The sequence below is a fragment of the Phascolarctos cinereus genome, unplaced genomic scaffold, assembly GCF_003287225.1.
Source record: "Phascolarctos cinereus isolate Bilbo 61053 unplaced genomic scaffold, phaCin_HiC Scaffold_4;HRSCAF=312, whole genome shotgun sequence".
In the NCBI taxonomy this organism is placed as follows: domain Eukaryota; kingdom Metazoa; phylum Chordata; class Mammalia; order Diprotodontia; family Phascolarctidae; genus Phascolarctos; species Phascolarctos cinereus.
Window position 1 is genome coordinate 7,397,923 of NW_027555847.1, and position 72,089 is coordinate 7,470,011.

The 72,089-nt window shown below is 41.9% G+C and overlaps 1 long non-coding RNA gene across 3 annotated transcripts; it reads left to right on the plus strand.

Moving 5' to 3' along the window:
* The first annotated feature begins 13,407 nt into the window (after window positions 1-13,407).
* On the plus strand, window positions 13,408-60,187 carry LOC110192967 (uncharacterized). 3 transcript variants are annotated; one of them, XR_002320327.1, is made up of 5 exons: window positions 13,414-13,466; window positions 16,595-16,711; window positions 18,256-18,329; window positions 20,761-20,856; window positions 31,555-31,874. It is a non-coding gene; the product is annotated as an uncharacterized LOC110192967 (long non-coding RNA). The 3 variants fall into 3 exon arrangements; XR_002320328.2 differs by lacking the exons at window positions 16,595-16,711; window positions 31,555-31,874 and adding an exon at window positions 60,112-60,187 and having other exon boundaries at window positions 13,408-13,466; XR_002320326.1 differs by lacking the exon at window positions 16,595-16,711 and having other exon boundaries at window positions 13,408-13,466.
* Window positions 60,188-72,089: the final 11,902 nt, after the last annotated feature.

Consider the following 72,089-nt stretch of genomic DNA (forward strand, 5'->3'; position numbering starts at 1 on the left):
CTATGTATTGTTTAGTTCTTCATGTAAGGCATTCAAGGGCATGTCCGTATTTTCTGTGCATTGACTCCCTCGCCCTCCCCCAACATATCCTATTGGGTGTCTCCTAAGCACACTGACCTAGGACCTAATAAAACCTTTTGAGAAATGGGTTGTTTCATTTTAATGGTTCTGATTTGCAAAAGCAATCCCTATTTGTTTGGAGTTGGTTTGTTTATTCAATTCAATACTCTATCTCTTAGGTTCTGGAATTGTGCTTGAAGTCATAGATACATAGTTAAAAATGAAACAATGTCTGCTTCTGAGTTGCTTACATTTTGCTAACGAGATGCTGATGTCAAGCAGGCAGTCAATCAACATTTATTAAGTGACAAATCCTTTGTAACTTAAGGTCTGACAGAGCTCCCTGGGTCCAGTGAAAGGGCCAACAAATAGCTGCTATATTTCTGAGACACAACTTCACTAGAAGTCTTCTTATCTCCAGTCTGCTATCCGCTATGATAGGTTGACTCATATCATTCTGGGTCTATGTCTATGGCAGGGTCTAGGCCTATAATCTATCAAAAACAAATAAATGAATGAATAAAACAATTCAGAACTACTCAAAAGGGGGAAGAAATCAGCAAAATTGAAGTCCCAGTGAAGGAAAAAGACTATGGCATAGTTGAGTCCTTTCTTGCTCAGGATAAATTTCAAAGTAAATCTCTAGCAATTATGTCCTAAATAGCAAATCAAATATGGCACATAGGACCTGAGATCATGAAAAGAACTCGTGAGCATTGTCATTGTTAAGGTAAATGTTGGTTTCATTTACATCTTATTCTAATTGAATGTTTCAGCATCATCACCAGTCATCTTGAGCTTTGTCTTGCCACTTGACTCCCAGTGACTCTGGAGGAAGGTGAGACTAATGACTTTGCACAGCCCTGCTTCACTTAAATCCAATTCACTTGCAAGTCAAGATATCACCCTCCTGATATCATTGGCCCTCTTCGAGAATGAAGGACAAACACCAATTCTAAATAAGGTATTCTTCCATTTACAAATGTAGCCTATGCTTTGGGGTGATTATCGAAACACCTCCTCTCACTGAAAAGTCAAGCCCCTAGAATGAAGCTGATTATCCTCTCAAACGTCTAGAGTTAACCCTGAGGAGTTGGGGATGGTGTATTTAATGATGTATTATCCTCACTGGTGTGGTTTTCGCCATGATTATTTGGTCACGTCATTTAGTCAGTCAGACTTAATTTGCTTTTAGAAAGGAGTATTTGCTAAGGTGGTATATTAAGAAAAGTTGGTACAAAGCATTCTACCAAAAGTCTGTGGCATATATTCTCCCAAGTACCTATGTGCTTCAGGGAAAAGTGGGATCAAACTTATAATAACAGGAGCCAAAGGGATGAATCACAGGTCCTAGAAGTCCTTTTGCCGTAGTCATCAGTATATTCCCTTTATGAATGGTGTGTTTGTTCAGATGTTTTCTCCTCACTGGTGTCTTTGTAGAGCTTTGAATCTGTATCTAGTCTGTCCTTGATTGCAGATGCAAACATTGCTGGCAGTTGATGAAAGAGCGTTTCTAGGACAGCAATGGAAAGACAAGAAGCCCTCCACACCTCCAAAGTCTTCAAAGTCTTCCTTTGGTCAAGGGAAGGAAAGGAAACCAAGACCAAGACCCAGGGCTCTGCTCCTCCCTGGCCGCCGCCACCACCACAATGCCTCCAATGAATTCTTGGGGATTTGACTAGGATGCTTTCTCCTGTCTACTTTTTTTGAATCTCTGCTTTTTTCATGGGACATCATCCCAAGTTTCCTCAGTCAATCTAGACATGCTCTTGGTGACTAACTCTAAGTTGTCAAGGATTTTCTCAAGGATTTTTACTCTTTGATTGATTGACTGCTATTTCCTTTCACATGTCCCTGATCGTATAATCCTCTTTGAGAACAAAGGACAATCCACAGCCTGTGAGAAGTCCAAGCTGCTTAACGGGGACCTAGCCGGCCAGCTCCGGTTGGGCAACTCAGCTCCTCATCTCCTGTCTTCTCTCCCTCTCTCCTCTCCTCTCCTCTTCTTTCCTCTCTTCTCTTCTCCTCTCCTTTCCTGTTGTTCTGCCCAAAGGAAGGTAAATTTTGATGGGCAAAAGCTACCAGGTTAACTTGGGGTTTACTGGCTAGGTTTCTTTCTCAAAAATCAAGCCCTAAACTCAACTCATTCTGAATCTCATGGATTGGAAAATAGGCTCCTGCCCAAGCCTCACTTAATGCTTATTTTGGGGGCCCTCCTGGCTCAGAGTGAATGTAAATAGTAACTGTTTCTCTTTTGGCCAGCAAACCTGAGGGTCTTCCCCTCTTAAAGAGGCCTATTCACTGACTTGGCATTGCCTCACTCAAAGTGAGAACCTGAAAAGACCTTAATTTAAAAAGGCCAAGGTCTCCCATTGCATCCTGGGCCCTCTCCAGTTGTGATTGGTATCAGGCCACTGGACCCAGATTGCTCCTCAGGAGAAAGTAAGGCTGGTGACCTTGTACAGCCCTCCCTCACTCAAATCAAAGTCAATTGCAAGTCACATGATCATCTCCCTGCTGTCATGGTCCTGTTTGAGAACTAAGGACAGACCATAACCACAACATGATTGGAGTAGTAGGGCAGAGCATTTTATCAATTACTTTAAGGTGTTGGAGTAGTTGCAATGATATACTCAATTGATCCCACTCTTATATAAGAAATTAAAGTGACTAGTGTCTGTTTTCTTATAGACATCATGTGTTCTAAAAGCTCATTTGCAAGTTTAACACTGTCTCATAAAAATGATATCAGAAATGGGGCTGAGACCAGCCCCAAAAAGTCAAATTAACTTGTATATAACATAATAGAACAAAGCACTAGCCTGAGCTTGGTATCCCAGGAAAAGGAGAAGGGGGGGGGGGGAAGGACAAACTTTGAAAATTGATGAACATCTTTGGAATCCTCCTATCTCTCTCCAAAATTGTTCTCTTTCTAGGTGCCTAGTGCCTTAATATTGCCATGAACTTCATTATGGTGCTTCTTGTAGGCCTGTCCAATTACCAAATTGCTCCTACCACTCCCTATATGGGTATGCATACATTAAAATATCTTTATCCTATGCAAATTCTCTCAGAACTGGCTTTACTGGGAATCTATCACTTTAGGGCTCTGAACCCCCTTAAAAGTATTGTAATTCTAAAAGGCAAGTGTTAATCCATATGAATTTCCAACAGGTGGAATTCCAGGCAGTGAAAAAAAAAATTAAGCAAAACAATTAAAGAACACCAAAGAGTAAAGGAAAATAGCTGGGGACTAGAGAGGCATTCCAAAATACTGAACATTTATATGACACTTTGTAAGTGGCAGAGTTGATAGAGTTCAAGTCATGAAGTTAGAAAGACTTGAGTCCATATCCTGTCTCAGACATTTACTGGCTGTATGACCTTGGACAAATTACCTGACTTCATCCAGTCTCAGTTTCCTTCTATGTAAAATGAGAATAGTAATGGCATCTACCTCACAAGGGTTTTTATGAGGATCCAAAGAGAGAACATGTATAGAGTGATTTGCAAACTATAGAGCATTGTATAAATCTTAGGCATAAGGGAGAAGTGGGGGAGACAACAAGCACTGAAGTGCCTACTATGTGTCAAGCACTGTGCTAAGTGATGTGGTGGTGATGGCTAGTAGCAGTAGTTGTAGTAGAAGGAGGAGGAGGAAGAAGAGGAGGAGGAGGAGCAGCAGTAGTAATAGTATTAGTAGAAGCAGAAGTAGTAGTAGTGTTTTGAAAATCAATTACTCAACCAATAAACAGTGTATTATAAAATGCCAGGTCTTGTGTGTGGTGCTTTAACCTGGACATACTCTGTCCTCAAGAGCCTAGCTTAGAGTTGCAAAGAAGGAAACAGTATAGAAAAGTGTTAGGAGAGAGGCTTGACAACTCTGTGAGGTAGAGCATCTTGTTCTAGGCAATTGACTGATGACAAAATGGAGACTCAAAGATGTTCATTTTCTTGTCCAAATTAATTCAGCCAATAAGTATCAGAACCAGAAACCAATCACCATCCGGCAGATTTCTGCCACCAGGTAGGAAACTCTTTCCCTGAAACTCTGCTGTCTTTCTATAGGAGAGGCTGTTGCTGGGGTTAGGGCTACTAAGATTGCCCTGCTTTTTTATGGCCCTTTACTTTCATCTCTGAGCTGAGAACCCTCAGACTTCAGTGACAGCTGATGTGAGGGATCATCCAAGAAGCAATGCCACATGTGGGCTGAACTCAGTGGGGCCAATGCTATAGAGCAGCTGCATTGAAGTCTGAGCCCGCTCTCTCTAGAGACCAAGAGGATATGAGGGAATGTACATCCCTGAGGGGTTAGGGGATGGTTTGTACTTCCATTCTTACTCTATTTTCAAAGTAATTAGCCCTTTGTAAAAGCTAATCAGTGTTAAGTAATTAAGTGGAACTGGGTTACTATACACTGGTAACTAACACTAAGGGAAACCAAAGTAGAATGGGGACTTAAGCTGTTAATGTTAGAGAAGTGGCACCCTAACCCCTCAGAGGAAGCCCTAGAACCTTAGAGGAGGTACGTATATTCAGACTCTCTCAGGGAGACCGTATCTAGACTACTCACTACAATCTTTAAATTATACACTTTACCAAGGGCTACTTGCAATTAAACCTTGCCCTCCCCTTCCCTTCTTGCCCTCCCCTTCCCTTCTCTATATACTGAACATTCTTTGCGATTTTGGCTCTTGGCAAGAAAAAACTATCATCTTTCCAAGTAGACTCTGTTCCCTAAACCCAGAGGTTTGTCATGAAGGTCCTTCAGTGGAATTGAAGGATTATTAACCCAAAGGTAAGTCCTCTTAATATTTGACATGTTTACCTTGCTTGCTCAGAACCCCAGGACCACCTTCTTCCAGACTGAGTTATGAAAAGCAAATTGGGCAGAAATGTCAAAGGGTTTGGGAGTGGAGGAGGAGATAACAACTAGGTGAATTTTTTCTGACTCTGATTTATATCAGACTAGAGACCCAGGTCATGACTAGGTGTTCTGAGGGCAGACAGACCCACTCAATCAATCCCCACAAGAACCAGGTTTTGCCATTCAGAGCCACCGGAGGAAGAAACGTCCCAGGAGAGGGTCTGGCAAGGTGTCATAAGTGGGCCTTGGAACACTAAGTGGGCAAGTTTCTAGACTTTCATACCTCTTTCTCCAGTACCAGAACCTCACAGAAATGGTAGAGAGAGGGGGGCGGAGACAAGATGGTAGAGTGAAAGCAGTGACTTGCTTGAGCTGTCCCCCAAACCCTTCCAAATACTCATAAAAAATGGCTCTAAACAAATTCTGAAGCAGCAGAACCCACAAAAAGACAGAGTGAAACAAATTTCCAGCCCAAGACAACCTGGATGATTGATCAGAAAGGTGTATCGTGCCAGGCTGGGAGCGCAGCACAGCAAGGCGTGAGAGGGCAGGCCACAGTAAACCTGGAGCAGGCCTCAGAGGACTGAATCGCGGGCAGCTGTGGAGGTTTCCAGACTCCTCAGTCCACAAATGCCAAAGAAAACTTAGAAGGTCAGTGGGAAAAGTCTGTTTCTGTTGGTGGTCAGAGAGGAAGGTGGGGTTTCAACTCCATTCCCCAAGAGCGTGGCCCTGGGTGGGTCGCAGCTGCTTCCTGAGCTTCCGGCCCACAGACTGAGGGGGAATCCAGTGGCTGATCAGAGAGGGACTGCAGGGATCTCTTTGCCAGTGCTGAGGCAGGAATCTCTTGCTTTGCCCGTGTGTGGATCTGGGTCACAGTTCTGGGCGGCAGTGCTGGGGTGAGGAGGAGTGCTGGCGTGGTGGAGCTTGTAGTGGCTGTGGAGAGGAACCCCTCCTTCACATTAGACAGAAAGAATACTTGTGGTCACAGCCAGGAAAGAGTAAACACTCACCCCTTATCATACCACCTTGGAAGAACTGAAAATTTACAGGTCCCTACAAGTATCTCTGAAAACAGCTACACAAACCCCTGAAGCTTGGGACAGTACACTCTCCACATTGGAAGCAGACTCTTACCTTAACAAAGAGTTTAAAACTCAAGTAATTGGCTGGGATCATCAGCAAGCACAAAAAGAGTCAGACTATATTATCTTACTTTGGTGAAAAAGAAGATCAAAATATACAACCAGAAAGACAACAAAGTCAAAGCTCCTACATCCAAAGCCTCCAAGAAAAATATGAATCAGTCCCAGGCCTTGGAAGAGCTCAAAAGGATTTTGAGAAGCAAGTAAGGAAGTAGAGAAAAACTGAAAGAAATGAGAGTGATGCAAGAAAATCATGAAAAACAAGTCAACAGCTTGCTAAAGGAGACCCAAAAAAATACTGAAAAAAAACACCTTAAAAAATAGCCTAACCCAAATGGCAAAAGAGGTCCAAAAAGCCAATGAGGAGAAAAATGCCCTAAAAAGAAAAATTGGCCAAATGGAAAAGGAAGTCCAAAAGATTACTGAAGAAAATACTTCCTTAAAAATTAATAGAGCAATTGGAAGACAGTGACTTTATGAGAAATCAAGACACTGTAAAACAAATCCAAAAGAATGAAAAATTAGAAAACAATGTGAAATATCTCATTGGAAAAACAACTGACCTGGAAAATAGATCCAGGAGAGAGAATTTAAAAATTATTGGACTATCTGAAAGCCATGATCAAAAAAAGAGCCTAGACATCATCTTTCAAGAAATTATCAAGGAAAACTGCCCTGATATTAGAACCAGAGGGCAAAATAGAAATTGAAAGAATCCACATCTCCTCCTGAAAGAGATCCCCAAAGGAAAACTCCTAGGAATATTGTAGCCAAATTCCAGAGTTCCCAGGTCAAGGAGAAAATATTACAAGCTGCCAGAAGGAAACAATTCAAGTACTGTGGAAACACAATCAGGATAACACAAGATTTAGCAGCTTCTACATTAAAGGACGCAGGCATGAATATAATATTCCGGAGGCAAAAGATAGGATTACAACCAAGAATCACCTACCCAGCAAAACTGAGTATAATCCTTCAGGGAAAAAATGGTCATTCAGTGAAATAGAGACTTTCAAGCATTCCTGATGAAAAGACCAGAGCTAAACAGAAATTGACTTTCAAATACAGGACTCCAGTGGAACATGAAAGTAAACAGGAAAGAGAAATCATAAGAGACTTATTAAGATTGAACTGTTTACATTCCTGCATGGAAAGATGATATTTGAACTCATGAACTTTTCAGTATTAGGTAGTTGAGGAAAAAAATTATATGTATGATATGTAATAGATAGATAGAGGCACAGGGTGAGTTGAAGATTAAGGGTCATATCTGGAGAATAAAATTAAGGATGAGAAGGTGATACTCGGAGAAGAAAGGAGAGGTAGAATGGGTAAATTATCTCACAAAAAAAAAAACAGAAAAGTCTCTCACAGTGAGGGAAACAGGTGAAAGAGGGAATGAGGAATCTTATTCTCATAGGATTTGGCTTAAGGAGAGAATAACATACACATTCAATTGTATGGAAATCTGTCTTACCCTACAGGAAAATAGGGAAAGGGACAAGAGAGCAGGGTGATAGAGAGGAGGCAGATTGGGAAAGAGTAATCAGAAGCAAATACTTCTGAGGAGGACAGGTCAAAAGAAAGAATAGAATAAATGGGAGGAAATAGATTAAGGGAAATAGAGTTATTTTCACAACATGTCTACTAAGGAATGTTTGCATAACTGCACATGTACAACCTATATTGAGTTGCTGCCTTTTCAATGAGTGGTGGGGAAAAGGGAAGAAAATTTGAACTCAAAGTTTTAAAAACACATTTTAAAAAAAATGTTTTCACATGCAACTGGAAATAAGAAATACAGAAAGGTACAGAAGTCTATCCTGCTCTACAGAAAATAGAAGGGGAAGGGATAAGAAAGGAAGGGGGAAGATAGAAGAGAAGGCAGAACAGGGAAGGGTATTCAGAATGCATGCCATCTTGGGTGGGGAGGTGAGAAATTTGGAACTCAAAAACTTGTGGAAGTGAATATTGAAAACTAAAAATAAATAAATTTATATTAGAAAAGAAAAAAAAAGGAATGGCAGAGAGAGATCAAGTGAGAATTGGAACAGGAAGACAAGAAAGTAAGGATAGTGGTCAACAATCAGGTAATTGGGATTGGGGAATCTGCATCCACCAATGGCAACATCCAGATCCCAAGGAGTTGCATCCTAATAGGAGCCTTCCTGACCCATCCGGAAATTCTAGGATATACCCCACAGACCCCACATATCTGTGGGTGCGTTAGAAAGAATACTAGAGGTTTTTGGTGGGGTTTCTTTGGCTCCCTTTCTTCTTTCACGACATGACTAATACAGAAATATGTTTTATATGATGGCACATATACAAATCAAATCAAATTGCTTACCATTTTTAAGAGGGAGGGAGGGAGAAATTTTGAAACTCAAAATAAAAAAGAATGTTAAAAATTGTCTTTACATGTAACTGGGAAAAATATTGTCATAAATAACATTAGATTTGGAGTCAAATCCTGACCCAGTGTTACCTTCAGCAAGCCCAACTCTCTGGGCCTCAGTTTCTATATCTATAAAATAACTACTAACTGGTCTCTATGTTCTTTCCCACTCCAAATTTATGATTCTGGGGTCCTACAACACTGGGGTAGGAGAGTGGTCTCCAGGCTTGCTAACTACATATTCTTTGTGCTTCCAGGGCAGACTAAGTAACCTTGTTATTTTGGCATTGTTCTCATTTCTCAGTGCAACAAAGGGTTGTATGACTACCTACTCCCCACCGCCTCCATGCACATACCTGACAACTAGATTATCAAGAAAAATAATAAGACTATACTTTGGAGCCTTGAGTGGAGAGATCTATCATTATTACCTCAGTTCACTTTGCTGGCAAATTCTAAGTGTATCCCTTATGTCAGATGCTCTCCAGTAATACAAAAGGCTCAGGTATACTTTGGGTATTTCTCTTTGTTTTGGCTCAGACTCCTGACCTACATAATCTGGGAATGGCAATATCTAACATGCCTCCAGGGTGTTGTCACCAACTTCCCCTGTAAGTAGATGGTTCTCAGGGCTCAAACGAATACAGCTTACTCACACATCAACAAAGACCAATAACAAACCTATAACAACAAACAATGGCAGTGCCCAAACAAATAATGCCACCCTCTAGTGCATGTCCCTTCTCCAGAGATCTGTATACCCTGAGTCACTTACACACAGATCCTAGGAAATATTCCCAGCTGTGATATGTAACCTCTCTCCAGCCTCATCACCATGCTGCTAATTCAAGCCTTAATGGATGCCACCTCCCTTAACCTCATCTCCCTCACGATTTGAGGGCCGGAGGGAAAGAGTACCAAATTCCTCCCAAAGCCTTCCTTTATGGAGTGCAGAAATTGGAATTTCAGCTCTCTTCACTCTGAATCTACCTAATTTAAATTCCCCTCAAAAAGATGTCTCTGGCTGTGTATACCCTGGCACCTCCCCATGCCTCCTTTTTGTGTACTGTCTCCCCACCCCATTGGATTGTAAACTTGTAGAGGGCAGTGACTTTTCTATTCCTTAATTCTATCCCCAGAGTTTAGCATAGTGACTGGTATACATGGTATGCACTTAATAGATGTTTATTGAATTGAATTGAATTGACTCTATGTTATGGGTCCTTGGTGAATTCCCTCTTCAAGTGATAGCTTATCTTCCATATCACCTTGCCTACAGTCCTCCTCCACTCCTAGAAGGTGGCATCAGTCCTCATCTGCTGCTATGCCCCTTATCATGGTATACATGGCCATCCATGAGCAACCTCCCATCCTCACTTTCCATAACTCTCCAGCAATGACATCAGTCTCACGCCCAGTGAACTAGAACCACTGAAGGATAGATGAGACAGAGCAAGTCACCCTTCACATGGCAGACTGAAGCTGAAGACCAGGCTGCCCCCAATTCTCAAGTAGCCCCAACACCCAACACCAAGTCTGGGCAACAGCAACAACAACCACCACAACAGCAACGATGACAACCGCAACCACAACAATTTGTTCATTGATTGACTCGTTGCCTTATGTTATTCCTGTGACAGAGGCCCACACACAAGAAATCTCCTAGGAGTCAGGGACTCTTGGACTCTTCCATTTTCTTTCAAGGCTTAACCTGGTCTCCCTGATAACTAACTGAAAAGCCTGTTTATTCTTTTATGACCCAGCCCAGCTTCCCTGATAGTACCATGTAGGAGAATGAGTGGGAGAAGCTAACATGACCCTATTGGCCAAATGTGAAAAATTACAAATTAAATGTAAGGCCTTATACTTGATCATTACTCGGCTTTTTTATTCAGCAATTTTCATTAAGATCAGTGCTAAATGGCATTGAATTGGTTCAATTTTTATTTGAATTAGTGTTACTCCACTAGGCCTTGGAGAACCTTTCAGTGAGGATAGAAAAAGATGCTAATTACATAGCCTTCCAAACTACACTCGTTAGAGTCCTGTGGCGTGTCTTTTTTCTCTTTTTCACCCTTCTTCCCATCTCTTGAAATCTCAAGGAAAATGATAATAAGGACTTCAGGACCTTTCTTATCGGAAGAAAGGAAATCTACAAAAAAATAACAGTACAGTAAACTGAAGGAGAGAGAGATAAGAGACAGAGAGAGAGACAGAGAGGCAGAGAGACATAGAGAGATGGGGAGAGGCGGAGAGAGAGACACAGTGAGAGACAGAGATATACAGGGAGGGAGGGACAGAGAGAGAGAGAAACAGACAGACAGAGACAGACAGAGAGAGGGAGAGAGAGGGTCAAGGTCACTGGAAATCTGTTTTAAAGCTAAGTTGTAGCAGGAAGGAAGTCTTCATTTCAAATAGGGTTTTCAAGTCAAGGCTTCCTTCCAAAGTCCATTCCCCAGCAGATTCTATTGTGATGATAATAACCTGGGGAGTGGGAAGTGGTTTTACTTGGATGGAGAAAGGAAGATCTCCCTGTGATGGATGCACCATATGCAGTGCAAACAACTGACTTGCTCAAAGTCTCAGTTCAGTGAAAAGATCTATTCATGTTGGAGGATGGGAAAGGAGAAAGGGGAGGAGGTCCCTAAATTACAAATGCTATTTCTCAAAATTGGCCTCTACCAGCAAAGGTTTTACTTTCTACAAGACTCAGCTGCCTTCTGATCTGTTCTGCCACCAATGTTCCATGAGCCATGAGCTGCTAATCTACAGAAAGAGACCACCCAAGTGATTCCTGGTGGGTCTTGCTAAGATTCCAACATTAGACTTTGATTTAGCAACAGACCATTGGAGGTTGCTGCTAATAGAATCACAACATCACAGGATAAGAAAGGACAGTATAAACTGCCAAGCCCAGGGCTTCCCAGAGGAAAGAAGGCAGAGCAGCCAGTCTGTCAGGGGAGGTCCTAGGTCATTACTGGAAATATTTCATAAAGAAGGAAATGTTTACTAGGGTATAGAATATGAGGACCTGAGAGGTTGAGTGGGAAATGACCTTAGAAGTTCCCCAGATAGAACCTCCTGGTTTCACAGTAGAGTAAACTGAGGCCCAGAGAGTTGAAATGGTTTTCCCAAAGCCACATAAAGGAGGTGACAGAGCCAAGATTTGGATCCATTTTTTTCTGAATCCACTCCAGTGTTCTTGTGCATCATGCTTGTGATGGGGTAGAGTTGATTCAATTAAATTCCAATCAGTTCGTTATAGTACGCACCTGTTAAATGCAAGATGCTTGAAGGCTAGTCAACTAGATTGCAAACTCTAATAGAAGAGGAAGTTTCTATTCTGGCAATGAGAACCTGTCTGCTGGGTTTGCAGAGGCTCCGCACTAGTGGAGTTGTGGGGTGATCAGTATTCTTGACCAGCATAAAGCCTGAAGACCATCAACTGCTGCTGAAGACTTCAAAGTTCCCTTTCAGCTCCAGCTCTCTGATTCCATGAGCCTGGGCCTTGAAGTCTGAGGAGACTTGCTACCTTCGTCAAAAGAATGAGGGACAATTGTAAAGATCTTAGCGATACTGAAGTGCCAACAGGAAGCAGTCATGTTCAGATTTCCCCTCCCAGAAGAAATTAAAATGTCTGAACTCGAGCACTGGAATCACAGCCATATGTTTAAAATAAATTCTTTCAGTAAAGGATGCATTTCATCATTTTTAGAAGGACAGTTCTATCAACAGATCATTGAATTATCAATGTTGCACCCAGCATACCATGAAGGGATTCACCACCTACAGTGCTGGAATAAGTGTAATATGACAACACACACAATATGTGGTGCAGTGGAAAGTGCTCTGGATTTGGAAAATGAGCACTTGAATTGGAATCCCACCTTTCTCACTGGCTGGGTGACCTTGGCCAAGTCATTTCTCTGGGTATCTCAGATTCCTCACTTATGAAATAAATTCTTCAAAAGTCCTTTCCCACTAAAAATCGATGATACTAAGAAAGGATGGGTTTCCAAAGCAAAAAAAGTCCAAATTTGACAAAGATATTTGAGATCCCAGTGAATTAAAAAGTATTGCAGTAGGACTGCTTGAATAAAATTTGAATTTGGAGGATATGTCATCACTTCACTTAAAGAAAAGGGAGCAGTCTTCAACATAATGTCAGCATCCTCTCTCCAAATAACAAGAAGATTTGTAGAGCACTTTAAGTTGAGCAAAGCACTATATATACACATATGTGTATGTATTTATCTATATACATATATACATATGTGTATACTTATATCTATATATGTACATATGTGTGTGCATATATGTATACACATGTATATGTGTTTGTATACATATGTGTATACATCATGTATGTGTGTATACATATATTTACTATATATGTGTATACACATGCACATACACATACAGAGAAAGAGAAAATAGAATTCCCTGAAAGACTTCAGCATTTTAATCTCTCCCCATACTCCACAGAAATCCATGCCTTTCTTTCACTTTTCTAAAATTCAAAGAATGCCTGAAGTCATGAAAAGCAGTGGTCAGTTTCCTTAGGACAATTTCATGCAAAAAATCTTCAGCATAATAGATCCAAAGAATTTCAAATGCTTTACAAGAGCAAAGATTGTCTTGGTTTTGATTTATTTACAGAAATAAAAGCCATTTAGCAGAAAGGTCTTGATGAAAAAAAAAGTCAATTTGAAGATCTCTGCCTGTTGCCCCCTCCCCTTCCCCCAATGGTCCCCTGGTGATGAGTTTTGTAATTGCAAAATTTGAAAAATGATGCTCTCTTAAATGTGTTTCAGTTGGTTTTTCCTCATTTCATTCTCCCTTGCCACTAACCACTGAAAGAGACCTATGCTGTAACAATCCAATGTGGGCCCATTATTGTGTAATATGTGATTCCTCTTTCAAGTTACTCTATAATCAAACACACATTCACACATGGCTGGACCAACTGGTGCTGGAAAAGGCATTGGATTGTACAGCTGTAAGTACATAGATACACACATACACACACATATTTACATGCCATATATATTCACACACATATAAATACATGTAATATATATATATATATATATATATATATGCTATTTAAATTTGTAGTATATCTCATGAAGAGCAACAAAAATATCAAGTGAATCTCTTTATTTGATGTAGGTCTTGACTGTGAAAACAAAACCAAACAAATACATATGTGAGTGTGTTTATATATTCAGGTGCTGTGTCAAGTCAAGTTCATTTACTATTGGATAATTTCTGCAGATATGTGGTAGTGGGGAGTAGTATTTGATTCTTGGAGACTGGAAATTTCAATGTATATTGTCATCCTTCAAGTCAGAAAGAGAAAAATTTGGGTTTGCTATGGCGGGTGGCTGAGGGAAGAACCCCTTAACAAATGTTATCCTAAAGTGTATAGACCCCATTAGCCACTGTGGACTCCCCTCCCCCACTGACAAATTTCACACACAGGTCGGATGGCTAGACATTGGGTGCTTTAATTAGGATCGCATTGTAGGTATCAACTGAACACTGCTGAAGGTCCCTCTAACTCTGCAGTTCTGTGATTCTTTTACATTCTGATCCCAGAGGTCAGCCCGTCTCAAGGACCAAATGAACTCTGAGCAAATACAGTCAATGGAGGGTGCCAAATGGCATGAAACCTAGACCCACTCCCTTCCTCCAGTAATCTCTGTATAACCATATTTTCAGTGGGAAAAATGGCTCATTAGATTCCAAGACTTGGTGTCCTGCCACTAGAGAAATGGAATTAATCAGCCCCAGGTGACAATTAATCGATTTCGACCATGTCCACACATGTAGAATGTTAGTGGATAGTAGACCACAGAAGGAAACTTCACTATGGATCATTTGTGTTCCTCTGAAGACCTAACCAGAGCTTGGGTTAGGAGTGGTAACCATGGTAATCTAAGTCTTGTTTCTGGGAAGGAAAAAAGTTTAGAAAAAACATCACCTATGCACAGCAGGGTCTTCTGTTCACCCTTGGACAAGAGGGCCAAAGGCAGGGAGAGGGTCTATTGATGATCTAACAGCTGGAAAGTGAAAAGCAGAGGCCATAGCACTTACTAGTGCTTAGATTTCCAATCCAGCCATTGCTATGAAACAGTTACTTTTCTTGGGATTAGCCAGAATACTCTTCCTATAGATGACTTTGGGATATACATCAGAAAAAATAAAGTGTTTTTTTAAAGGACTCTGAGCCTGGCCCCAATTCTCTAGAACCCTCAGTTATATACAAGATGGAGCAAAGGTGCTGAGAGAACTTTGGAAAGCTGTGGCTGCCATTAAACCTAAATCCAGAATAATGCTGTGAATCACTTAAACTTTTAAATCATCTGAGGAAATGGTTCCAAGGAAACCCAGGGTCTTGCTTGGAAAATTAACCTCTAGAGTCAGTTTGAGAGGAAGAAGCCAGGAAATTTAGAGGTCAGGCTGAAATCCCATCCCCAGCCACCCCCATGCTGTATGAACTGCTGCTAAGGCCTTTACAGAATGGCTGCTTTTATATCCCATCTGCTCCAGGCAAAAAGGGGAGAAATCTCAATGTCCTTGACATAATTAGTTGATGGAAGAGTTTATGGCTGCTCCCTAAGGCCTGCTTCCTTCATTTATTTTCCAAGCTCTTCCTTGGTTTTTGTTTGTTTGCTTGTTTGTTTGTTTCTTAGATTAAAGAGCAGGAGAAAGAATTCAAAAGGACAATGCCCTAGGCAGCCTTCCATGGGCACCCTAGAGGAGCTTTTGACTACCAGATAATGAGATTACAGAGAAAGCCTTCTGTATCTCTATAGTCATTCTAACCTCTTTCTGCCAGTGACTCCATTTGGGGAGGGGACTTCCAAATAAGTTCCAGTAGTCTTTCTCTGGTGATCTCAATGCAAGCAAAAGTGCATAGGGGTGTTTTTGTTGTTCAGTAATTTCAGTCATGTCTGACTCTCTTCATTACCCCATTTGGGGTTTTCTTGGCAAAGATACTGGATTGCTTTGCTATTTCCTTTTCCAATAAAGGTCCTCTATCAATGATGAGGTTCTGCTGAGGGTCCCATATGTAACTGACATTGTTCTGATTATATCTGGGGCTTTGCTATTATTTTCTCATGACCAGAGGACCCCCTCTCCCTCAATTGTTTCTGTAGAATTATTTTTGATTTGGTAGAAATCTTAAAGGTCACTTACACTAACTTCATCCATTTCCCAAGACTGCAGGTTAGTAACTCTCTTAACACTGGAGTACCCTCCCACCCAGCCCTATCCAATCCCAACATACACAACACATTTCCAGGCTAACGTGATGAACCTAAGACAAAGTCAGTGGAAAAGGAAGAAAGGAAGATGGGACAAGTAAAAGGAATGGAAGGATAGGGAGTGAAAAAGGGGAAAGGGAGGAAAGGAGAAGAGGAGGAAAACATGCAAATCACTGGTGGAGTATAGGTCATCACAGATGACTCAGACACAAGTCACTGAGGGCATCAGTTACCTGGGCAGCACCTCTGCTGCTGAAGATGTTACTTTTTGTGCAGAACGTTGCTTTCCTTGCCCTACCCTTTTATGAGGTCACACAGTGCTGTGTTGGCCAAATTTTCAGCCTCAGGCAAGGAGAGAATTGGACAACTCCCTTTAGAGCCTCCAACTTACCCACAATGAAGCAACTGGTGCAAGAAGTTCAAAATGGAGCCCAGGCACATTACATGGAAAACTGCTCAAATGATGCTGGGGAGGTGGCCATGGGACCAAAGGCTTGAGGAAGGCTGATCTTGGTAGAGACCAGTCATTCTCTGTCTTGACTAATTATTCTTATTAATTAAGTACTTAGCTCAGTTGTTTCTGAATTGGTAAGGAACTATGAATACTATCAGGAACCTCGGAACTCTGGCAACCTGGGGCAAAAAAGCCTTAGTTGACCCAACCTAGTTACGTCTGAGTAACTTCATAATTAAGCAAGCAAAGATAATTCAGTCCAAATACCTAAATCACCCTCAATAGCAGACTCTAGGGCCAGATAATTGGCTCAGTTTGTCTCCATATATTATTGAGCTTGCTTATTTGTGGTTACTGTTGTATTCTGAGCCTATAAAGTAATCAACATTAACATTGCAGAGAGGCCAGTAGTGAGCACGAGCTGATTACAACATATGGCCAATGAGGAATTCTGAAGATGAAATGGGACAAAGCTTGTCATCATCTGATGGGAGAAGAAGATGGGATGGTCCTATGGTGAGAGTGAGAGATTTCAGGCAGGTGGCCAGAGCACCATTCTGGTACCCTGGTACACATCCTGTAGACTCATTCTAGTGAACTGGTAGTACAATATAGGCAAGATTCACACAAGAAGAGAAAGCAACTACAGGTTGTCAACTCCATTTTTGGAAGAGCTTCCCAATTGATGAGGCCACATGTCCATCTGGTTTTTGAGTGTTTACGTTCACGACCTTCCAAAGATCAATCAATTTCACTTACGGCTGTTTTGGCTCAAGGACTGTCCAATACTAGATTCTCAAGACCACTGCAGATATTGCATTTAATTCAGGATGATGGCAGCTTGTCACCTCCCAGTGAGGATTAATGCTGACACTATATTAGAAGGGTACTTATAATGTGCTTTTTTAATTGAACTCTTTGAATTAAAGGAATTTCACATTCATTTTTAAAGGCCTCAAGTCTTCTAACATATAACATATTTTGCTTTACCTCTCCCATCACCTAAAGGTCTCTTCCTTGTCATCACCTTGAAAAAATATAATTAACTAGAGTAAAAGAAGAGGGTGGTAGGAAAGGGAGAGGGCTTCTGTCATATCATGAACATAAGCTCATTTCATTTCTGGATTTATTGGAATGAGTTTGGCATAAAACATCATTGGGAGAAATAGAAGGGCTTCAGTTAGCCCTCTGAGGTCTTTGGGAGCTGTCATTCATCACCTGTAATGTCATTGGGAGAGTTCTGTGGTCTGTGACTCTGAGAGAAAGGCCATGCACTTTCATCTGGCCACTGGGCTTCCTTGGGAGGCCACACAGTCTATCAAACATGTTTTATTTATGTACCAATCAATTCATGTCCATCCCTCCTTGTAAGGAAGGTGACTACAAAGATACAGAAAGTGATATGCCTACATGATCCAAAGTGAGGTCAAGGGTCTTTGCTGGCTCTCAGGAACAGGTCTTTATCTCACCCTGCTCCACTGAGAACTAACATTCTGTGTAGCATATGTATTTATATCCTGTGTGCCAAAAGCTCACTCCTACATATTCTCTCTGTAAGCCCTTCATGCTTTAGTGTAGATGCCCAGTCACTTAGAGAGATATTGTTTACTAGATTCTAGAGAATAACAGTGGGAGTAATCTACTTCCCTCAGCGTTTAGGGCCTCTTCAACATAGAATCATCGATGATTCCCTATGGTCTAATCACCATGGATTATCCCTTCACAAGTCCTGTACCCCTTCTCCCAATGATGGGTTACACCTACATTCTTCATTTTGTGGAGGAACTCTGGCTAGCCTGCCTTCATTTTCCTCCTTGCTGTGTTGGGGAATTTCTTTGGACTTCAGAACCATATTCCAGGAGCAGGAACCTTGATTCCCTCCAACTCCCTTCCCTCCACCCCCACTGCCCCATATCTTTTATCCTGCCTTTCAGCTCTCTTTAGCATTCTGCCGTTAGAATGTAGGCTTTTATTTATAGCCTCATTGCTTAGCAGCGTCTGGTGCATAGTAGGCATTTTATAAATGCTGGCTTCCTTCTTTCCTGTTTCTTTGTCTTTAGTACTCTGGCATGAAATCAAGATGAAGGGATGGAGAGAACATTTAGGAGGTGGGAATTACACACTTTCTTGTCAGGTAAGCCCTTGAAATAGAATCACAGAGAAGCATTCAAGGCAGGATAAGGGAGTGGGAGTAATGAGGAAAATCTTCCATCAGTAGATTAGTGGGACTAAGGTTTTGAGCAGATTTCCAAAAGTCATTTGTCTGCTTAGATTCAACAAGGATTTTGAGCTATCAGGAAAGTGCAAGGTCATCTAGCCGAATGCCCTAGTTTTGTAAATGAAGAAACTGAGACCCAACCTGCCTATGATCATACAGACAGGGAGTGTCACAGCTTGGATCTGAACCCAGGTTTAGTATTCTGAGCCCATGTTGCTCCATTGCACCATGCCAAGGACCAACTGAATCCTACATAATAGGTAGAGTGCTAGGTCTGGAGTCAAGAATATGTGAGTTCAAATTCAGGCTCACTTTTGCTAGCTAGCTGTGTGATAGAGTGTCTTGTCTGAAGAACAGCCAGGAAGTTAGTGTCACTGGATTGAAGAGAACTGGGCAAAGGGAGGAAGGTACAAGACGAGGAAGGTAGTAGGGAGGATATAGGTTATGAGAAGATTTGAACATCAAATGGAGGATTTTGTATTTGATCCTGGAGGCCACTGGAGTTTTCTGAGTGTATGTGTGTTTGGGGTGGGGCGGGGGGGGGGTGACATGGTCAGACCTGGACTTTAATCCCTCCTAAGCTTATTATGAAGACAACATGAGATAATGCCTCAAAAGTGCCTTGCAAACTTTGAAGGGCTCTATAAATGCTGACTGTTATTATTATTATTATTTCACCCATTATTTAGGACATATTCTCCTTAAGAGAAAGGTCTCTTGATAGTGTTTTAAAAGCTGACTGCCAACATCTTTAACATAATTATTATTTTTAAATTAATTGTCCACAATTAATTAGGCATCATATATTTCAGGCAGGGACAGCTCAGTGGCACAATGGATAGAGTACCAGGCCTGAAGACCTGAGTTCAAATTTTGCCTCAGACACTTTCTAGCTTTGTGACCTTGGGTGAGTCACTTAACCCCCAGTTTCCTGTAAAATGAATTTTAAAAAATTGTGTAAAATGAGCTAGTATCTCTGGCAAGAAAACCACAAATGGGGTCACAAAAAGTTGAACATGACTGAATGACAGCAGCACCAATATTCCAGGCAGTGTGGTCCAGTGGATAGAGAACCTGTCTTGAAGTCAGGACATCATAGACTAGTATTTTGCCTCTGCCACATACTGGTGGTGGGACCCAAGGTAAGTCACAGAAGCTCTCTTTGCCCCAGAGTTCTCTCTAAGATAGGAAATCACAGAGGAGTAGCTCCTGTATACACAGGAGGGAATGTTTCCTCATGGGTAGATAATCCTACTGCTCCAATGAAATCACAAGGCCAGCTCCATTGCATGGTACAGAATGAATGAAGGCTTTTGAACGTCAATCTGCTGTGTCTCAAATCAAAACTCTGGCTGGGCCCCTTTGAACTTCTCCCTTATTTCTGATAATTGACAAAGGACTCCCTTATTCCAGCCTCCCTCAACCTAGCCTTCCACAGCCCCCAAGCCTCCATTCCTCCCAGACTCCCCCAAATCATTCAGAGCTTTGCTCCACATGCCTGTGGTGTTAGCCATGATGTCCTGTGTCAAGACAATAAGAACAAGTTGTCTTCATTTGGCATTACCAGGTCACAAAGCAGCATCCTCATGGCAGACCAGGAGCTAAACAGAGCTGCCCTTTACCTTTGTCTGCACTTGTCTGTGCCCTGGCTGTTCTCAGGAAATCTGTGGTACAAACTGTCCCCAGTGTTGGCAACTGGGAATTGGTCAGTAAGTGAAAGCTTTAGAGAGTGTCTTGATACACTGAAATGTTAAGTAACTTGTCCACAGACCCGCAGCCAATAACAGTCAGAGGTAGGACTACCCCATTTGCCTCTATGGTGTAAGTATCATTATTTCTATTACCAGATGAGGAAACTGAGGAACAAGGAAGTGACTTGCCCAAGGGCACATTAGTAGGAAGGAACCAAACCAGGACCTGCCCATGGACCTAATGCCCCCTGTGCAGTGCTGCTGCTTCCATTCTTTGGGCTTTGGGGGTATCTATGCAACTTTAAAAGTCTCCCCCACCTTCTACCTCCTCTCCTTGGACACTGTAAGTTCTTTACCTGCACTTTCTTTTGTAGCTGCTCCCACAGCACTTGAGGGGGTATACTCCAAGAATATTCTAAATCTTCTCATCTGACTGCCTCCTAGTTATTTAATTTAGAAAAAGCATAAAGACATCAGTGGAGCTGGAACCATATTTGCCATGAAGTCATTATCACCCATTGGAAAACCAAGGGAGGGGAGAGATGTCAAGTGTGTTCCTTCCATACCTACTCATATGAATAAATAACATTTTTGTTCTTTTGGAAAAACATTAATTTCATGGGCTCTGTTGTTCAGAATATTGGTTATTCCTACAGGTAAGTAAACAAAACAGAGTTGAAAGAAGGCTGGCTCTGGACATCAGAACAACCAAGCAGATGGGACTTCCAAGAGCCAAGCTGGTGGAGTAATAAGTAAGTCACTCTCACTCTCTCTTATTGACCTCTGAAAGTCCAGAAAATATCACCCCAGGAAAAAAACCTTGGATTAGCTGAGCCAGCAGAAAGATGGGGTACAGCAGTCTGGTAGCCCAGGAAGCTTGGGGGACTAATGGGAAAAGCCCCTCTTGCTCTAGGGGAGGGGGAGCAGTACAGAACAGGAGCCATCCCAGCAAGCCAGTGGCAAACCCCACCTCAGCAAACCGGGAGGAGACCATGAGCCTCAGGTTGGTGGAGCAGACACCCCAAGTGCCTTGGCATAGGCAGGGAACCAGTAGACATAGGCTTAGAAAACCATCACATGTGCATGTGCTTCAGTGCATCTCCAGGCTGGCACAGCTCCAGGAGACACAGCTCCAGGCTGGCAGACATACTCCAGCAAACAAACCTTCCAGTGCTTTAAAGAAGTCTTGGGTGAGCAGGCATCCTCCAGGGTCCAGACTCCCCACTCCCACCTGAGAGTTCCAGTGTTGTTGACTCGAACTCATCACCACGTGAGATATCAGATGTCTAAAGCCACCAGCTGCCAGCACCTGAGGCCCCAGCACCCAAAGCTAGTGACCAGGTCCTGGGTTCCCAGCACAAAAAGTTTGGGTTGGTGCCCCTGTGCTCCAGCAGGAAAGATCAACTTTAAAAACCAAGAAATAGGCAAAAACCATGAGAAAAAAAAGCAGAAGTGGACAATGACCATAGATTTTTATTAATGGAACAGGAAAAATTAAGGCGCAAATTCAGAAAAAACAACATTGTCAATATACCCATATCTGAAACTTCAAAGGGGAATATAAACTGGTCTCAAACCCCAAAAGCCTTCTTGGAGTAGCTCGAGAAGAATTTTAAAAGTCAAATAAGAGAGGTAGAAGAAAAATTGGGAAAAGAAATGAGGTATGCAAGAGAAAGTCAATAGCTTGGAAAAAGGAAGGACAAAAAATGAGTGTAGAAAACAAGTCCTGAAAAAATACAATTGGCCAAATGGAAAAAAGGAAAAAGTACACTGAAGAAGACAACTCCTTAAAAAGCAGAATTGGCCAAATGAAAAAGGAGGCGCAAAAACTCACTGAAGAGAAGAACTCCTTAAACAAGTAAAATGGGCCAAATGGAAAAGGAGGCACAAAATCTAATTTAAGAAAATAATTCATTAAAAATTAGAATTGGGCAAGTGGAAGCTAATGGCTCTATGAGATATCAAGAATCAGTCAAATGAAAACAAAAGAATGAAAAAAATAGAAGAAAACATAAAATACCTCATTGGTAAAATAACTGACCTGGAAACTAAATCCAGGACAGAATTTAAAAATTATTGGTTTATCTGAAAGCCATGATAAACAAAAGAGTCTGAAAATCATCTTGAAGGGAAATCATCAAGGAAAACTGCCCTGAGGTCCTAGAACCAGAGGGTACAACAGTTATAGGAGAATCCACCAATCACCTCTTGAAATAGACCCCAAATTGAAAATGCCAAGGAATATTGTGGCCAAATTCCAAAATTACCAGGTCATAGAGAAAATACTGCAAACAGGGGCAGCTAGGTGATGCAGTGGATAGAGCTCTGGCCTTGGAGTCAGGAGGACCTGAGTTCAAATCCAGCCTCAGACACTTGATACTTACTAGTTATGTGACCCTGGGCAAGTCACTTAACCCCAACTGCCTCACAAAAAAAAAAAGAGCAAAAAGAAAAAGGAAAAAGAAAAAGAAAATACTGCAAGCAGCCAGAAACAAACAATTTAAATATCATGGAACCACAATCAGGGTTACACATGACCTTGCAGTTTCTACATTAAAAGATCAAAGTGTGCAGTATACAGTATTCTATAAGGCAAGGGACCAAAGGTCAACTACCCAGGAAAATTGAACATAATCCTTCAGGAAGGAGATGGACATTCAGTGAAATAGGGGGCTTCCAAAGCTTCCTGATAAAAAGACCTTAGTTCAACAGAAAATTTGACCTTCAAATACAAGACTCAAGAGAGGCATGAAAAGGTAAACAGGAAAGAAAAAAAAAACTGTTATTAATAATGGTGAACTGTTTATATACCTACAAGGGAATATGAAACTTGTAACTCTTGAGAACTGCATCATTATTATGACATTAAAAGGGGTATGCATAGAGAGAGTGTATACGTATGGAGTTGACTTTGATATGATGATAAAAAAATCTAATTAGGTGGTGAAAAGGGATTGTACTGGGAGAAGAGGAAAAGAGGAGGCAGACAAGGGTAAATTATATCACATGAAAAGGCACAAAGACCTACTACAGTAGAGGGAAAGAAGGGAGGGAGAGGAGCATAGTTTGAACATTACTCTCATTAGATATGGCTCAAACAGGAAATAACATAATCAGTTAGGTATAGAAATCTAACTTACCCTATGGGAAGCAGGAGGAGAAAGGGGAAAAAAAAGGGAGAGGTTGGATAGAAAGGAGGGGAAGAAGTAGTAAGGGAAAAGGGGAAGAAGAGCGAGGGCCTGATAGAAGGGAAGGCAGATTGAGGGAGGCAGTGGCCAAAAGCAAAATTTTAGTGAGTAGGGAAAGGGAGAAAGGAAAGAGAAAAGCATAAACAGAGAAATAGGATGGAGAGAAAGACACAGATAGTAATCATAACTGTGAATGTGAATGGGATGAACTCTCTCATAAAACAGAAGTAGATAGCAGAGTGGATTAAAAAACATAATTCTACAATATGTTGCTAACAAGAAACATATTTGTAGCAGAGGGATACACAAAAAGTAAAGGTAAAGAGGCTAGAGCAAAGTATATTATGCATGAGTTGAAGTAGAAAAATCAGGAGTAACAATCCTGATCTCAGACAAAGCAAAAACAAAAATAGATTCAATTAAAAGAGGTAAGGAAAAACTTACATCCTGCTAAAAGGTACCATAGACAATGGAGTTATATCATTACTAAACATATAAGCACCAAGTAATATAACACCTAGATTCTTAGAAAAGAAGTTAAAGGAGTTACAGGAAGAAATAGACAACACAACTATACTAGTGGGTGACCTCAACCCTCTCAGGACTAGATAAATCTAACCACAAAACAAACAAGAAAGAAGTTAAGGAGAAGAATAGAATTTTTGGAAAGTTAAATATGTTTGACCTCTGGAGAAAACTGAATGGGGATAGAAAGGAGTATAAATTTTTCTTGGTGCTACATGGCACCTACACAAAAACTGAACATGTATTAAGGCATAAAAACCTCACAATCCAATGCAAAAAGACCGAAATAATAATACATGCATCCTTTTCAGATAGTGATGCAATAAAAATTACATGTAATAAAGGGCCATGGAAAGATAGACTAAAAATTAATTGGATCAAATAACAAATCATAGAAACAATTAATAAATTCATCCAAGAGAATGACAATAATGAGAAAATATGCCAAAACTTGTGGGATGCAGTGAAAGCAGTTTTTAGGGGAAGTTTTATATCTCTAAATGCTTATATGAATAAAATAGAGAAATAAGAGAACAATGAATTGGGCATGCAACTAAAAAAGCTAGAAAAAAATCAAATTAAAAATCCCCAATTAAATATCAATTTATGAGGTCTGAAAACCAGAAGGAGAGATTAATAAAATAAGGCTAAGAGCTGGTTCTATGAAGAAAAAAATAGATAAGCCATTGGTTAATTTGATCAAAAAAAAAAAAAAAGAAAGAAAGAAGAAAACCAAATTACCAGGATCAAAAATGAAAAGGATGAATTCACTACCAGTGAAGAGGAAATCAAAACAATAATTAGGAGCTATTTTCCCCAAATGTATGCCAATAAATTCAACAATCTTAGTGAAATGGATGAATGTTTACAAAAATATAAATTACCCAAATTAATGGAAGAGGAAATAAAATACTTAAATAATCCCATTTCAGAAAATGAAAGTGAAGGAGCCATCAATGAACTCCCTAAGAAAATATCTCCAGGGCCAGATGGCTTTACAAGTGAATGCTATCAAACATTTAACAAACAATTAATTCTAATACTATATTAACTATTTGGGAAAATAAGCAAGAAGTAGTTCTACCAAATTCTTTTTATGATACAAATATGGTGCTGATAGCTAAACCAAAACAGAGAAAGAATAGACCAATTTTTCTAATGAATATAGATGCAAAAATTTTAAATAAAATATTAGCAAAGAGATTACAGCAACTATATCAAGGATAATGCACCATGACCATGCAGGATTTATACCAGGAGTGCGGGGCTGGTTTAATATTAGGAAAACTATCAGCATAGTTGACCACATCAACAACAAAACTAACAGAAATTGTATGAGTATCTCAATAGATACAGAAAAAGCATTTGACAAAATACAACACCCATTCCTATTAAAAACAGTAGAGAGCATAGGAATAAATAGAGTCTTCCTTAAGGTAGCATTTATCTAAAACTAACACTGCAAGGAGCCTAATGGCCTTCAAAGACTCTTCTTCAGTTGTAATTTCCGCTAGGGAGGGATTGACTTCAACCTGAGGTAAACAATCAGTGGCTTCGGCATTAATTAATGATAGTCTGTTGAGGACAATATAGAAGTGTTCAGCCCATCTCTCTAGGGTCATGTCCTTATCACTAATTAATGTGGTTCCATCAGCACTGAGGAGTTGAGATGCACCATAGGGCCTTTGGCTCATAAATAACCTTCAGGGCATCATAAAAGTGTTTCAGACTATTACTATCAGCATAAAACTTCATGAATTTCATCTGCCTTCTTACTGAGCCAAGAATCCTGCATCTCTCTAAACTTTGCTTGTACTTTACTTTTGATGAAATTAAATGCTACCTTCTTACAACTGGATGAATTGTCCTACTGGTAAACCCTGTGGAGCTCTCGTTTTTCATTTAGCAACTTCTGAATTTCCCCATCATTTTCATCAAACCAGTCTTGATGTTTGTGAGTGTTCTGACCTAGATGAGCAAATGCAGTGATGCACACCAAATCTCTGAAGGCTGCCCACTCCTTTTCCACTCCACTGTTCTGTGGCCAACTGTGTGTTGGCTCAACTTTCCCTCCAAGTTAGCAACAAACTTCCCTCTCAGAGAAGAACTCTAATCTGTTGACATTGTCTTCCGGTAGTCATTTTGCCTTGGGGACTCCACTTTTGGTGAGTGTGAATATTTAGCTTGGAGAGGATAAGTCTATAATCAGTCCATCACTCTGTGCCATACATTGCTTTCATCACTCTCTCGTCCTGTCTGTCTCTTCTCCTTACAATCACATAGTCCATTAAATGCCAATGTTTGCTTCAAAGGTGCATCCATGAAGTTTTATTGCATTTAGATAAATAGAAGATAGTGCTAGTGAAGAGAAGATCATGACATGCACAAGTCTTCTGTAGTAAGTGACCTTTGATGTTGCTGTTTCCAACTCCATTCCTCCCTAGAACTCCTTGCCAAGTCTGGTAGTCTGAGCCTACTCTAGCAGGGTCAGTATGTCTAAAATGAAAGTAGATTCACCTCATTCCAGAGTTTTATAAAAAATTCTTGATTGACTCATTCATTCAACAAATATGCATTTAGGATCTACAATTTTCTAAGCATTGCAAAGTACTTAATGTTACGGAAGGGTTATTTTATTTTTACAACTGGAGAAACTGAGGCAGATAAAAGAGCTATTCATTTCTAAGTTACAAGTATGGTTATGTCCATCACTTGCTCCTGACTTCTCATCTGGGCTACTGGAATTATTTTCTAATTGATCTCACTAATTCCAGGCTTTCCCTTCTGTAATCCAAAATATCCTTGAAGCATAGATCTGATCATGCCACTACTCTGTTCAAGAATTGTTAGTGGATCCCTGTTGCCTGTGGAATAAACTACAACTTCTCAGCTTAACATCTATGGCTCCAGTCTACTTTTCTAGACTTATTTAAAGTAATTCCCTTTCATTCATCCTATTTTTCAGCTGTATCATTTGACTCTGTGTTTCCCCAAATTGGAATTCTAACTCCTATCTTTGCTGCAATTGTCCTCTGTCGCTGTAGTGTGTTACATCCTCACCTCTGTCTCTTAAGAACCTTTGCCTACTTCCAAGGTCAGCTTACGTGCCACCTCCCTGGCAAAGTCATTCCTGGTCCTTCCAGTTGTCAAGGAAAGAATGAGAAGGCATTTATTTAACACTAGCTATGCAGCAAACACTGTGCTAAGCCCTAGTGATATGAATGCAAAAGCAAAGACAATGCCTGCCCTCAGGAAGGTTACATTCTAAAGCGAGAGGCTGTATACAAATGATTAGAATTAGGGTTACAAACAGAATCCTGACCCTAGATCTGTGTCTATCTATCTAAGCCCAATTCTGAGGTAGTCAGGAAGGGCACTTTGGTCCTAAAAGTCATAGCAAAGTCAACAACTGGAAAAATTGTGCAGTCCAATCATTCTCAGACCCCTCCCAAATGAACCCAATCTCCCACTGACTCCCTTGCTAGTGGACAAGGATCTATTTCACTGGACAATAGGTTCCAAGGGAAGGAACAATTTGGGTTCCAGGGTCTCTGCCTGAGATCTGATTTCTCCCTTGCCTGGCAATCAGTCAATCTTCACTGCTGCTGTGTCAGGGCAGCTTCCAACAGCTCTTTGATCTAGTCTTCACCTGCCTAGTCAAGACCCCTGCAGTGCCCCTCCAAGCTCTTCGATGTTCTTTGTGGAGTCCCCATCCCATGTGCTTTTTCACTTCAGAGGCCATTGCTAATCACTCCTTGGCACTCCCCATGCTCTGGATGCTGTCTGGATGCTTCCCTGTCTTCTGCTGAAGTTCTGGCCTACTGTTGTTTCTTTGTGGATTGACTCAGCTGCCGCATTCTGATTGGCCCTGTCTTGGGATTAGTCACCACATGTCCAACTCCATCTGTAACCCTCCTCAGAGCCATACACACAAGAAGCTGGCCACAGCAGAAACAGGGAGACCTTTTCCTTTTGCCCTCCTTTACAGAATACTCCCAGCCCTGGCTCCTAAATGAGTCAATACTTTCTTTTCATCTTCTTTCTGTCCCAGGTTACAGGAATATAGTCCCCAACCCTGTTGACTCTTCCTGAACAGTCTCTCTGTGGTTGATAATAAACACACAGAACCACAGAACCCTTTCCATGCCCTGTTCTAGGCTCCCCACTGAGAATAGTTTCCATTTGCTCTCTCTCTCTCTCTCTCTCTCTCTCTCTCTCTCTCTCTCTCTCTCTCTCTCTCTCTTTGTATCTATCTGTCTATCTCTCTATCTATCTACCTATCTACATACACATTATATATATACACACACATATGTACACATGTATGTGTTTGTAAATAGCATGTCCATAGTTATTTATATCTTGTCTCCCCATTAGAATCTGCTCTCCCTGAAGGCAGGAATTCTGTTTTTCCCTGTCCTTGAATCTCTACTATTTACCATTGTCCATAGTAGGCACTTAATAAATGCTTGGCTATTTTTAAGAGAGGGGGCAAGGACTAAGCCCAAGGTGGGAAAGAAAGGCTTCAGGCCCCTGTCTCCCCACTCGAGATGAGTGGCCCACAAGCACGCAGACCTGCTGCTGCTCCTGTCCCTATGGGATTAGGTGAAAGAGACTATAGATGTTGACCATTTTATGAAGAATCAAGAGGGTGCCCCCCCCACCAATGGCCAGGAGCTAGAGTCTGTGCCAGGACTTGCTCAGAGCCTCATGGAGAGGAGTGAGGTCTGAGTGAGCCATGCCACACTTGGAAGGGAGTTTGGTGGGGCAAATACTACACAGAGCCTACATTAATTCTGAGCCCACACTGCCTAAAGACTGAGATGGTGTAGGGGAGAATGTGTCCCACCCCAGGTTCGGGGGAGATTGTTTTACTTTTGTTCTTACTTCATATTTGCAATAAAAATCCTCTGGTGAAAGCTAAATCATATTAATTCACTAAATGTAAATGGGGTGATAATTATTGGCAGTTAGAAGTGGGGTACCACACTGGAAGGGCATCATTCCTGATTTCTCAGGAGCACCCTGAGGGAGAGATATACCCAATCTGACTCCCAGAATAGGAATCTAGAGTCTCCCAACGTATGGGGGTTAGACTCAATAGTTTCTAGGGTCTCTTCTAGATCTAAATCTCCAGCCTACCAAGCAGAGAAAGGTCGGTCCAGGTCAGCCAGCAGTGACATATGCAGGAGAGCCTTTTTCCTCCCAGTTCCCTGCCTCGGGGGATCAGGATGACAATATTCCTCCAGGCTAGAGAAATGAAAATGCTCCAATCCTGCCAAGGAGTGGAAGTGCCCCACTGGTCATAGCTGACTTTCTGGAGTCTCCTCTTGTCTTTGCTTGCTCCAAGTTTGGCCAATGGACACAGCTGAATCTGTCTCTAATTGCTCAGCCAATGCTTTGTCTTCTCGCTTGAAGGGCACACAATAGGCATTAACAAATACAGCATTTCTGTGAGTGGGGCCTGGAGCTGTCCTTTTATCTCATGAGTTTAGTCATCTTGTATTTCCTGTGTTGACAGTGCCAACAGAAGAGGCCCATCTTCGCGGACCCTGACTTAGCCTTCATAAAAGACATAAGTTTGAAAGAACCACTGCCCTTTTACAATGAAGTTCTAATAACCTGCGCAAAAGCAGGAGTTGGGGGGGGGAGCCCTGTGCCACCAGAGTGGGGAACATCTTGGTCTGGTTAAAAGCTGCACACAGAATAGAAAACAACTGTCCTTTGTCATCTCCCTTAAAAAAAATTCATGTACAGACATTTTCACTCATGTTAAGGACAGAAATTGCTTCAAATGCATACCAAGGCCAGCCCTAGGAGAGGCATCGGGAAGACAGGACTTGGGCTCAGCTGCATCTGAGCTGGTGTTCTCCCTATAAATTCTTCCTGCTGGACCATCTTCAGACACTGGAGACAAGTGACCAAAATGGCCCTGTCCTGTCTCCAAAGAGCTTCTGTTCAATGGGGAAAGTATTTCCCTCAAAACTTCTCCCTGGAGTTCAGCCTATCGTCCACTCCTCTCCGTGTTGGTGGGTTTGTTTTTATTGCATCCACAAACCGATCGGGTGGAATAGAATGGGCTCTGTGAGGGATAATGAGGAGTGGTAGGTCTAGTCCTTGGCTTAGGAAAGCTGAGGAGGACAGGGGGAGCCAAAGAGATAGATACAGTCTGGTGGGCACAGACTAGGAACTGGGGAGAGGAGCTGTTACCCTGATGCCGTTGTCTTGTAGGAGCTGAAATCTTCCGTTAAAATCCTCTACAATTAAAAAAATTTGAAGCGCCACCATTGTGGACCTTGGAGGAGTTTAGTGTAGCCTACTCTTCATGGATTTAAGGAAAGGTAGACCAGAGAGGGGGAGAAAGCTCTTGCCTCAGGTCATGGGGTTAGTTAATGACAAAGCCAGGACTGTTAATGAGACCTTTGACTCCCTGCTGAGTGGGGTCAGCTAAATAATGAAAACGTCAGCAGGCACCGATTAAGCCCCCACAGTCTGCAAGGCACTAGGAGTGTGAGGACAAGAACTGCACAACCCTTTCTCTCAAGGAGTTTACGTCTTCTACAGCCTGGGCTTCGATAAGTAAAAGGCAACTATATACATAAAGTAAATACAGTCCTTTCAAGAGGGAGAGAGTGCTAATGACTGGGAGGGAGGTCTGGGAAGGAGGGGCCAGCAGGACAGACTTCATGCAGTTGGTGACAACTGAGCTGTACTTTGAAGAAAGCTGGGCATTTTAAGAAGTGGAGGTGAGGGTAGAGAACATTCCGTGCACTCGAACCATCTGTGCAAAGGTAGAGACAGGAAATGGAAGGGAATGTCCAGGGAACAACAGGCAGGTTGACTGAAATAACCAGCTGGACAAGATACAGTGATTGGTAATTAAAAGGAATTAAGCAGGCAATGGGAGTATAGGTTATGAAAGATGTTCAGGGTTAGACCAAGGATTTGATGTTTTATCCAAGAAGCAATAGGGAACCATTGGAGAGAGGAGTGGGGGGAGACAGACAGAGACAGACAGAGAGACAAAGAAAAAGACAGGAGACAGAGACAGCACTAACATTGTCTCTGAGGCTCTGAAACTATGATGTTCGAAGGATGCTAGTGCCTTCAACAGAAATAGGGAAGTTTAAAGATGGGATGAATGTGGTGGGGGGGGAGAAAATGTAATATATAAATGTATAAAAGTATTGTTCTAGGAACATTGAATTTGCACAGAGAGAAATTTGAGGCTCAGACTGCTGATGCTCAGAGCACTTAGAGTCTGCCCCAACTGACAGAGAGAGAAGATGGTATGGGTATATATGATCAGACAAAGATTAGATAGAAACAGAGGCATAGATATAGATACAGACGTGGATGTAGACCTAGACAAAGATATCGATGCAGAGAGAGATGATAGCAATATAGGTATACTCAAGGTTCTCTCTAAAACAAGGCACAGCTCCTGTCCTTTCACTCCCTAGCCCTGCCTCTTCCATATCTCCCCCCATAAGGTATAGCAGCCTCAGAGACAATGGAATTCTGGTACAGCTGCCAAGGTCCAGTGCACCTGAGCAGTTGAGGAAAGCATACTTGAGCCACAGGTCTGCTGTGACTCTTCAGTCTCCACTTCTAGTCCCGAGTTCAGGCTGCTCAGATGGGTTTGTCCAAAGGGAGGCAGCTGAGACCGAGACAGGGCCCCATTATCACCACCTGATTTCTCAGTTTGAGAACATCGATTTCTTCCCTCCTTTCTAGGACTCTGCTGATCAGGTGTCTGACCTTTCGATTCGTTTGCTTGAGCTGTGCCCTGATCCTTTTGGCACCACAGATCTCAGTGGTTTCTGAACATAGCCAGGCATTGTTTCCAGGCAGCTTGTCTAGAAACAGAAGATTTCATCATTCAGCTCTCCAAAGTCATCATGCCAATAATTCTGGAGGAGTGGCCCATTGTTAAATGCCCACCACCAAGACAAATGAGATGGGAAAGTGATGCACCTTTCTGCAAAAGAAAACACAGTAGAAACCAGGGGCTTGTTTTTGTTGGGGGGAGGGGGAAGGAATGTAGGCAAATATAGCATGGCTCAAACATTAGTCTTATTTATGTAACCCATGGCCCCAAAGCAAGGTTCTGGGTTCACACAGATTGACTTTAATCTCAAGGACTTCTCACACAAATCTCTCCTTGATTTGCGCCCCCACACATGACTTGCCCTGGGAATATCTGAATTTAGCTCATGTCTAGGTCCAAAATGACAAAAGGAAAGGGGAAATCAGCCCTGATGCAAGCACCCAGGCTAACAATAACTCAAATAGAGGAGAGGACATATTTTATACATCAACTACCAAAAAAAATGCTGATTTGCATTCAAGCCCATAAATAGTCAGGGTAGCCATCCCTCCCTCTCTGATGAACCTCTGCTTCCCGGGGACTTATGCAGGTTCCTATGGACTTTTTGTACATTAATTAGTAAGCACCTCTTGCCCAGTTCCTAAGCTAAAACCGTTATGGTTGTCACTAAGTCAAGCAAAGATATAGGTCAGGTGTGAAAACAACAGCTTTGATTGATCATTGCCAATGCCTTAAAGTTAGAAAGACATAAATTCAAAGCCTACCTCATGTTTACTGGCTGTGTGATCCTGGGAAAATCACTTAACCTCTGTTTGCCTCAGTTTCCTTGATTGCAAAATGGCGATAATGATAGCACATACGTCCCAGAGTTGTTGTAAGAATCAGATGAGATAACATATGTAAAATGTTTAGTTAGCACAGTGCCTGGCATTTAGGTGGCATGTCTAATAACTGCTTATCTCCTTCTTCCCCAATATGATGTTTAAAAGCACAGAGAATATTCAGCACCAGCAGAGTTCACAGCTTTTCAAAGATTTCAGAAGGACTAAAGACCTCATTAATTACTTATTTTTCTTCATTCAGTTCCATCTGAGACTGATTTCAAAGGAAAAAGTCTAATAGCAGCTGCTCCAAGTCTTACTATCCTAAACATTTTTTCCTTGAGCCTCTCATACTATCTTCTTCCTAAGAGAGGATTGTGTCCTACATTGCCGAGAAAATCAAGGCTGACCACCCTGAATGCCTTCTCTTCTACTATAAACCCTGAAAATAATTTACATCATCCTTAGTTCTTTCCTCCTCTTCTCCAGGCTCGAATGATGAGGCAGACCTTCTCCATGCCAAGTCCCACCCCCTCCCCTCAATCCTGTTCATTCAGTTCAATTTTATTCAACTCAACAAATGTCCCTTTCCATCATTTCTAGAAATTCTCTCTCTCTCTCTCTCTCTCTCTCTCTCTCTCTCTCTCTTCTCTCTCTCACACACACACACACACTCACACACACACACACACACACACACACACACGCACATTTTTCCTCCTGGATACCTAAACATTCTCTTCTCTTCTCCATTGGCTACCATGGCATTGCTCTCTCCTGGGTGACTCCCTACCTATATGACCACAATGGCATCTTCTGCATCATCACCTAATTCCTTTTTTAAAAAATTTTGTTAATTTGTTTTGATTTATCAACAATCACTTCCATACGCTTTTCAGTTGAAAATTTTTCTCCCCCTTCCTCACCTCCCCACCCTCCCCAAGAGGTCACACAATCTGATATAGGGTTTGCATTTACACCCTATTAAACATTTTTCCCATTAGTGAAGTTGTAAGTAAAAATTAAAACCAATAGGAGGAACCATCAGAAAGATGAAACAAAACTCAACAGAAGGTAAAAATAAGTGATAGCGATTCGACTTCCATAGTTCTTTCTTTGGATGTGGACAGCATTTTCCATCCCAAGGCCTCTGGAGATGTCTTAGATCCTTGTAATGCTGAGAAGGGTTCAGTTTAACAATATTAGTCATCACATAACGTGGCTGTTATTGTGTACAAAGTCCTCTTGGTTCTGCTCACTTCACTCAGCATCAGACCATATAAGTCTTTCCAGGTTCTTCTGAAGTCAGCCTGTTCATCATTTCTTATAGCACAATAGTATTCCATTACATTCATATACCACAACTTGCTCAGCCATTCCCCAATTGATGGGCATCCTCTCAATTTCCAATTCTTTGCCACCACAAAAAGAGCTGCTATGAATATTTTTGTACATGTGGGTCCTTTTCCCATTTGTTTGATCTCTTTGGGATATAGCCCTAGAAGTGCTATTGCTGGATCAAAGGGTATGCACATTTTTGTAGCCCTTTGGGCATAGTTCCAAATTGTTCTCCAAAATGGTTGGATCATTTCACAACTCCACCAACAATGTATTAGTGTTCCAATTTTCCCACATCTTCTCCAACATTTATCATTTTCCTGTTTTGTCATGTTGGCCAATCTGATAGGTGTGATGTGGTACCTCAGAGTTGTTTTGATTTGCATTTCTCTAATCAATAACGATTTAGAGCATTTTTTCATATGACTATAGATGGCTTTAATTTCTTCATCTGAGAACTGTCTGTTCATATCCTTTGACCATTTATCAATTGGGGAATGGCTTCTGTTCTTATAAATTTGTCTTAATTCTCTATATATTTTAGAAATGAGGCCTTTATCAGAGAGACTGGTTGTAAAAATTCTTTCCCAATTTTCTACCTTCCTTCTAATCTTAGTTGCATTGGCTTTGTGCAAAAACTTTTCAATTTAATGTAATCAAAATTATCCATTTTGCTTTTCATAATGTTCTCTATCTGCTGTTTGGTCCTGAATTCTTCTGTTCTCCATAGATCTGATAGGTAAACTATTTCTTGTTCTCCCAGTTTGCTTATAGTATCAGCCTTTATATCTAAGTCATGAACCCATTTTGACTTTATTTTGGTACATGGTGTGAGATTTGGGTCTATCATCATCACCCAATTCCTAACCCTTCTTCTTTTTGCTTCTCTTCTCTCCTCTCCTCTCCTCTCCTCTCCTCTCCTCTCCTCTCCTCTCCTCTCCTCTCCTCTGCTTTCCTCTCCTCTCCTCTCCTCTCCTCTCCTCTCCTCTCCTCTGCTTTCCTCTCCTCTCCTCTCCTCTCCTCGCCTCTCCTCTCCTCTCCTCTCCTCTCCTCTCCTCTTCTCTTCTCTTCTTTCTATACACTTGACATCATTCAATCCTAGGGGTTCAATATCATCTCTGTGTAACATTTTCAAATCTTATCTATCCATTCCTAGTCTCTAACCTGATCCCATATCATTAACTGCCCATTTGACATCTTAACTGAAGACATCCCACTGACATCTCGAATTGAGATGTCCAAAACCAAACTGTTTCCAACCTATCCCCTCACCTGCTCTTTCTCCAAACATTGATCTTTCTGCTGGATCCCTTCAACCAAGACTCATTGAATCCCACCTTCAGTAAGTGGCACTGTCCTGGTCCTCCTCACTGCTAGTGCTTTCCCTCTTAGATTTCCTTTCATTTATACTACAATTATCTTGAATGTACAGAGTTGTTTGCATGTTTTCTCATCCATTAAGATGTGAACTTCCTGAGAGCAGGGATTGTTTGGGGGCCTTTATTTGTATCCCTCATGCTTAGCACAGTGACTGGCGTACATGTGTTAATGCTTATTGATTGACTCGCTACTGATAATACAACTGACCTTCTGGTCACTGAGAATCAAAACCATAAAATTTTCTTTGACTTTTCCCTTTTCTTTCCCTTCAGACTCTGCTGTCATCTACTCAGTTGGCAAGCCTTGTGGATTCCACCAGCACAGATGATCTTCCTAAGATGCAGTTATGATCCCAGTTAAGGTCCCTCCCCTTTTCAAAAACCATCAGTTGCTCCCTATTACCTCTAGGATAAGATATAAATTCTCCAGCCTAGGCTTTAAGGCTCTTAATGATATGGCTTCCACTTACCATTCCAGACCTCTATCTGGCTTCTACCTTTTACACATTCTACCTTCCAGACAAGCTGGACTTCCAGCTATTCACTGAATTCATTACCCCATTGTTTGTTTGCAGACTATCCCACATGCTAAGTGGCATAATGGATTGAGCTGGGCCTAAAATCAGGGAGACCTGAGTTCAAATCCAGCCTCAAATATTTATGAGATGTGGGACCCAAAGCAAATCACCTAACCCCATTTTCCTTCTCTGTAAAATGAGGATAACAATAGCACCTGCCTTCCAGAGCTGTTAGCAGGGAGAAAATGAGTTTATATATATACATATATGTGTGTGTGTGTGTGTGTATGTATATATATATATATATGTATATATGTGTGTGTATATGCATATACATGTGTGTATATGTATATATATACATATATACATATATTTATATACATATATATACATATATATACATATATTTATATACATATATATATATATATATATATATATATATAAAGTGTAAATTCATAATCTGTGCCCCTTGCCAACCCTAAAATTCTATATAAATGTTAGAAAAATACTAGCTGTCTCCAATGTCTTGAGTACACCCCTCACCCAATCACCACTTTTAATTCTCTGAAGATTTTGATCTTCCTTTAACTCTGAGCTCAGATGCCACCTTCTCTGTGAAGCCTTCCCTAATATCCCTGCTTATTAATGCTCTCTTTCTCCTTAGATTTCCAGCTGTTCCCAAGGCTTGTCTGCCATTTAACAGCAGTACCTACAGGGACTGCTTAATGCTGTCCTTGTGTGCACAGACATTGGTGCTTCACAGGTATTTAATAAATGCCTGCTGACATGAAACATATCTTGTGATGTGCATTCTCTTCCTCACCTCCAAAGATTCCTGACTAGAGGTCAGGGAGGGGGAAAGTGGTTGGAAAATTCAAACCACAATCAAAATGGGAAGAATTTTTAACATAGCTTTGATTCCTGACTTCAGTGAAAGTTCTACCTAGTCATGAGATAGTGGTATTGGCAAGAGCCTCCCAGGTCTCACATGCCTGCCAGACTCAAACTGGATCATTCAGTCAATGGCAGGGAGTATCCCCTGAGAAACTGTCCCCATTTCCGGAGAGTCCTAATTGTTAGAAAGTGTTTTCCTTCTGTTCCAAGGATGGTACCATAAGTACTAAGAGCACAGGCCACTTGAGCATGCTTTTAAATACTAGAGAGTTGTTGGAGACACAGAGATTGAGTGATGGTTCATGGTTATACAGCTAGTAAGTGTCAAAGGGGCAATTGGCAGCCAACTGTTCCAGACTCTGTCTACCATGTCTTGTTGCCTCAGAATTCCTCCTCTATAAAAGAAATTATGTTTCCCTGTAATCTCCACCTATTAATTCTCATTCTGTTCTCTCTTGTTGACCAAGCAAAACAATCCTATTTCTTCAGCCCTGACTTCATCTATTTTAGGGCATCTATCATGCCCATTTTTCCTTCAGTCTTCTCAAGGATCCACCTTGATAGTTTCTCCAATTAACCTCCTGTGGGCATCTTTCAAATCCCCTTAACATTGTGGTCACACTCCCCTGGAGGCTTTTCAGCTTGTTAATGTCCTTTTAAAAAATGCCTCATAAATCAAAGATTCCCATGATTTTATTGGTGTAGGGAACTACCAGATAAAGGTACTTCCTTTCTTAATGGAGGTCAAAATATTCACTGCAATCTATAGTCTTAGAGAGTGTCTTAGAGCACTTGACCAGGGTCATGTGTGTGTATGTGTCAGAGACAAGATTTAAACCTAGGATATCCTGACTTTGAAGCCAGCTCTCCATTCACTATGCCCCACTCTCTTGGACTAGAAGTGAATAATCGTACTCCAGGTGACATCTGAGCAGGGTCAAGTGTGACCTGCATTTACACCAGATTTGCTTCATTCCTTCAATCAGTCAGTCAACAAGCATTCACTGAGCACAATATATGTGCCAGGCACTATGCTAAACACTGGGGTTACAAAGAAAGGCAAAAAACAGTGCCTGCTTTCAAGGAGCTCAGAATCAAATGGAAGATGTATGCAGACAACCTATGTATACAAGATATAGATGGATGGGTAGGAAATAAGCAAGGGAAGAAAGGCTTCTTCATTGAATGGGATCAAGAAAGGTTCCTAGTAGAAGGTATGACTATCCAAGACTTAGAGGAAGCCAGGCAAGATGAGAGGCAGAGATGAGGAGGAAGAGAATTCTAAGCATGAGCAACAGACAAGGAAGATGCCTGGAGTCAAGAGATTAAGTTTCCTATTTGAGCAACAGCAAGGAATCAGGGTTACTTGATCACAAAACCCATGGGGAGGGGGAGAGTTAAGGGGTGAGAAGACTGGAAAGGTGGGAGGAGGCCAGGTTAGGAGGGGCTTTGAATGCCAGTCAGAGAATTTTATTTGATGTGGTGATAGGGAACCACTGGAGGTCCTTGAATTGGGGTGTTGGCATGGTCAAACCTGCTCTTGATCAATTGGACAGTGGAGTAGAGGGTGGGATAGAAGGAGGAGAACCTTGTGGCAGGAATACCCCCCAGCAGCTATTGCAGTGATCCAGGCGGGAGGTAATAAGGATCTGCACCAGGTGATGATGGGGACAGTGTCAGAGAAGGAAAAGGGACACATTCAAGAGATGCCACAGAGGTAATATTGACAGGCGTGGGCTACAGAATGGATATGGGAGGTAAGAGAAAGAAAGGGGTTGAGGATAACATGAAAGTTGCCAGCCTGAGTGACTAGGAGGATGGTGGTGCCATTGATAGCAACAAGAAGGGTCAGAATAGGGTAGAGATCAGGAGGAAATATCATAAGTTCAGTTTGGGGCATGTTTGGCTTAGTATTTGTAGGAGACATCCAGTTTAAGACACCCAAAAGGCAGTTGAAGTTGCAAATCTGGAGGCCAGAAGAGAGATTAAAGCTGGATAAGCATGGGACACATGAGCCCAGATATAATATTGGAATCCATGGGAGCTGAGAAGACCACTAAGCCAAACGGGGATTTGAAAGAAGTGGCTTCCTCACCTCCCTCTCAGCTGTGTTCTGGTACAATGATGTAAATGAAGAGTTTTAGTGTAGAAACTGGGCATTGTCTTTTGTAGGCCTTTAAGACTTTTAGAGTAAGTGTTGTGTGAATTGACTTATTGGAAAGAAACACCCTGAAGTGATGAAATAAATCCTAAGTCATTTTTTTTCATTCTCAGTGACTGATGAGAATGAATTTAGTTGTCAATCTATTTTTTAAAGAACCTTTCTGGATTCTTTTTGACTGGGATACCAAATGGACTATTTTGTCATCAATAGCTCAATGGATCCAAGGTTTTGCTATGGGCATCGTCTCCTGTGATGTTTGAGGCACCATCGCATCAGGGAATGAGCACTAGCTCTAGAATCTGAGGGTATGAGTTCAAATCTCACCTCTGCCTACCAGCTAAATGATCTTAAGCAATTCACCACTTCCTCGGACCTTTGTTTCCTCATCTGTTAAATGAGAGTTTTGGACTAGATGACCCTATAAAGTCACTTCTGACTTTAGAACTAGGATTTTACAGAAATAAAAATGAAATTGTGAACCCTCCTCACCTCCTCACATCTCTTCTCCATGTTCTCCCCTAAATCCAGCACAAGGTCTTCCTTGTGGAGGCCTTCATTCCTTCAGATATCTTGATGCTCTTTGGGCATCAGCCTCATCCTCATGTTCTCCTTTAATTATCCCTAAATCTTTGGGCCTGACAGCCCTCCATGCTTACCTTCTCATAGATCTGGTCCCTTTCACTTCATAGTCTATGAGGACCCTTCTTTGGTCTCCTGAATACTTGGTATCATATTTCAGGCCCCTCTGTGTCTACGTGTCATTTGGGGGAAAATGCTTTCATTTATTCAAACCCCATCATGTCGCCCTTGGGTCACTTGGCATTTTGATTATTGAAAGAGTGTGGTGTTTAAAGATTTGCAAAGAAGCTTGGTGTTAAATAATTCCACTTGACCTCTACTCTGGCCATTCTTTATGACAGTAGTGAGCTGTCAAGAAAACTATCTGCCCATCCCCCTGTTCTATGCCTCACCTGCTGTTATTAAGCAAGAAGAATCCCAGAGGTGGAGAAGAAAGAGCGAATTTCGCAAATGACTGTTCCATCTAGCTCAAGTGCTTCTTAGCGCAGTGTGCATTCATTAATGAGACAGGAAACAATAGACTGTTCTGATAGAACATTTCAGCTGAGCTTTGTTCCCACTAAATGGCGGAGAGGTCGCCCGTCCTTCCTTTCTCCCATGCACCCACTCATCTCTCCAGGGCTCGCTCTGGGTCTCACCACAACAAAACCACATTTGTAACCTGGACTTCTCTGCACTACCGTGGGATTTGGTTGTGTGGCTTCTCAGCACTTTCCAGTCTCAATTGTTGAAAAAGACCCTGGTATCCCCTGCTATTTTTAAAAGCGAATTTTAAAAATAGCTAAGCATTTCATTTCATATCAAGTCCAATCCATCACTCTGGGCTTGCCAGGAATGAAAGTTTTGGACCCAACCCAGATCTGTCTCCTACTATTTTCTTGGTGAGAGTCCACATTCAGATAGCAAGCAGGCTGCTTGGCCAAGCAGGTTGCTCTACAGTGGGAAAATGTTGTGGAAGATCACTTGGCATGGAAGTCCACCCCCGTTGCCTTGCTGTCCTGCCTGAGCTGATTGGCATGAAGACTGCTAGAACCTTAGATGCTTACAATAATTGTGGAACAACATAGATTCTTTAATTGTCCTTAAAATCATCTCTAGGTATATGTGGGAAAACATGTTTAAACAGATGGCAAATGTGTCCATCCACACCCAGGACCTTAAGGGGTTAGCACATAGTCAGGGCTTCAGTTGGCTGGGAATAGAATTCATTTGGGAGGCTTCATGTTAACTCCATTGCTAACATTACTAAATAAGTGAAAAATGCCCCAGAGTGCCCAAGCCTCCCCTCCCCAGCCTTCACACACACATACTTACACACACACACACATACTTACACACACACACACACACACACACACACACACACACACATACACACACACACACACATGAACACATCTTGCCTTTCTACTTGTCTGGCCTCTCTTGGACCCCTTGCCTCATAGGATTTGCAAAGTACTTTCATTAAATCCTGAAAATACCTCTGTGGGTAGGTGCTGTTATCATCATATTTTACAGATAAGGAGACTAAGGCTGAGAGAGATTAAAAGACTTGCCCAACTGCTGCAAAGTATCAAGTCAAGAGGCATCTACTAAGCTTTATTAGGCCTACTACACCCCAAGCACTGTGCTAAGCTCTGGAAATATAACTATAAGCAGAAGAAAGACATCTCCTGACCTCAGGGAACTTACATTCTAATGGAGTAAGACACATAAAAGGGAGCTAAGAAGGTACCTCACTCAGGAGTCATGGTAGAAAAAGTGCTATGGAGAGTCAGGAGTGCGGCCTCCTCAAAATGGAGGTCCTGGGGGAACTGGCCAATCAAAGGAAGAGGCAGCAGTGGCATAGGGCATTTCTCCTGCAAGAAGTGGTCTGCGGTGGGGAGAATTGCCAGGCTGAGGAGGCTCTAGGGCCTGGTAGACAAAATGTCTGCAGAAGGATTGAAACTCAGGTCTTCCTGACTCCCCATCCCCTGGCTGTCAGAGGGAGCACTTCCCTTCCTCTCTGACCTCCTTCTCCCATTGATGAGTTCTTCCCTGGGCTCCAACGTCAGGATCAGCTCCGGATGGCTCATCCTCCATTTTCCTCTTAGATCTAATTCTGACTCTCAAGACTTCACCATAATGATCCTTGCATCCCAAGACCCTCCCCCTTCAGATCCTTTCTGTGTGTTGTCTTCCCTTAGAACAAAAGCTTCTTTAGGGAAGGTATTGCCTTTGTTTGACTTCTTTTCTACCCCCATCACTTAGCACAGTGCCCACTATACAGTAAGTGCTTAAAAAAGGCTTTTCCTTCTGAACATTGTACAAGCTGTTGTCTTAGAGTGATGCGCGGTAGAAACAGACAAATCTGGTTTTTTGAACATAACACTGTTATTGAGCATTAATATCAGCATTAGCTTATGTCTGCCAAGAACAGGTCTAGCAAAACTGGGAGAACAGACTGGTCAGTCCTAGAGGGCAGGGGCTACTTAGTTTGGGTCTATTTATTTTTGCTTGTCTTTGCATGACTAAGGCCTAGCTCCACGCCCCTGTTTCAAATCAAATAATTGAATTTTCTAATGTTTTAACCCCACGAAAGTGATTAACATAGAAGAGGCATTCAGTAAGTGTATACTAAGGGAAGGCTAACTGTCAGCTGCTGGGCCACTCTTTGGCCATAGCCATCCATGACACTGATAGAAACATAGTACTCCTTCTTCCTGGGCCGCCTCCTTTAGCCTCTGCAGTGATAGAGTGGTATAAAGGAGGAGAGAGGATGCTTGAGATCACTGTTTTGGGACCGTTTGTTAACACTGACTCCGCAGTTGACCCTCTAAGTGAGAGATATCTGTTTAAGGACCAGTAATTGATGTACTACCAAAAGACACAGTTCACGTCCAGTTCAAGTTAAATCAATAAAAAACTTAGCGTGTCCTGTCCCTGACTCCTCTCCATGAACCCAGTGACAAAGGAGACCAGCCTTCCCAGCCCTCTCCATTTGGCTCCAACCTTAGAGAGGGTTGAGCTCAACCCCTTTTAGATTGAACGTTCATCAGTTTGGTAAGAAGAAGAGAGAAGAGAAGAGGAGGGGAGAAGAAAGGAAAAGGGTGGAGAAGGGTGGAGGTGGGGCAGCATGACCATTGTCATCAAATCTTTGATCAGCTGTCACCTGGACCAAGGGTTGGAATTGTTCTTTTTAGCCCCACAAGCTAGAGCTAGGAGTCATCTCCTGGACCTTCAGTCATGGGCTGTCTCCTTTCACCTATCCATCCAATCAAGCAATGAACTTGACTTTGTGTCCTAGGGGTCAAAGCTACTGAATGAAGCCCCAGTCTCTCCCTTCACTGGCCCTCTTTGGTTGCCCATTTTGCAGGAGGAAGGAGAGACAAGTCCCTTTTCTGCTATCCTTTAGCTTCCTGGGTCACAGAAGTTCCAGAGGCAGCCAGCCCCTCATTCCAGCAAGGCTTGCACTACCTCTCACCCAGTTCCTGCCCTGAGATCAATGAGGCAGAAGGCAATCCTGGGGCCAGGGTCACCAAGGGAGTTCTCTGCCCCCTGTCTTTGGGAACCACAATGCATTTTTTTGCTTTAAAACTCCTTCTTCTTAACAGTCAAATGAATTTAGGCTTTAGATAAATTTCTGGTTTAGCAAACACTAGAACTCTTTATTGCTAACAAAAACCAAGCCTCTTCCCCTTGCTGACAACACAGTTTTTGAAGTTCTTTTTGTCACCCCTAAAAATAGAGGCATTTTAAGCAGCAGAGATATGGACAAAGCCCTGCCCCCGTGTAATAATCACCATTAATTATTGCCCCATCAGAAACGACACGGCAATTTCTTCTCACTTCCCAACACAGAGACAGCCAGTTTGTTCCAACAGAGCACTTCCCACCAGCCAATGCCCTCATCCATTTCTAAAATGCTAAAAAAAGGATCCCCCTTTTCTCCCACTTTGTGCCAGGCCAGGAAAGGAGCTTGTTCAAGAGGCTTACAATGGGGAAGGCTGGGAAAAGCAAGTCATAGCTTATCAAAACAATCAGAGAAATCTGAAGAATGCGGCTCTTCGAGTAATACAGAGGGCACATACGCACCAACGAGGATCCCAGGAAAGAAACAGCATTCCTCCGGGGAATTGGCAGTGTTGTTATTATTAACCTAGACCAAAATAACATCCCCTGGGGTGTGGATGCTCACTGGAGGTTTCCGAGTGGCTCTTCCAGGGGCTTGGGATTTCATGGGTCCGATATTCCCCTATGAGGCCTGGAGGGAAGATCTCAGTACTAAGGACTCAAAGGGGAAAGACCTTCCTCCATTCTCCTTGGACACTTCTCTAGGAGCCCGGCTGTAGCAGGGCCTGGATCATGATGGCCTCGGTAGGGGCAGTAGATCATGGTGGGGGAATATTCTGTGTGGGAAGCATTAGTTTTCTGTCTTGCTCCTCCCAAGCTGTCCTACCAAACAGCCTCCCACTTCCTTTCAAGGCCATGTAGTCCATACCAGCCAGCTTGGTAGTGCCTGGGAGAGAAGCCAGGCTCATGCTTTCCCCCAAATAAAGGCAAACTAGGCATCCCGAGACTCCTCACAGCATTTTGTTCCATCCTCCACGGGAGGGGAGAGTCAGGGTCCAAGACAGCTCCTCATAGTGGTTACTGGGAGTTCTTTGGAGACATCCTTTTGGAATTCCACAGCCTCCCTAGACGTGTCTGGTACTTCAAAAGCATCTAACCTCCTACCTCTAGGACATGGCTGTCCATGAAAACGACATCTCTCGCCAAAGAAAATGAATCATAAGTAGAATGTCTTGAGCTGGAAGAGACCCCAGGAGCCATCTAGTGCAAACACCCAATTCACTGATGAAGAAAGTGAAGGCCAGGATGGAGGACAGACTTGCCCAAAGTTAGTCAGAGAGGAAGCATCAGGCCTTTAGAGGAAGGAGACAGCTCTTTCCATTACACCAGGAGGGTCTTTATGTCCTCTTATGCCCCATCACAGATTTGAAGCTGGGAGAGTCCTCGGAGACTGCTGAGTCCAGTCTCTCCATTTTATAGATGAGAAATCGAGGCAGGGAAAGGTTGAAATGACTTCCCTAGGGTCCTACAATTGGTAAATGTATGCAGTGGGATTTGAACTCACATCTTTCTGAGTCCAACTCCAGTGACTTATCCACTTCCATAGTACCACAGGAACTCTTGTTAAAGTTGTTTGGCAGCTGGCATTATCTGGCTATTTGAGTGGAGACAGGATTGAGAAAAGAACCTACTTCTCTTCACCTACTTCTTGCTAATGCAGTAATATTCTCAGCAGGGTACAGGGGGAGGGGAGGAGAGTGTCATGGGATGGGAGGGGCAGCTTTATATTCCAGACATCTAAAGGCACACTCCTGATCCAGATATGTGGTCCCTTCAGAGACATATAGAATGCATTGAGGTATGTGGCTCCTGGTTCCTCTAATGGGGTCAAATATTTAATAAGCACAGTGCTGGGGGAGGAGGGCACAGCCAGTTGGCATAGTGGATAGAGCACCAGGCCTAAGTCAGGAAGACTCATTTTCCTAAATTCAAATCTTGCCTTAGACACTTACTAACTATGTGACCCTGGACAAGTCACTTCACCCTGCTGGCCTCAGTTCTTTCATCTGCAAAATGATCTGGAGAAGGAAATGGCAAATTATTTCAGTAGCTTTTCTAAGAAAACCCAAATGGGGCTAGAAGAATCAGACACAACTGAAAATAATTGACTTAAAACCAGTATAAAACTGACTGAAACACATTATAAAAGAGAAACAGACCTTCTCTCAAGAAGTTTACATTCTGGGGGCAGTGTGAGTAAGTAAATACAAAATACAAATACAAAGATAAAATTAAGTAAGTACAAAAGATGCACAATACAAGACAAAGTAACTTTGAGATGGGAGAGAGCATTAACCATGGAGGCAATTAGGAAGGAATTCATGTAAGACATGATACTTGAGCAAGGAAGGCACCTGGAGATTCTAAGAAGCTGGAAAGAGGAGGGAGCACTTTCTAGGCAAAAGGCAGTTCTTACTAGGAGGAGGGAGCATTTTCTAGAAGGAGGGAGCATTTTTTAGGCAAGAGGGAGCACTTTCTAGGCAGAAGGCAGCTCTTACTAGGAGGAGGGAGCACTTTCTAGGCAGAAGGCAGCTCTTTCTAGGCAGAAGGCAGCTCTTACTAGGAGGAGGGAGCATTTTCTAGGAGGAGGGACAATGTGTGCAGAGACTTGAAACCAGGAGATGGAATATTGTCTATGGACTAGTTTGGCTTGGATAGAAACTATAAACGAGGTAATGCGGTGAAATCAGCAAGGAAAAAAAAAAGACAAATTGCCTTTTGCACAGAGGAATGACATGGTCAGAGTTGGTTTAGGAATACTGTACTAATTCATCATGTTTGGAGGAATGCATGAGAAAGGGAAGGGACAAGGAGGAGGAGAAGGACGTGGTCACCAGGGTGACTGAGTCAGAATCCAAGATCACCCTGATGGCTACGACAGAACATTTAAAGAGGAATACAGCTAGCCCATCAAGGCCTGTTCTTAGGTTCAGATCAGCAACCTTGCAAGGATGTGCTGGAGGAGCCATGGCCCTGCTGAAGTCTTAACAACTGAGCTCCACTGCTACTGAGTAAAACTTTTTGGTTTTGTTTGTTAGCTTTTTAAGAGACTGGAATTATGATCAATCAGGGAGCTCCTTCCTTGCCAGGCATTTCCTTCACCAGTATGGGTCAGCACTTTCTGGGAGACCGAGTTTTTGAAGCCCTGAGCACTGAGGGGTTGTGACTTGTGAGGGAGCACAGCCAGTCTGTGGCAGAGGTGGGGACTGAATTCAGCTTTTCTTACTGCCTCTCAGCAAGAATCCTTAGTTAAAATATGAAACTACAAACTGCTGTTTCCTCCTTCCTTCCCATCTGCATGCCACACCCCCCTCAATTCCCACTCACTGTCACACTAGAGATGAGCTTTTCCCTGACCTGGGTCCACCCTCTTCTCCCCACCACCACAATCTAACCACAGGGTAACACCAATCTGCCACCTTCCAACTAGCCTACGCCCTCATGGTTCTCCCCACCAGCAACTCAGACCCCAGGGTCTGAGGTCTTTCCCCAACTGAATTTGCCTCCTAAAGTGGACTCCAAGGGGACTTAGGGGGTGTGGTGGGCTTCTTCCAGATATCGGAATCATTTTGTCCCAGGCCTGGGTTTACAATAAGTGGAGGGAGGGGAGTGAAGGGTTCTCAAGACCCATTCCTCACCTTTGAGGGTTGTCACTTTCATTATTCCATATTGACAATGAAGATGGAGATGGTAGAGGGGAACTTCTACCAGAAAGAACATGGGCTGCTGCCACTCCCCCGCCATGGGCTCCATAGTGTCAGGACAAATTGTTCTAGCTAGTCAAATGAGTTCTCCCAACTTCCTAAGCAAGACTTGAGCAAGGCTAGAATCTGGACCATTAGAATGATTCTGTGAGTTCAACACATGAGTACCCCAGATGCTGCAGCTAAACTGAGTCTCAAATCCTCATTCTGAAAAACCTTGTGCACACTGAATGCATTAGTGAAAACCATTAAAGTAATTCGACTGCTGTTCTCTCTCACAGGGTGTAATTTAAACAATACTTAAACTCCTACATGACTGCAGGAGATCTGCCAAAATCAACCCTGCCCTTGACCCTTTGCTTAATCACACGGTGACCTGCCTCCACTTCTGTAACCTGAAAATGCACAAGCAGCTTGAGTACTGTGACTTTCCAATCACAATCATCAGTATCTTATTTATGTTTTAAAAGACCATTAATCATGAGCAACCGCGTTTACTTTGTTGAAAGTACACGTAATGAGTGATTTTCACAATATTTCCTAGAGCTATTTTCAAATTGTAATCAGGCCATGTGCCAGTTTCTGCCCAAAGCTTGGGTTGTTTTCTGGGAGGAAGGTAACCATTCTGGAAAACAAACCAACAAAAGACCCCAAGCCCCCCAAACTTTTCCCTCTCATGAGCTGAGGGACAGTGGCTTTGGGAGTGCATTCCATCCTGAGGCAGAGATGGGGGGAACTGAGCTCTGCTTTATATCAATAACACTTTCAGCCTTAACCCTGAGCCCATCATCTCTCTCTCCTCCGTCTGAGACGGCAAGCAGATAACACCATTCCAAGCCACTTTAGAAAGATGCTCTCTCTGCCCCCTTCCAGCCCATCTAAGGAGCCAGCCAGGGCCTCTGACTAAAGGGAGAAATAGCCAGAGACATTCAGGGAGGATTCTCACCCACAATACACACTCACACACACACACACACTCAGTCTTCAATTCCATTCCATTCAAGAAGCATTTATTATGTACCTGTAATGGGTCAGCCATTTTTCTAGGTGCTGGCCAGACAAGGACAAAAGGGCAGCTGTTAACCTGGAGCTCTCCTCTGTATCTCCCGTGGCCGAGCATAGTCAGCACTTAAGAAATCCTGATGGGTGGCTTCGTCGATTCTTTTGGAAGGAAGAAACATGTAACCCAGACAGGGAGAGGGACCAGCCCCGGGGATCTACTGACACAGGAAATTTTCTCTCACAATATGGTCAGGCACCTTATTGGCCATTTAGAGCCTCAGAGAGGAGCCCAAAGCACCGAGAAGCTAGCTAGCTTGCCAAGGGTCACAGAGTCAGCATGGGTCAGAGACAACAAGCTGAGAACACAGGGCTTCTTACCAAGAGGCTAGTTTCCTATTCATTATGCCACACTGCCTTTTTCCTTTTTAAAATATTTATTATTTATGATAAATATTATACATATATATATACATACACACACACATACACATATATATATATATACATATGTATATATACATACACACACACACACACATATATACATATATATATATATACATACACACACACACACACATATATATATATATATATATATAAAATAATGAAAATATAAATGAATGTCACAGCCAGGTGACTCAGTGGATACAGTGTCCTGGGCCTGGAGTCATGAAGACCTGAGTTCAAATCTGGCCTCAAACACTAACTGGCTGTGTGACCCTAAGCAAGTCACTTAATCCTATTTGCCTCAGTTTTTTCATCTGTAAAATGAGCTGGAGCAAGAAAAAGCAAATTACTCCAGTATTTTTGCCATGAAAACTCCAAATGTGGTCGCAAGGAGCTGGACATGACTGGAATGACTGAACAACAAAAATGTATTTATTGTTAACATTCTTTTCTTTTTGCTTTTGGAGTTCCAGATTCTCCTGTCCCTCCCACCCCTCCCTCACCACTGAAAAGGCAAACAATACAATATCAATTATACATGTGAAATAATGAAAAATATATTTCCATATTAGTCACATCACACAATAAAGCAAAAAAATAAGGCAAGAAAGTTATACCTCAACTTGTGCTCATAATGCATCACTTCTCTCTGGAGGTGGATAGTATTTTTCCTCATGAGTCCTTAGGAATACAGTCTTGGATCACTGTATTGAGCAAAGCAGTGACGTCTTTCATGATCAGTCATCATTACAACACTGCTGTCACTGAGCACAGTGATCTCCTGGTTCTTCTCATTTCATTTTGCATTACCAGTTCATATAGCTCTTGCCATGTTTGTTGGTTTTTTTCCCCTAAAACAATGCCCCTCATTATTTCCTATAGCATCACATTCACATACCACACCTTGTTCAGCCTTTCCCCAGTTGATGGGCATCCTCTCAATTTCCAATTCTTTGCCACCACAAAAGGAGCTGCTATCAGTATTTTTCTACGTTTGGGTCCTTCGCCTTTTTCTTTGATCTCTTTGGGATACAGACCTAGAAGTGGTATTACTGGGTCAAGGTGAATAGTCTTATAGTCCTTTGGGCATAGTTCCAAATTGTTCTCCCAAATGGATGGACCAGTTTACTACTCCACAAACAATTCATTAATGTACCTATTTTTCTTCATCCCCGCCAACATTTGTCATTTCTGATAGGTGTGAGGTGGTACCTCAGAACTGTTTTAATTTGCTTTTCTCTAATCAATAGTGATTTAGAGCATTTTTTCAAATGACTGTACATAGCTTTGATTTCTTCTTCTGTCTGTTCCTTTGAACATTTGTCAGTTGGGGGATAGCTCTTATTTTTATAAATTTGACTAAGTTCCTTATATATTTGAGAAATGAGGCCATTATCAGAAAAACTTCTTATAATATTGTCATATTACTTCATTGTTTGTAGTACCTTTTAACAAAAAGGTAGTTTCCTGATTATTTCTTTCAATTAAGACTAATTTTGTTTTTACTTTATCTGAGACCATGATTGCAATCCCTGTCCTCTTCACTTAAGTGGAAGTATAATAGACTCTGCTGTAGTCCTTTATTTTAACTCCACGTGTGTTTTTCTGTCCCAAGTGTGTCTCTTGTATACAACATATTGCTGGATTCTAGCTTCCAATCCATTCTGCTATTTACTTCCATTCAATGTGTGAGCTCATCACATTCACATTCACAGATGTGATTATTAACACTGCATATGCCTCCATTCCATTTTCCTTTCTTTATCCTCCTCTTTCTCTTTTTATCCAGTCCGTTCTCAAAAGTTTTTCTTGCTTCCTACCACTGCCTCCTCCAATCGGCTCTTCCCCCCATATCTCTTTCCCCTCCTGTGTCCATAAGATAGATTTCTATAAGCAACTGATTGTGTATCTATGTTCCTCCCTCTTTGAAGCAATTCTAACCAGAGTAAAGTTGAAACATTGCCCACCCCACTATTTCCCCTCCACTATAAAAGTTCTTCCTTGTGCACCTCTTTAATGTGAGAAAATTTGCCCCATTCTACTGTTCCCTTCTCCCTTTTCCAAGTGCAGCCATCCTTCTTTCTCATCCCTACATTTTTATTTGGAGACTATCCCAACATAATCGACTCACATCCATATCCTCTTTTTATGTTTACTCCTAACTGCCCTAATAATGTTAAAGTTCTTAGGAGTTACATATATCATGCCATATAGGATTGTAAATAGTTTAACCTTATTGAGTCCCTTATGATTACTCTTTCATGTTTACCATTTTATGCTTCTCTTGAGTTTTGTTTTGAAAATAAAAATTTCCATTGAGTTCTGATCTTCTCAGCAGGAATGCTCGGAAGTCCTTTGTTTCATTAAATATCCATTTCCCCCCCTAACGTATTATACTCAGTTTTAATGGATTGGTTATTCTTGGTTGTGGTCCTAGTTCCTTTGCTGTCTGGAATATCATATTACAAGCCCTCCACTCCTTTATTGTGGAAGCCTTTAAATCTTGTGTGAACCTGACTGTGGCTCCATGATATTTGAATGGTTTCTTTCTGGCTGCTTGCAGTATTTTCTCCTTGACCGGGTTCTTTGGAAGTTCCCTGGGAGCTTTCATTTTGGGATCTCTTTCAGGAGGTGATCAGTGTATTCTTTCTATTTCTATTTTACCCATTGGATCTAAGACATTGGGCCAATTTTCCTTCATAATTCTTGAAATATGATGTCCAGGCTCTTTTTGTTTTGATCATGGCTTTCTGGTGGGCCAATAATTTTAAAATAATCTCTCCTTGATCTATTTTCCAGGTCAGTTGTTTGTTTGTTTGTTTGTTTGTTTTTTCCAATGAGGTATTTCATATTTTCTTCTATTTTTTTCATTCTTTTCATTTTGATTTACTGTGTCTTGAAGTCTCGTGGAGTCATTAGCTTCCACAGGCCAAATTATAATTTTTAATTATTTTTAAAATTAATTTATTTTGAATTATCAACAAACACTTCCATAAGCTTTTGAGTTTTAAATTTTTCTCCCCTTCCCTCCCCACCTCCCTCCCCAAGACAGCATGCAATCCGATATAGGCTATACATATATATTCCTATTAAACATGTTTTCACATTAGTGATGTTGTAAATAAGAATTAGAACCAATAGGAGGAACCACCAGAAAGAGGAAACAAAACACAACAGAAGAAAAAAAAAACAGCAAATAGTATGCTTCAATCTGCATTCAAACTCCATAGTTCTTTCTTTGGATGTGGATAGTATTTTCCATCATGAGACCTTTGGAAATGTCTTAGATCCTTGTATTACTGAGAAAGATTACGTCTATCAATATTAGTCATCACACGTGCCTGTTACTGTGTACAATGTTCTCCTGGTTCTGCTCACTTCACTCAGCATCAGACCATAAAAGTCTTTCCAGGTTTTTTTTGAAGTCTGCCTGCTCAACATTTCTTATAGCACAGTATTCCATTACATTCATATACCACAACTTGTTCAGCCATTCCCAAACTGTTGGGCATCCACTCAATTTCCAACTGTTTGCCACTGCAAATAAAAAGCTGCTATACATATTTTTGTATGTATAGATATTTTTCCTGTTTTTATGATCTCTTTGCCTCCCTCCCATTTTCGACAGATTATTTTATATTATAGTTTTAATTGCATATCACCTTTAACTTTTGTTCTTATTGCACAGAGATGGATAATTGCCACATTGGTAATCAATTGCTCCTGTCTCTTAGGATACAGTCAACTTCATTTTTTGGTGATGTGATTAATTATTTTTTATTAATTCCCAAGACTTTGCCTATAGTGGGTCTTCAACAAATGTTTCCTGATTTATTATAACAGAATTTTGAAGTTTGTTGCATTAAGAGTATAGAATATTGGTATTGATCTTTGAAGTTGGGAGGGAACATGACCTCAGTCTCTCAGAACATCACATAATGAATTTTTTCCTCATTGTTTCCCATGGCTTTAGGGTAGGCATCAGAACCACAACTGCAGTGAATGAATGAATAAAAAAAATAAACAAAAACATTGATTAAACATTACATACTAAACATAGGAGATTGTATGAGAACATATGGAGGAGGCTTCAGCTGCTGGGCAGAAGGAAAGGACCAGCATGGCTGGCAAGGCCTGATAGCATGAAGAGTTTAGTGGCAGGTCATAAAGTAAGGCCCAGTAGGTCAGAGGGTGTAGGGTCAAGGTGGCTAGGTGATCCAGTGGGTAGTGTGCTAGACTTGGACTCTGGAAGAACTGATTGTGGATCCAGCCTCACACTTAACCAGCTTTTTTAAAATTAATTTATTTTGAATTATCAACAATCACTTCCATAAGCTTTTGAGTTTTAATTTTTTCTCCCCCTCCCTCCCCAAGACAGTGTGCAGTCTGATACAGGCTATACATATACATTCCTATTAAACATATTTTCACATTAGTGATGTTGTAAGTAAGAATTAGAAGCAATAGGAGGAACCACCAGAAAGGGGAAACAAAACACAGCAGCAGAAAAAAAAATTAGTAAATAGTATGCTTCAATTTGCATTCAAACTCCACAGTTCTTTCTCTGGATGTGGATAGCATTTTCCATCATAAGGCCTTTAGAGATGTCTTAGATCTTTGTGTTACTGAGAAGGGTTAAGTCTATCAATATTAGTCATCACAAAATGTGGCTGTTACTGTGTCCAGTGTTCTCCTGGTTCTGCTCACTTCCCTCAGCATCAGACCACACAAGTCCTTCCAGGTTTTTCTGAATTCAGCCTGCTCATCATTTCTTATAGCACAATAGTATTCCATTACATTCATATACTACAACTTGTTCAGCCATTCTCCAGTTGATGGGCATCCTCTCAATTTCCAATTCTTTGCCACCATAAAAAGAGCTGCTATGAATATTTTTGTTCATGTAGGTAATTTTCCCATTTGTATGATCTCTTTGGGATATAGCCCTAGAAGTGTTATTGCTGGGTCAAAGGGTATGCGCAATTTATAGCCCTTTGGGCATAGTTCCAAATTGCTCTCCACAGTGGTTAGATCATTTCACAACTCCACCAACAATGCATTAGTGTTCCAATTTTCCCACATCTTCTCCCACATTTATCCTTTTCCTGTTTTGTCATGTTGGCTAATCTGATAAAGGTGATGTGGTACCTCAGAGTTGTTTTGATTTGCATTTCTCTAATCAATAGTGATTTAGAGCATTTTTTCATATGACTATAATCCTTTGACCATTTATCAAATTGGGGAATGACTTGTATTCTTATAAATTTGACTTAATTCTCCATATATTTTAGAAATGAAGCCCTTATCAGAGAGACTAGTTGTAAAAATTCTTTCCCAATTTTCTGCTTTCCTTCTAATCTTCGTTGCATTGGCTTTGTTTGTGCAAAAATTTTTCAATTTAATGTAATCAAAGTTATCCATTTTGCTTTTCATAATGTTCTCTATCTTCTGTTTGGTCATGAATTCTTCTGTTCTCCATAAATCTGATAGATAAACTATTCTTTGTTCTCCCAGTTTGCTTAAAGTATCAGCCTTTATATCTAAATCATGAACCCCTTTTTACTTTATTTTCATATATGGCATGAGATTTTGATCTATGCCTAGTTTCTGCCATATTCTTTTACAGTTTTCCCAGCATTTTTTGTCAAAGTGTGAGTTTTTATCCCAGAAGCTGGGGTCTTTGGGTTTATCAAATACTAGATTACTATAGTCACTGACTACTGTGTCTTGCATATTTAACCTATTCCACTGATCTGCCTCCCTATTTCTTAGCCCATACCAAGTAGTTTTCATGATTGCTGCTTTATAATACAATTTAAGGTCTGGAATGGCTAGGTCACTTTCCCCTGGATTTCTTTTCATTAGTTCCCTTGATATTCTTGACCTCTTATTATTCCAAATGAATCGTCATTATTTTTTCTAACTTTATCAAATATTAGTTTGATCGGTGTGGCACTGAATAAGTAAATTGCCTTAGGTAGAATTTTCATTTTTATTATGTTACCTCAGCCTACTGATGTTTTTCCAATTATTTAGATCTGACTTTATTTGTGTGAAAAGTGTTTTGTAATTGTGTTCATATAATTCCTGGGTTTGTTTCAGTAGGTAGACTTCTAAATATTTTATAATGTCTATAGTATCTTCAGATGGAATTTCTCTTTCTACCTCTTGCTGTTGGGCTTTGTTGGTAATATGTAGAAATGCCACAAATTGTAATTTTTAAAGAATTATTTTCTTCAGTTAATTTTCATGTTTTTCCACCATTATACCAATTCTGTTTTTAAAGTAATATTTTCTTCAGTATTTTTTTTTGTGCTTCTTACCAAATTGTTGGTTCTCTTTTCATAATTTTCTTGCTCAACTCTCATTTATTTTCCCAATTCTTCCTCAGCTACTCTTATCTCATTCTTTAATTCTTTGAGGAATCCTTCTTGGCCTTGGGTCCATTTAGCATTTTGTTTTGAGGCTTCACTTGCAGCTGTTTTCACATTGTTATCTTCTTCCAAGGTTATGTCTTGGTCTTCCCTGGCACTGTAGTAGCTTTTTATGGTCAGGTACTATTTTAATTGTTTGCTCATTTTCCCAGACTATTTCTTCACTTTGAATTTTATGTTCAAGTTGGGCTCTGCTCCCATGGGGGTGGGGGAGGCACTATGCCAAGCTTCAGGCTTTTTGTACTGCTGTTTTCAGAGCTAGGTCTGGGGGTCTGTAGGTTTTTAGTGCTTCCAAAGTGGTGTGATCTGGGGAGAGGAGTGGTCACTCCTCTCCTGGTTTGCACTCTGGTCTTTACCCAGGAAGGGCCTTGGTCCCCTGTAGCCACAAGCACTAATATTCCTCTCCAATGTAGAAGTGAGACTAGGGCCCCTTGCTCCCTTGTGACTGATCACAAGCACTCCATTCAGAGCTGGAACTGCAACCCAGAACTGCTTATAGGCAATAGAGTTGCCAATCCATGCCAGCTGTAGGGAGTGCCAGCAAGGGGTCCTTTAAGCAATTGTCTGATCTCCTTAACATCTGGGCTGAGAGTTCCTGAAGGTGTCACTGCCACCTCCAAGGCCCACCACTGGTGCTCCTGCCACACTCTGGGCTTGTGCCCACCCCAGTGTTAGAGACCTCTCCTGCAAACCTCCTAAGTTGTCTTATCCTGGAAAAACATCTCCTTCTGACCTTTTGTTGTATCTGCTATTCCAAAATTTTATTTGAGGCATTATTTTAAAGTTGTTTGGAAGGGAATGTTGAAAGAGTTTTGCTGAGCCCTGGTCTGTACTCAGCCATCTTCACACTGCCTCTTCATACACAGAGAAGTAAATATAGAGAAATACACAACGATTTCAGGAACCAGTTTAATAAGACAAGGAATTTCCAGGAGAAATATGTTAGAATAATCTGAAAGAACAAGAATTACCGCTGTATGAATGTAGCCTTTTTTATTTCCTTATCTAGTTCTAGCAACAGGAAGAAAGAATGGCAAAGGACCCTGCACAATGGAAAGAGTGTCCAGGTGTCCAGAACCTGATTCTCAAAGTCCCACAGGAGGGAGGCATGGCAGAGAGGGTGCTCCACCTGAAGGGAGGAGGGCCTGAGTGCAATCACTGCCTTCTTCACATACTAGCTGCTTGACCCTGGGTAAATCCTCTAATCTCTCTCAATCCCAGTTGCCTTATCATAAAAATGGGGACAACAATCCCTGGAGCATTTGTCTCAGGGGTGGTATGTAGATCAAGTAAATCTCTTCCACATAGTTCTTTGCAAAAAGAAAGCTCCATGACATCATCAGTCCTTATTCCTTTGGCAGTTAAATTGTCCTCATCAGCCTCCCCCCTTCCTCAGAGGGCTTCCTTTGGTCTGTTTGTGTTGAATGGATTGAACAGAGAACTGTGCTTAAGAGCTGTAGCAAAATACCCGAACAGACTACAGTCAGAGCCTCTTCAGAGTTGAGGTGGATTCAGTCACAAACCATACTGAACAGAAAAGATGGGATTTGCTGATGCAGAAGCTTTTCAAAATGTGTGAAAATGAATCTATTCTATTAAAACAATTTGTAGAACTGCAGAGCCATTTCAGAGCCACTTCCTCTATTCTGCCCCACTCAGAGCCTATTAGGAGCATTGAGTTTAGTCTGGTGGCCATTTTAGGGAGCAGATTGGGAAGTTGGAGAGTGTGCAGAGGAGGCCTCCAGGATGGCAAAGAACCTTGGGGTCCATGTTCAATGTGGATCAGTTAAAGGAACTGACATACTTAGCTTGGATAAGAAAAGTTTCAGGGGGAACAAGGTAGCTGTCTTCAAGGATCTGAAGGGCTGTTGAACAGGCAGAAGATCCAAATTGTTGTGTCTTGGGCACAGAAAGGCCCAAAGGGTAAAAGTTCTACAGAAGCAAATCGAAGTTTGGGGTGAGGGAAGTCTTTCTGGCCATAATATGTATCCCCAGAAGAGGGAAGATTGCCTCATGAGGTAGCAAGCTTTTTTTTTCTCCTGGAGGTCTTCAAGGAGTGACCAGAGAAGTACTTGTCAACTGTTCAAGAAAGGATTATGCATCAGGTGCCAGCTGGCCACAGCAGCCTCCAAGGTCCTCTCCAGTTCCAAACCGGACTCTAAAAACCTCAATCCAACATTCCCCTGACAACAGTGCCTTTACATGTAGGCTGTTGGGCCTAGAAAAGGTCATTGAAAATCACCTAGATCCCTGGCTTCCTCCAAGATGTTGGGCACATATGTGGGTACAGAGTCAGTATTGAGAGGATCGACTTGATATTCCAAATGAGCTGGTTTTTTCCAACCTGTCCCCCATACCCCCTCCCCATTCCTGCTGCTAGGATTTTGGTCATCTTCTACAAGGCGAGGTCAGAGCTGGGCTCCCAAGGTGGGTTCAAATGTTCTCAGACTACTGGGAAGAGGGAGGAGGAGGCAGGCATTGGCTGCCTGACTCAGCCCAGGCTGAGAAGGAGCTGAACAATAGTAGGTCTGTTGCCTGGGCTGTGAATAGCACTGGGTCAATCAGGCCAGCTGCTTCTATTTCCCATGAAGGGCTCAGAGGGCGGAGGCTCAATTAATTTCCTTCCAGAATTGTTCTAATGATGATACGCTTTTGTTTGACCAAAATGTAAACATCTGTGGCCTACAAGCCTAATCCAAAGCAGCCTGCCCTCCAAGCATTTGCCACCAAGGCTTGGGAGTAGGGGTTCCCAGTGTCTTGGGCTCAAGAACAGACACAGCCAAAGCTTTGGGACTTGGAGCCACCTGGCCTGCTCGTGCAGAGCTGGCTTCATTGAAAGAGTGAGCTCATCCAGATGCAAAGAGTTCCATAGATGTGGGAAGTTGCATCACTGAGTACTGGTGTTATCAGGGTAAGGTTTTCTTGATAACCAAACTTTAGGTGGGTCAATGGGGTTGGTAAAGTTGTCTAACATGACGTAATTAGAATGGGCCTGTCCATGGAGTCAAAGGACCTGGATTTGAATTCTGCCTTTTCCTATCATTTCACTTCTCTGGTCATTCTTTTCCTCATCTGGTAAATGAGAGATTTGGAGAAAATGATCTCTAAGGTGACCTCCATTTCTAAATTTAAGATTCTGTAAACTTAGAATTCCTGCTACACTCACACCAAAGCTAGACATTTTGGCTTTGGTTTCTTTATCTTTGTTTGTTACATGGGTACAATTGGTAAGGAAGATAATCTGGTCATACATAAAATGAGAGTCCAGGGATGGCCCAGCCACTCCATTATTATCCATAAAATATCAAGAGAACTCAAGGAAGATATTTTGGAAGGCATTTTCAGTGTTTAGCACAGGGCCTAGTATATAGTAGGTGATTACTAAACGTTTCTTGACTGATTGATTGATCAAGGGAGCACATGAGCTGAACTTCTGGGAGGACCTGGACAGGAGTGGCCCAGGACAGGGGGGCATAGGAGGGCTTAGACTGGCATCTTTGGAAGGGGAGTTCACCCATCCATAGGGATGTTTTTGTTTTTACTATTGAATTACAGAGACTTCTGCAAAGAGATATAACAACAAGGGAAGTAAGGGTGAATTCTGGTTCTGATACTTGCTTCTTTGAACTATTTTCCAAATATTTGTGAATGATTCATTTGGAACTCCTATTTCCTCAAAAAGAAAAAAAAATGGCTCAGTTTTATTTGCCGAAAACTTTCTTGTAGAAATTTATATGGGAATTTTCTGATTCATTTAAATGTTATTCCTCAAAAAAGAAAGAAAGAAAAGAAAAAGAAAAAATAGTGGCTTTTTTCACTGGTTTAGTGAGTTCCCTAAGTGGCAGAAAACCTTTGCAAAATCCAGAGAAGCTCCAAACCAGCCAGAATCTTCTTCCTAAAGCAGAAGCCTGACCATGCCACTCCCTTCCTCCAAAATTTTCAGTGGTTCTCTGTTGTTTCTAGAAGAAACCACACCCCTCCCAGCCCGCTGGGCCCTTTCCAAGCTGGCTTCTGTCAACCTTTCCAGACTCATTCCCCATTATTCCTCCTCTCGTACTTAGTTTCCGCCAAATTGACCTCTTTGGGGTTCCTTTCAATTAGCACTCTATCGTCCACCTCCATGGCTTTGCCGAGATTCGAGGCAGGTCTGGAATCCTCTCTGCCTCCCTCCCTTCTTTCAAGGCCCAGCTCAGGTACCACCTTACCTACGAAATTTCCCTCCAGTTCCCACAGTTAGTTTTCTCTCCCTCCTCAAACCATCTTTTATTTATTATAAAATCTTCCGGGTTCCTCTTGCCACTGGGACTAAGGATGCTGTCTTTCCCAGAAGGTGTATATTCACAGAGAAGAAAAGGTTTTAAAATATTTCTAGAAGATACAAACATTAGAGGAAGAGGGACCCTGAAACAAGGGAGAAGACAGATGAGGTCAGTCCCCTTGTGTCCCCCTAACCAGCAGGGTTGTGCCATTAATCTCTTCCACTCCCTCAATACACCAGAACCGCAAAGTGAGAGACTTCCAGTCCCAGACACCTGGGACCCCATAGAGCTGGAACCCTCTCCTGCAAAGCATGAAGGGCTAAACGTCCAGCCAGCACTTAAGACCCCTGGTCAGATGATCATTTCTTCAGGCAGAGGGAAAGTTCCTTATTGAAGTGAAATTCTAGTGTTGATAGAAATACCCTTTATTCCAGGCTTTCCAGCTTCCCCATTTGACTGTGGCACTGGGACAGGGCTGGCCTCGACTTACCTGTTTCTGTCCCTGGAACCATGGCAAAGGACGAGATATTTGCCTGGGGGATGTGGGAGCCTGAAGTTCTTGTCCTTTAAAATGACATGGAGTCTAAGTGATTTGTTGATACCAGTTGGATCTAAAAGAAAAGGTGGAGATGGAGGAGAAAAGTTATTTAGGTGGGAGTGGAACTAGAGAGAGTGTCTTGACTTTAGGAGTAAGAAAATAACAGCCATTGCCCACAAACCCAGAGAATCCCTTCCTTTGCCTCTTTGCATACAAGTGATATCCAACACTGACTGCACTAGAAGGTAAGCCCCTTGAGGGCAAGCCAAATCTTGTGGCTGCTGTGTCTTTGAACTTTGGCTTGTTTAATGAGGGCTGGTCAAAAGCTCATGAGCCATCTTTTCTGTGTACTGGTTGACATTTTGGTTATAAATGAAAGTCCAAGATATATGATCACCAATCAATTCTGTGAATCCACAGTGATGATGGAGACATTAAATCATTGAATCATAGATTTGGAGTAGGAAGGGATTGTAGGGGTAACTAATTTCAGGTTTCTTATTTTACTGATGAGGAAACGGAGGCCCGTTCAGGTTAAGTGACTTCCTAACTGTAAGTAGAAATTCTAGGATTTGAATTTGGGTCTTGTGACTCCAAGCTCAACACCTCTAGCTCTGAATCTGTCCTTGGCACAGCTGGACAGATGATCCATGGGGTTGGCTCCTTTGTTTCTCCATGATCCACACCTGGCCCTCCTTTGCCCTTGGTTTCTACCACATGGTATACTTTTGCTTGAAATTAGGCATAACCAGAAGAATTCTTTTGCAGCCTGAGCATACAGAAGACAGAGCCCCAGACAGCAGAACAAGGAAAAAAGGAAAATGATGGGCAAACATTTTACGGCAGCCAGAAGTCTGATGGGTACCCTTGCCAAGAACAGCAGGAGTGGAAAACTTTAAACTTGAAAACATTTCAGGGTGGGGAAAAGTCACACTCCGAAGAACTAGATGGACCTATCTTGATTCAAACATCCAAGACAAATCCCTTCTGCCCATCACCTCCATGTCCTTGGCTTAAAATAAAGGCAAATGGCTCCTGAACCTTGAATGACCCAGGCAAGGCTGACATCTTTGTGGAAAGCAATAAGAACTTCAGGGGCCCCTGAAAAGGTTGCCTTTGCAAAGTTTCTTCCCTGGCTACACATTTCAAGTGTCATTACCCTATCACCAGCCCAGGCAGCCCCTTTGGCTTCAGCATGTGATTTTTACATTTAGAAAACATACATAAAAGCAGATCCAGCCATTCCCAGTGCCTTGACTCAACTTAAAGCTTGCTACTGGCACAAATCTTTTTGGAAACAAAAATGGTTTCCTGCTGTCATTTTCTATCCTGGAAGACTCACCAGCCACATGCCTTCCTTGCCTTCTCTCCTCTGCCACGTCAACCACCCTGGTGGAGGCACCCATAACCTCACATTTGGACTATTGCAATAGCCTGCTTGGGGGGGGGGTACCTGCCTAGAGTCTCCCCGACTTCAGTCCGTCTTCCATTCAGCCACGAAAGTGACCTTCCTAAAGTGCAAGTTTGACCATGTCACCCATTCAAGAAACTCCGATAGCTTCTGAGTACCTCCAATATCACACATAGAATTTCTGGGTTTTTGAAGCCTTTCTTAATCTGTCCCCTTCCTACCAATCCAGATGTTTCACACCTTCCTCCCTCCACCCCCTTACATACTCTTTGATGCAGCAACATTGACCTCCTTGCTATTCCTGGAATCCAATACCTTATCTCCCCACTCCCAATGTTTTCACCAGCTCTTCTTCATGCCTAGAGGAACCCAACTATCCTAACCCTCCTCGCTTCTGCTTCCTGGATAACCTGCCTTCTTTCACATCTCCACTAGTGTCCTATTTTCTGCAGGAAGCCATTCCCAGTCCTCCTTAATTGTAGTGCCTTCCCTCCGAGACCACCCTGAATTTCTCTGGACATGCGTTGCTCGTCCACGGTAGTTTGGGTGTCGTCTCCCCATTAGGCTGGGAGTGTGTTGGGAGCAAGGACTCTCATTGTTGTTGTTGTTATTCTTTCTTCATATCCCTAGTGTTTAGCATAGCACCTAGTACAAAACCGACATTCACTTGATGCATGCTAGCTTAGGGCCTGCCTGATTTTCGAAGGGCATGGGGGCGAATTTATTAGATGTACTCAGCTGCTTGTCTACCTGTCCTGCATTTATTTTCCAGCAGAAGAATACTTAAGCATGAAGGAAGGATTGTTGTTTGTCCTTCATTTTCAAAGAGGAACTTCACGTCAAGGAAGTGATGCCATGACATGCAAGTGAATTGGATTTAAGTCAGGGAGGACTGTGCAACATTATCAGCCACACTCTCTGTTCTGAAGCCATCTGGGTCCTGTGGTGAGATACAGATCAGGACAACTGGAGATGGCCTGGGATGAAGGAAGGAACTAGAATAATGGAGTCCTTGGAGTCCTCCCTCCACCAATGCAAAGCATACCTGCTCCATAACTCAGGCCTTGTTTCCCTCAGTGACTGTGGCCTGGATGTTAACCAAAGTTTATAGTGCCCTATAAACTTTAAGAGCAGCTCAGCCTATGTCATTGGGTCTGTGCTTGCAGCCCTCCTTTCCCCAATGGGAAGCCAGTATCAGGGCATTAACTATGCTGGAGTAGCCTTCATGAACCGAAGGTCATCATCCATGCCACAAAAAGGCACTGGAGAGTGACTTCAGGGGAGAACAGAAAGAATATACAAATAAAAAAGAATCATCCCTGGAACTTGGAGAAATGGAATTGTAGGAATGGTTTCATTACTAGGAAAGTTTATAAGAGAAAGGAAAGGAAAGGAAAGGAAAGGAAAGGAAAGGAAAGGAAAGGAAAGGAAAGGAAGGGAAAGGAAGGGAAAGGAAGGGAAAGGAAGGGAAAGGAAGGGAAAGGAAGGGAAAGGAAGGGAAAGGAAGGGAAAGGAAGGGAAAGGAAGGGAAAGGAAGGGAAAGGAAGGGAAAGGAAGGGAAAGGAAGGGAAAGGAAGGGAAAGGAAGGGAAAGGAAGGGAAAGGAAGGGAAAGGAAGGGAAAGGAAAGGAAAGGAAGCTTTCAACTTTCCACAAATTTCTTTAAATGCATGGCTTTTCATTTGTAAGGAAAGATCATAAACCTAAGAAGCCCTCTCCCCCAGGTCTGCAAGTCCCACCCTATATTCTATAGAAAAGGAAACTGAGACCTAAGTGGGGCAAATGTCCTCTATTATTTGCTGCCAAAGTAATAAGCAGTAGCACTGGAATCTGAACCCAGGTCTTCTGCTTCCCTATCTAGCCTCCTTGTCCCCACCCCCCCCAAAGGGCCCCAGTATCCACTCCAGCCCTCTCTGCTTCCCCATTTATAAGTGTACATGTTCTCCTTCATAAAATCCTTGAAGTCCAAAGACCTCAGCAAAGGAAGGCCAACTCCCGGGAGAAAAGCTCCCCCTGTGGAATAAAGAAGCTGGGATAGAACTGAGAGCACAGAGCCAGAATGGGTCCAGACTGGGAGGGAGCCTTTCACAGCTTTGAAGTGAAATCCTGGGGCAATATTGCAACACAATTGAAGTGGGGTTTTGTGTTATTTTTTTAAGTTTGAAAAAAAACCACATTTTGAGTCTTCCAACGTATAAAGAATTGGACCTTCTGGCTCTTAATGATTTAATTCAATTCAAGACAATTCAGAAAGAATTAATTTAATATCTACTGTGTACCAGACTTAAATTCTTTGCTGGAGATAAAAAGAAAAGTGGAACCAGAACCTGCCCTCAAGGAGGCTACTTTCTACTGAAGGAAAACAATAAACAAACACACTTACAAGGAAACAAGGCCAGAAAAACCACAACCTATTAAAATAAGAAAACATACAGTGATGGAGCTGGGGTGGAGAGTCAGTCAAGCATTTGTTAAGCACCTACTATGTGCCAGCAGCATGAGCCAATGGGACCCCAGGAGATGATGTTGGTAACTGAGTCTAGAAGGAGGCTAGATTTTTATTTTAAATGCTTGTTAATACCTTTTGTTTTACATCATTTACATACCCAGTGTATCTCCACATGCCTCATTCAAATATAATTTTGAAAAGGAAAAATAAACCAAATGAGCAAAACTAACAAATGTATTGCCCCCAAAGTCTGACACCACATGAAGCATTTCATCCCTATAGATCCCCACCTCTTTGAAGGAGCAGGGTTGGTGATTTTTGGAATCTCTTCTTTGGGGCCCCTGCTTTCAGTTGTTGCTGCTGCTGCTGCTGCAGTCCCTGTAGAGACTGCTTTCTCCATTTGACATCGGTTCATTCAAGTGCAAGTCAGAGATTCTAAGAAGTAGAGGCAAGGATGGGACACATCAGAAGAGCAGGCTAGCAAGAAATGGTTGTGGAATCAAATGAGATTAAGGAAATATAACATCCTCCTGCACTTCTCATGGAATGTGATTTATTTCCACCCCAAAGATAATTTTTTAAAAAGAAAAGAAACCCAGCAATAGCACTTCCAGGGCTATATCCCAGAGAGATCATACAAATGGGAAAAGGACCCACATGTACAAAAATATTCATAGAAGCTCTTTTGTGGTGGCAAAGAATTGGAAGTTGAGAGGATGCCCATCAATTGGGGAATGGCTGAATAAGTTGTGGAATATGAATAATGGAACACTATTGTGCTATAAGAAATGATGAACAGGCCGACTTCAGAAAAACTGGAAAGACTTGTGTGGTTTGATGCTGAGTGAAGTGAGCAGATCCAGGAGAGCATTGTACACAGTAACAGCCATGTGCGATGATTAATATTGACAGACTTTAACCTTTCGCAGCAATGCAAGGATCTAAGACATCTCCAAAAGTCTCATGATGGAAAATGCTATCCACATCCAAAGAAAGAACTATGGAGTTTAAATGCAGATCGAAGCAGACTATTTGATATCTTTTTTTCTTCTGTTGTGTTTCGTTTCCTCTTTCTGGTGGTTCCTCCCATTGGTTCTAATTCTTACTTACAACATCACTAATGTGAAAATATGTTTAATAGGAATGCGTATGTATAGCCTATATCAGATTTTGTGCTGTCTTGGGGAGGGAGATAAGGAGGGAGGGGGACAAAATATTAAAACTCAAAAGCTAAAATAAATTAATTTTTAAAAATTAATTACAAAAAGAAAAAAGAAAATTGTGCAAAAAGAGTTAAACAGAAATACGATCACAGGTAAAGGAAGGAAAGGCCCTCATCATTGTGTCCACATACTTTTCCATTGCCAAGGTGTCAGGTTCCTCATCATGCCCCTCTCACAAACCAGCCAATAGATAGCACCATCAAACATTGCCCAATTCTTAAAAAGAAAAGACTAGAGCAGAGGCTATTTAAGATTATATCTGTGAGAGAGGGTGTTAAGGTAACCAGCTAAAGCAAAACCATCTTCCTCAGAGTCCCCATTCCGTACTCAACATCATTCCTTTGAAGGGCTTCATGAGTGTTCTCTATGTCCCACTTGGAACCTCCAAAAGCAGGTACTCTCAGGACCCCTGTGCCATATGGGAGAGAAAAAATGCGTCTGAGTGGGTGGGGTGAGGGGGCACCATTGGAGTCAAGAACACCTGAGTTCAAATCCTGCCTCTGAAACTTACCAACAGCATGACCTTGGACAATTCCCTAATCTCCCTAGGCCTGAGTTTCTACTCTATAAAATGAAGGGGTTAGACAACATGGCCTCTATGGTCTCTTTCAGCTCTAAATGAATGATCCTTTGAGCCTATGCTACACCTACTGGCTATGGAGCCATTATCTGGAATTCCTAGAAGATCCTGCACCATTTAAGGAGGGTGACCAGGGCAGCCATCTCTTCATTTCCTACCGTGCTGCAGGACTTCATCATGACCCCATGCTTTTCAGCTTATTTTTATGTGTCTTCTTCCCCCACTAGATTGTGAGGTCCTTGAAGGCAGGAAATGTCTTCTGCCTTTCTTAGTAGGTATCCCTAGTGCCTAGCACATACTAAATGCTTAATATATGTTTATTGATTCTGACTCTGTGGGTCTCTGGGCAAATGGCTTCATTTCTCAGTGACCCAGATGAATCCCTGAAGCTGAAAATAATAGGAGCTGCATGATCTTTCATGGAGAGAATCTACATACTAGGAGTTCCCCCACAGTAATGAAATTGAAACCATGTCCCCACTACGCCAGTCTAAAGAAAACAAAACAAGAAACTTGTGATTGGTATCCCAGCCTGGCCAGGCTAACCCAATTTTCCGTTTGCTCCACGCTTCAGAGCTTGCCATATTATAAACTTGGCATTCATGCCAATTCAAGGGAAGAAGGGGGTGGAAGGAAGGGCCCAGCAAGTTGAAAAATGGGTCAACTCTGGATAAGTTGGACAGACAGTAATCATCTTGACGTGTTCATTGTGCCTCGATGATCATTCACTCAACTTTTCAAAAGGATCAAGTACAGATGGGGGGGTTGGGATCAAATGAAAAAGAAAACCCCTGAATGCTGAGCTTGGGACAAGAAAACAAATCACGCTGTCGGAGAGAAAACGCGCTATTTTGGTACCTGCCTAACTCAACAGAATCAAATGTGCAAACATCTACATTCCGACTGTGGAATATTCACTCTTCACACAGACTGCAAAATGAATTTCTTAGAATTCAGATGACATGGAGCTGAGAGGGAGAGCTAATACACTGGATGAAAGAATGAGGAGCCAAAAATAGTTTGACAGGTTCAAGTGATGGGCCAAGTCTACTAAGATGACATTTAATAGCAAAATTTGTAAAAAAAACCCACACTTGGGTTTGAAAAATCATTTGCACAAGCACAGGCTGGGGTTGATGAGGTTAGACACCAACTCCTGTGCAAAAGGTCCAAGATCCCTAAGGGACAGCAAGCTCCAGGTGAGTCTGCAGATAGATTGGTGGCAGCCTTGGAAGCAAGCTTAATCTTCAGCCGCCGTTCTGGAGACAGAGAGTCTGGAAGCACCGAAGGGAGAATTCCACCGCAGGGCCACATTTGCACCATCGTGGGCAGTCCTGAGAACATTTTAGGAAGGACACTGTCAAGATGTCACAAAGTTGCAGAATATTTTAGAGTTGGAAAAGACCTTTGAGGCTTTCTAGTCCAATCCACACCTATAAAGGAATCCTCAAGGTAACAGTCCTTATAAATGGTCAGCATGCCCCCCTTAAAAGCTTCCAATGTAATGCAAAGGCAAACCATTTACTTTGGGATTGGTCTAATTCTCTGCAAGTCTTGTTGACTATAAACTCTAATGGGCTTCTGGGCAACTTCCACCATTGCCCTAGTTTTTCCCTCAGGGACCAACCAATCAACATTTATTAAATGCCTACGGTATGCCAGGCACTGTGCTAAGCCCTGGGGATAAAAAAAAAAAAGCCAAAAAGACAATCCCAGTCCTTGAAAAGCTTGCAATCTTGTGGAAGACATTACACATAACAAAAATGTACAAAGCAGGCTATATACAGGATAACCAGTAAGTAACAGAAGGCAGGCACTGGAATTAAGAGGGTTCTGAAAGACTACCTGTAGAAGGTGGGATTTTAGTTGGGACTTAAAGGAAGCCAGAGGGGTCAATAGTCAGAGTGAAAAGGAGAGAGTGAAAATGCTGGAGCCTAGAGATGGAGCATCTTGTTTGTGGAATACCCAGGAGGCCAGTATCACTGGATCAGAGACTACATTTTTGGGGAGGACTAAGGTGTAAGAAGATGGAAAGGTAGAATGGGGCTAAGTTATGAAAGGCTTTGAATGCTAAATACAGCATTTTTCATTTGATTCTGGAGGCAAATAGGAAGCCACTAGAGTTTATTGACTAGGTTGGGGTGACATGATTGGACCTGCACTTTAGAAAAATCACTTTAGTGGCTGAATGGAGAATGGATTGGAGTGGGGGAAGACTTGAGGCAGGCAGATCTACCAGGACTTATCACAATAATCCTGACATGAGGTGATAGGGGCCTGCACAAGAGAGGTAGTAGTCTGAAGAGAAAAGGGGGTATATTTGAGAGATGTTGCAGAGGTGAAATCAACAGGCCTTGGTACCATATTGGATAAGGAGGACGGTGATGAGAGATAGTCTAGAATGACTCCTAGGTTGAAAGCCTAGAACAAGTGAAAAATGTCTAACCCTTCTCATATGATTGGTCTTCAAATATTTGAACATAACTTTTTTTTTACATGCGAAGTCTTAGAATATAATAATGGAATAAGCATTTATTAAGTTCCCATTACATCCCAGAGAGTATACTAAGCACTTTACAAAATTTGTCTTAGTCATTTCTTTCCAAGTCAACTATTCCTAATTCAGTGGATCCTTACAACATAGACTTAATGCCGTTAACCATCCTACTTGGATTCCTTTGGAAACTCTTCAATGTCATGATGCCTCGGACTGCATGTAATACTCCAGTTATGGTCTGCCCTTGGTTGAATTCATCATAATAAGCACCTAATGATTTAGGTTATGATGCCTCACACCTAAGTTTGAGTTACTTTTCTCTCTCTTTTTTTTTTTGCTTCCTTATCACCCTGGTGATTCCTCTTAGCCTTGTAGTCAATTAAAATTCCCAGGGTTCTCTCTCTCTCTTCTCTCTCTCTCTCTCTCTCTCTCTCTCTCTCTCTCTCTCTCTCTCTCTCTCTCATATATTTTTAAAGTGATGGTTAGTGACTAACTAGAAAAGGAAGCAATATTCAAAGATAGTTCAAATTGGTTTGTGTAAAGCAATGAGTCTAGGTCATAAGGATCCAGTGTAAGAATTAGGGATGATTGATTTGGAAAAGAGATGATTGAGATAATATTTATAAAGTACTTATATAGTGCCTGGCACATAGTAGACACTTAATAAATGTTTATTCTATTATTCTACTTCAAGTCTTGGCATGGGAAAAAAAAAAAGTAAAAAAGCCTTGGCCAAACCCACCTACATCCCCCCCCCACTTTTTTTTGACAGTAAGATACTTTGAAATTAAAGGAATGATGTATATCGTAAACCTGGATTTTCACGGAACATTTGATAAAATCTCCCCAGCTTTTTGTATGAACAATCAAGTGAGTTAGATGGTGGTAGGAGATAGATTCATTACTCTTTGAATAATGGAGTCCAAATGTTGTCATCAGTTCCTTAGCTTCAGCTTCAATAAGGGTTTCTCCTAGAGTGCCCCAGGGATCTGTGTGGGTGGGTGTGAGTGGGTGGGTGTGTATTTGAAAGCATTCTTCTCAATGGCTTGGATAAAGACACAGATGACTTGTCAAATCGACACAAAGCAAGGACCCCACCAGGATCCATAAATTCAACCTTACATGTACAAGCTGGAGGGGGGGGGGCATATCTAGAGAGCAATCTGTCTGAAAGAAATTTGGGGGTCTTAGTGAACTACAGGCTCGACTTGTGTCGGCAGGGAGGTGTAGAGAAAGAAAGCTTCCACTGGGCTCACAACCCTAGAGGCCTCCTCTGCTTCTCATTGTCTGTCACTCACCCCAGCTTTGTCTCCAAGGTCTTTCCCAGGGCTTCATTACCCTTTGAAACAGATTTTATCTTTGTTAGTATAATTTGTCCCCGTATCAGTCGACTGAAATTGATTGGGCAGTTAGGTGGCTCACTAGATAGAGCACTGGGCCTGGGGTCAGGAAGACCTGAGTTCAAATCTGGCCTGAGACACTTACCAGCTGTGTGATCCCAGGAGAGTCATTTAACCCTGTTTGCCTCAGTTTCTTCATCTGTAAAATGAGTAAGAGAAGGAAATGGCAAACCACTCCAGTAGCTTTGCCAAGAGGACCCCAAATAGGGTCATGAAGAGTCAGACACAACTGAAAAGATTGAACAAAGTCATTAAGTAGGACAAATCTGAGGGAATCTCTATCATGTCTTCAAACTGTGCCCTAGGAAGCCAGGAGACTTCTAATGTGATGTTAGCTTGGCAAACAGCAATCTCAGCAATACTTTGTGGGAAGAAATAAAATTGTGGAGTTTCATAGTTGGAAGGGACCTAAGCAATCATTCACTCCAACCAATATGTGCAAAAGAAAATCCAAAACACCCAACAAGTGAGTCGTCCAGCTTCTCCCTGAAGACTTTCAAGCAGGACGAATGCCACCTCTGGGGGGAGCCCACTCCACTTTGGACTGGTGCTGATTCCTGGTCAGTTTTCTTGCTTCAGTAGGTCCTCATTACCTGGACTCAAGGCTCTTTACCATTCTGGTCTACTTCAAGGTTGAATGAGCCTCTTGGTGACTTCCCCCCCACTTTTCCTTGGTTCTGTGGTCAGGGGCCAAGCCGAATGAGTCTAATTAATCATTATTCCACATAACCCTTCAAATATCTGATGATAATTAACATGTTCCACTTGCCTTGAATCTTTTCTTCTGTTGAATCTCCAGGGAAAATATGAGCCTGGGAGACAGTGAATTTTTAGAGAAAATTACTGAGGTAAAACCTAGTTTGTGTAAGCCCTTAACATAGGGTGTTGGACTACATGTTTACATCATGAGTCAGAAAAATCCCAAGTGTGGTATGTTAACTATCTTTGATAGACCAGCTGAGAAGGGTGGCTCATTTTGTATGACTTCATCCTTCCAAGTGACTGAGCCAAGCAATTCATTATGGGACAGCTGCCACCAGATGCCTGTGGTCTTCTCAATAAGGTGCCAATGGGCACACCCATGCTTTATAGTGAGATGCATTCAAAACCTCAAAGAAAGATTCCTGGCTTTGTAAGCTCATCAAGCTAGTAGAACTCTGCTGAGAAGCCCCTTAAGTAACCATCTCAGGGAAGAGAAGATAGGAACCTATCCATCCCAATACATAGGGCATAATGTCTATAATCTTTTCCCACTGAGTCTAAATTAAAAAAAATGATAAAAATGATAAATGAGATTACCTTCTACCTACTTGTATCTATCTTGTATGTTGTTTATGAGAATTAAATAATTCTCTTCCTCTTCCTCCTCTTCGTCATCATCTTCTTTCTTGCTTTCTTGCTTTCTTTATTTCTTTCTTCTCCTCCTCCTCCTCTTCCTCCTCTCATTTTCTCCCCCTTTTGAATCCAAGCTCCTTGAGGCTAGAGGATTTTTTTTGCCTTTCTTTGTATCCTCAATGTTTAGCACAGGGCCTGGTGCATAGTGAGCACTTAGTAAAGATTTGTCGACTCCCTGCAATGGAAACAGCACTGGGTTTGGAGTCAGAGGAATTTAATTCAAAGCTTAGCTCTGCTATTTCCTACTTGTGTTACTTTGGGCAAATTCTTTCTCTTGGGACCTCTGTTTCTTCATCAATAAAATGGGGATAAGGTTGAGCTAAATGTCCTCTAAGGTCCCTTTCACCTCTATATTTGAAGTCCTATAATTTGATGATGATGGCAGACCTGAGGGTGAAGTGTGAATATTGAAAAATATCCTGAAAAGAATGGAATTTCTTCTCTACAGCCTTCCATACCGCATTGAGGATGGGTTTGGGTGCACAGAGAGACAAGTCTCTACCACTGCTGTGGGAAACAGCAATCATTTATATGGGTCCTTAATGGCATCAATTTCAGCTTTGATGCCAATGATCTATGGAAAGGCCCCAGCCTTGATTCTCTATTGTTCTGCAGACTTCCTTCTAGAAGAGATTTCCACCTAGAACATATTTCTATGTTTTCTTGCCCTTAGAGAAATCACTGCTCCATATCTCCTCCTAATAGCTGTGGCTCAGCTCATTTTCCCCAAGGCCCAATGGTAACATGGTGCATCTGATGGAGATCTGGTGAAGCAATGGTTAGACCAGATTACCAAAGAGAGAAGATCTAGGAACAGTGGGTAGAAGCTGCAAATGGAGACATTGAGTCTTGAAGTCCTGGGGTGGGGATGGGAGGTGTGGGAAAGTGGGTGGGGTGGAGGGAACCTTCCCAACAATGAAAGATCTCTCAAAATACAACAGTTGCCTTAGGGATGGGCTGGCCCTCCTTCCTATTGGAGGGCTTCAAACAGAGGCTGGAGGACCACTTGTCAGATATATTTTAAGGGAACTTCCTTTCTCAGTTGGACTAGATGGCCACAGCAAACCTTCAAACATTCAAATCCTGCAATTCTGGATGACTCAATTCCTTTCAAGTTCTAAACCTGTGATACACTCTACACTATTGTGTGTGTTACTTATAGGGAACCTCACATGTGGATACACTCTACATATACCCTTTATGGTTGTGCTCAGTAACTTTTTTAAATTTGTATTTATTTTTTATTTTATTTTATTTTATTTTATTTTGCAACTTACAAGTTTTTCAGACTGGCTTGTGGCTCTGATTGATTCAATGATTTGAACCCAGGTCTTCCTGACACTAAGGCAGTGCTCTATCCACCATTGCATCTTGGCTTTGTTTTTACCGCCATTATAAATAAGCTGTTCCAAAGGACTAATTCAAAGTGCTAGCCAAACTGTGAGTTATAGTCTAAAGAAAAGACATTATCCCTTTGTTTTTCTTTATATATCCCAGATAGTTTGAATCTGTCCTTTAGGGAGGGCTTGATATGGAACTTAATGGAATCAGAGCAATGTCATCTGTAAATGGAATCAACAGTATGAAGAATAGGCCAGAAAATCCCTCTTCCATTTTGACTCTGTACTGGACATGTTCTATTCCAAATAAAATGACTTCTGAGGTTAAAAAAGAAAAGAAGCAGTTCCCTAATTTTTGAAACTATCCTAGCCAAGTCCCTCTCCATGTGATTCTGAATATGGCACACCCAGAGCTGTGTCCTATTAAAAGGCTAGAAAGAGCTGTAAATTCTA